Genomic DNA, 72,089 nt, shown 5'->3' on the forward strand with positions numbered 1-72,089 from the left:
GGTCTAATTGACTGTTTCAGTGTGCTACCACATTACTACGTGATCCAAACCAGAAAAAACCCAGGGTCTGTACAACAAATATGTGAAGAATGCGAAAGTATGAGCCTGATGAGGGCAAATCCCAGACCTATCCCAGACCCAACATGCGTTATCCTCTAAAACATTTATCAAGACCAGGTTTAATTGAATGTTTCAGTGTGTTACCACATTACTACGTGATCCAAACCACAAAAAACCCAGGATCCGTTCAACAAGTATGTGAAGAATGCGAAAGTATGTGGCTGATCAGGGAAAATCCCAGGCCTAACCTAGACCTAACATGCGTTACCCTCAAAAATACTGATCGAAACCAGGTTTAATCAACTGTTTCAGTGTGGTACCACATTACTACCTGATCCAAACCAGAAAAATACCCAGGATCTGTTCAACAAGTATGTGAAGAACGCGAAAATATGACCATGATGAGGGCAAATCCCAGACCTATCCCAGACCTAACTTGCGTTATCCACTAAAATATTGATCGAAACCGGGTTTAATGGACTGTTTCAGTGTGGTACCACATTACTACGTGATCCAAACCAGAAGAATACCTAGGATCTGTTCAACAAGTATGTGGAGAATGCGAAAGTATGTGTCTGATGAGGGCAAATCCCAGGCCTAACCATGACCTAACATGCGTTATTCTCTAAAATATTGATCGAAACCAGGTTTAATGGACTGTTTCAGTGTGGTACCACATTACTACGTGATCCAAAACAGAAAAAACCCAGGATCTGTTCAGCAAGTATGTGAAAAACGCGAAACTATGAGCCTGATGAGGGCAAATCCCAGACCTATCCCAGACCCAACATGCGTTATCCTCTAAAACATTTATCAAGACCAGGTTTAATTGAATGTTTCAGTGTGTTACCACATTACTACGTGATCCAAACCACAAAAAACCCAGGATCCGTTCAACAAGTATGTGAAGAATGCGAAAGTATGTGGCTGATCAGGGAAAATCCCAGGCCTAACCTAGACCTAACATGCGTTACCCTCAAAAATACTGATCGAAACCAGGTTTAATCAACTGTTTCAGTGTGGTACCACATTACTACCTGATCCAAACCAGAAAAATACCCAGGATCTGTTCAACAAGTATGTGAAGAACGCGAAAATATGACCATGATGAGGGCAAATCCCAGACCTATCCCAGACCTAACTTGCGTTATCCACTAAAATATTGATCGAAACCGGGTTTAATGGACTGTTTCAGTGTGGTACCACATTACTACGTGATCCAAACCAGAAGAATACCTAGGATCTGTTCAACAAGTATGTGGAGAATGCGAAAGTATGTGTCTGATGAGGGCAAATCCCAGGCCTAACCAAGATCTAACATGCGTTATCCTCAAAAATACTGATCGAAACCAGGTTTAATCAACTGTTTCAGTGTGGTACCACATTACTACCTGATCCAAACCAGAAAAATACCCAGGATCTGTTCAACAAGTATGTGAAGAACGCGAAAATATGACCATGATGAGGGCAAATCCCAGACCTATCCCAGACCTAACTTGCGTTATCCACTAAAATATTGATCGAAACCGGATTTAATGGACTGTTTCAGTGTGGTACCACATTACTACGTGATCCAAACCAGAAGAATACCTAGGATCTGTTCAACAAGTATGTGGAGAATGCGAAAGTATGTGTCTGATGAGGGCAAATCCCAGGCCTAACCATGACCTAACATGCGTTATTCTCTAAAATATTGATCGAAACCAGGTTTAATGGACTGTTTCAGTGTGGTACCACATTACTACGTGATCCAAAACAGAAAAAACCCAGGATCTGTTCAGCAAGTATGTGAAAAACGCGAAACTATGAGCCTGATGAGGGCAAATCCCAGACCTATCCCAGACCCAACATGCGTTATCCTCTAAAACATTTATCAAGACCAGGTTTAATTGAATGTTTCAGTGTGTTACCACATTACTACGTGATCCAAACCACAAAAAACCCAGGATCCGTTCAACAAGTATGTGAAGAATGCGAAAGTATGTGGCTGATCAGGGAAAATCCCAGGCCTAACCTAGACCTAACATGCGTTACCCTCAAAAATACTGATCGAAACCAGGTTTAATCAACTGTTTCAGTGTGGTACCACATTACTACCTGATCCAAACCAGAAAAATACCCAGGATCTGTTCAACAAGTATGTGAAGAACGCGAAAATATGACCATGATGAGGGCAAATCCCAGACCTATCCCAGACCTAACTTGCGTTATCCACTAAAATATTGATCGAAACCGGGTTTAATGGACTGTTTCAGTGTGGTACCACATTACTACGTGATCCAAACCAGAAGAATACCTAGGATCTGTTCAACAAGTATGTGGAGAATGCGAAAGTATGTGTCTGATGAGGGCAAATCCCAGGCCTAACCATGACCTAACTTGCGTTGTCCTCTAAAATATTAATGGAAACCAGGTCTAATTGACTGTTTCAGTGTGCTACCACATTACTACGTGATCCAAACCAGAAAAAACCCAGGGTCTGTACAACAAATATGTGAAGAATGCGAAAGTATGAGCCTGCTGAGGGCAAATCCCAGGCCTAACCTAGACCTAACATGCGTTAAGTTCTAAAATATTGATCGAAACCAGGTTTAATGGACTGATTCAGTGTGGTACCACATTACTACGTGATCCAGACCAGAAAAAAACCCAGGATCTGGCCAACAAGTATGAGAAATATGCGGAAGTACGAGCCTGATGAGTGCAAATCCCAGACCTAACCATGACCTAACATGGGTTATTCTCTAAAATATTGATCGAAACCAGGTTTAATGGACTGTTTCAGTGTGGTACCACATTTCTACGTGATCCAAAAGAGAAAAAGCCCAGAATCAGGCCATGAACTATGAGAAATATGCGAAAGTACGAGCCTGATGACAGCAAATCTCAGACCTAACCAAGACCTATCAAGCGTTATTCTCTAAAATATTGATCGAAACCAGGTTTAATCGACTGTTTCAGTGTGGTACCTCATTACTACCTGATCCAAACCAGAAAAATACCCGGGATCTGTTCAACAAGCATGTGAAGAACGCGAAAATATGACCCTGATGAGGGCAAATCCCAGACCTATACCAGACCTAACTTGCGTTGTCCTCTAAAATATTGATGGAAACCAGGTCTAATTGACTGTTTCAGTGTGGTACCACATTACTACGTGATCCAATCCAGAAAAAGCCCTGGATCTAGCCATCAAGTATGAGTAATATGCGAAAGTATGAGCCTGATGAGGGCAAATCCTAGACCTAACCCAGACCTAACATGCGTTATCCTCTAAAATATTTATCAAGACCAGGTTTAATTGAATGTTTCAGTGTGGCACCACATTACTACGTGATCCAAACCAGAAAAATACCCAGGATCTGTTCAACAAGTATGTGAAGAACGCGGAAATATGACCCTGATGAGGGCAAATCCCGGGCCTAACCTAGACCTAACATGAGTTATCCTCAAAAATATTCATCGAAACCAGGTTTAATCGACTGTTTCAGTGTGGTACCACATTACTACCTGATCCAAACCAGAAAAATACCCAGGATCTGTTCAACAAGTATGTGAAGAACGCGAAAATATGACCCTAATGAGGGCAAATCCCAGACCTATACCAGACCTAACTTACGTTGTCCTCTAAAATATTGATGGAAACCAGGTTTAATGGACTGTTTCAGTGTGGTACCACATTACTACGTGATGCAATCCAGAAAAAGCCCTGGATCTAGCCATCAAGTATGAGAAATATGCGAAGGTACGAGCCTGCTGAGAGCAAATCCCAGACCTAACCATGACCTAACATGCGTTATTCTCTAAAATATTGATCGAAACCAGGTTTAATGGACTGTTTCAGTGTGGTACCACATTACAACGTGATCCAAACCAGAAAAATCCCAGGATCTGTTCAACAAGTATGTGAAAAACGCGAAACTATGAGCCTGATGAGGGCAAATCCCAGACCTAACCATGACCTAACATGCGTCATTCTCTGAAATATTGATCGAAACCAGGTTTAATGGACTGTTTCAGTGTGGTACCACATTACTACGCGATCCAAAACAGAAAAAACCCAGGATCTGTTCAACCAGTATGTGAAAAACGCGAAACTATGAGCCTGATGGGGGAAATCCCAGACCTATACCAGACCTAACTTACGTTGCCCTCTAAAATATTGATGAAAACCAGGTTTAATGGACTGTTTCAGTGTGGTACCACATTACTACGCGATCCAATCCAGAAAAAGCCCTGGATCTAGCCATCAAGTATGAGAAATATGCGAAAGTATGAGCCTGATGAGGGCAAATCCTAGACCTAACCCAGACCTAACATGCGTTATTCTCTAAAATATTTATCAAGACCAGGTTTAATTGAATGTTTCAGTGTGGTACCACATCACTATATGATCCAAACCAGAAAAATACCCAGGATCCGTTCATCAAGTATGTGAAGAATGCGAAAATATGACCCTGATGAGGGCAAATCCCAGACCTATACCAGACCTAACTTACGTTGTCCTCTAAAATATTGATGGAAACCAGGTTTAATTGACTGTTTCAGTGTGGTACCACATTACTACGTGATCTAATCCAGAAAAAGCCCTGGATCTAGCCATCAAGTATGGGAAATATGCGAAAGTATGAGCCTGATGAGGGCAAATCCTAGACCTAACCCATAGCCTAACATGCGTTATCCTCTAATATATTTATCAAGACCAGGTTTAATTGAATGTTTCAGTGTGGTATCTCATTACTACGTGATCCAGACCAGAAAAAAACCCAGGATCTGGCCAACAAGTATGAGAAATATGCGAAAGTATGAGTCTGATGAGGGCAAATCCCAGGACTAACCTTGACCTAACATGAGTTATCCTCTAAACTATTCATCGAAACCAGGTTAAATGGGCTTTATCAGTGTGATACCACATTACCACATGATCCAAACCAGAAAAAGCAATAGATCTGGCCATCAAGTTTGAGAAATATGCGAAAATATGAGCCTGATTAGGGCAAATCCTAGACCTAACCCAGACCTAACATGCGTTATCCTCCAAAATATTTATCAAGACCAGGTTTAATTGAATGTTTCAGTGTGGTACCACATTACTACGGCATCCAAACCAGAAAAAGCCCAGAATCCGTTCAACAAGTCTGTGAAGAATGCGAAAGTATGTGTCTGATGAGGGAAAATCCCAGGCCTAACCTAGACCTAACATGCGTTACCCTCAAAAATACTGACCGAAACCAGGTTTAATCGACTGTTTCAGTGTGGTACCACATTACTATGTGATCCAAACCAGAAAAAGCCCAGAATCAGGCCATGAACTATGAGAAATATACGAAAGTACGAGCCTGATGAGAGCAAATCTCAGACCCAACCAAGACCTATCAAGCGTTATTCTCTAAAATATTGATCGACACCAGGTTTAATCGACTGCTTCAGTGTGGTACCACGTTACTACCTGATCCAAACCAGAAAAATACCCAGGATCTGTTCAACAAGTATGTGGAGAACTCGAAAATATGACCCTGATGATGGCAAATCCCAGACCTATACCAGACCTAACTTGCGTTGTCCTCCAAAATATTGATGGAAACCAGGTTTAATTGACTGTTTCAGTGTGGTACCACATTACTACGTGATCCAATCCAGAAAAAGCCCTGGATCTAGCCATCAAGTATGAGAAATATGCGAAGGTACGAGCCTGATGAGAGCAAATCCCAGACCTAACCATGACCTAACATGCGTTATTCTCTAAAATATTGATCGAAACCAGGTTTAATGGACTGTTTCAGTGTGGTGCCACATTACAACGTGATCCAAACCAGAAGAAACCCAGGATCTGTTCAACAAGTATGTGAAAAACGCGAAACTATGAGCCTGATGAGGGCAAATCCCAGACCTAACCATGACCTAACAAGCGTCATTCTCTAAAATATTGATCGAAACCAGGTTTAATGGACTGTTTCAGTGTGGTACCACATTACAACGTGATCCAAACCAGAAAAAACCCAGGATCTGTTCAACAAGTATGTGAAAAACGCGAAACTATGAGCCTGATGAGGGCAAATCCCAGACCTATCCCAGACATAACATGCGTTATTCTCTAAAATATTGATCGAAACTAGGTTTAATTTACTGTTTCAGAGTGGTACCACATTACTACATGATCCAATCCAGAAAAAGCCCAGGATCCAGCCATGAAGTATGAGAAATATGCGAAATTATGAGCCTGATTAGGGCAAATCCTAGACATAACCCAGATCTAACATGCGTTATCCTCTAAAATATTTATCAAGACCAGGTTTAATTGAATGTTTCAGTGTGGTACCACAATACTACGGGATCCAAACCAGAAAAAGTCCAGAATCTGGCAACCAAGTATGAGAAATATGCGAAAGTACGAGCCTGATGAGAGCAAATCCCAGACCTAACCATGACCTAACATGCGTTATTCTCTAAAATATTGATCGAAACCAGGTTTAATGGACTGTTTCAGTGTGGTACCACATTACAACGTGATCCAAACCAGAAAAAACCCAGGATCTGTTCAACAAGTATGTGAAAAACGCGAAACTATGAGCCTGATGAGGGCAAATCCCAGACCTAACCATGACCTAACATGCGTTATTCTCTAAAATATTGATCGAAACCAGGTTTAATGGACTGTTTCAGTGTGGTACCACATTACTACGCGATCCAAAACAGAAAAAACCCAGGATCTGTTCAACCAGTATGTGAAAAACGCGAAACTATGAGCCTGATGAGGGCAAATCCCAGACCTATCCCAGACCCAACATGCGTTATTCTCTAAAATATTGATCGAAACTAGGTTTAATTTACTGTTTCAGAGTGGTACCACATTACTACATGATCCAATCCAGAAAAAGCCCAGGATCTAGCCATGAAGTATGAGAAATATGCGAAATTATGAGCCTGATTTGGACAAATCCTAGACATAACCCAGATCTAACATGCGTTATCCTCTAAAATATTTGTCATGACCAGGTTTAATTGAATGTTTCAGTGTGGTACCACAATACTACGGGATCCAAACCAGAAAAAGCCCAGAATCTGGCCACCGAGTATGAGAAATATGCGAAAGTGCGAGCTTGATCAGGGCAAATCCCAGACCTATCCGAGACCTAACTTCCGTTGTCCTCTAAAATATTGATCGAAACCAGGTTTAATGGACTGTCTCAGTGTGGTACCACATTACTACCTGATCCAATCCAGAAAAAGCCCAGAATCTGGCCATGAATTATGAGAAATATGCGAAAGTACGAGCCTGATGAGAGTGAATCCCAGGCCTAACCTAGACATAACATGTGTTATCCTCTAAAATATTGATAGAAACCAGGTTAAATGGACTGTCTCAGTGTGGCACCACATTACTACAGAATCCAAACTAGAAAAAGCCCAGAATCTGGCCATCAAGTATGAGAAATATGCGAAACTACGAGCCTGATGAGAGCAAATCCCAGACCTACCCCAGACCTAACATGCGTTATCCTCTAAAATATTTATCAAGACCAGGTTTAATTGAATGTTTCAGTGTGGTACCACATCCCTCAGGGGCTGCCAGCCTTTCAGCTGCAGTTCGGGCTTAACGAACCCGGGGTACCCGAGTCATACACACACCGTAAGCCTCCTGTTGGTCGTCACAACGACCCATTCACAATTCCCTATTGGTTTTGTGAATGGTACGTGACGGCAGGAGGAACGGGGGTCTTGGCTTAACCACCTGGGCCACGAGTATGGCGACTCTATAAAATCGCCCTCCAATCCTAAGCTATGGTGCGCGGCGATGGGATGCATGGTTGGGGGAGAAGGCCCAATCCCAAGCGACCACCTCCGGGGAACCTGCCGAACCCCCGGAGTATATAGGCTTACCCGGGTAAGGCGGCTCTGCCCGGGCGGACCTTTTCTTCCGACCTGCTCGTGGGAATATTATGGAGTTCAATATTAAAACGGGGATGGGACGGGGTAAGTCAGAGGGGGAGGACGAAGGCGGTGTTGGGACTGGAGTGACGGCGCTCGCGCCGCCTCCAGCGCCTGGCCCGGCTTCGTGGAAGGTGGAGGAGGACGACGAGACTGCGTCAGTCTCGTCCTTCTCCTCCACCAGGAGCCTCATAGGCTCTAAGAGGAAGAGGGCGGGGCAGGCCGTCGTCGAGGTGGGCGGGGCGATGAGCCCGTCGGTGAGGCTGAGTTGCCTCAGGGACGAGGTGACCGAGGAGATATCGGAGAGGATCTCCTCGTCCCTGAGGCGGGTGGAGAAAGTCGCCGCTGCCTGCGCCTTTAAGGGGCAGAAAAGCGGTGGCGCGGAGGCCCTGAAGGCCGCGGCGGAGGAAATGAGGGAGGCGGCGCGGGAGCTCAGAGGGCGGAACGCCCGTCTGCAGCTCCTGTTGGAGGAGGAGCGACAGGGGAGGAGGAGGGCAGAGGCGCTGTGGAACAGCGCGGGCCTCCCTCCCATCCTCCCTCCTCCTCCACCGCCGCGTCCCTCGGCGGAGGTAAATAAGCGGAGTGCGGCGGCAGTGGTGCGGGGCACCGCGGGCCCCTCCACCCGCACTCCGCCCGTGAAGAAGTCCCCGTCCTCCTCAGAAGACGATCTTCTGAGGAGGATTGGGGACATGATTGATGGCAAGCTGGCCGCCTTCCGGGAGGAGCTCCTCGCCGGAAGAGCGGTCAGCAGGAAGGCGGTGCCTCCCCGACCTGTCCCGGTACAGTCGGGGAAGGCAAAGAAGGGCGGAGTGAAGGCTCCGCCCAGCGTTGCGGCACCAGGGCCCCGGGTCGCGAACCCCAAGGGGGGTGGTGTACCCGTGGTCGCGGTGGTCGCGTCCTCCACAGCACCCTCCCAAGGGGGGGTGGCGTGGAGTGAGGTGGTGGGGCGGAAGGCGAAGCGGGCGGCGAGGAAGGCCTCGCAACCGCAGCCTCCGCCTCCGCCGCCGGCGGCCAAGGTAAAGGCCGCGAAGGTCGGGAAGGCACGACCAGGTCGTCCCCCAAAAACGGCAGCGGTGACGCTGACCGTTGCGCAGGGGGGCGACCTGACCCTCGCGGAGGCGATGCGGCTCGCCAGGGAGAATATCTCCCTGGAAGAGCTGGGCATCGCCACCGTGAGGGCGAAGAGGGCCGTGACCGGGGGTCTCTTGCTGGAGATCCCCGGTGCAGAAGGCGGCGCGAAGGCGGATCGTCTCGCCCAGAGGCTCCGGGAGCAGCTGGGCGAGCGAGGTGTCCGGGTCGCCCGGCCCATTAAGCGCACGGAGATGCGCGTTTGTGGGCTGGACGACTCGGTCAGCGCACAGGATGTGTCCCGTGCCCTTGCGAGGGCGGGGGACTGTCCTGTGGAGGACCTGCGGATCGGAGAGATCCGCAGGTCGCCCTCCGGCCTCGGGTCGGTGTGGGCCCGGTGCCCCCTCTCCGCCGCCCGTAAGGTGGCGGAATCCGGGAGGGTGTTGGTGGGGTGGGTTTCGGCGCGAGTGGAAATCCTCGCGCCGCGCCCGCTCCAGTGTCACCGCTGCCTCGAATTGGGGCACGTGAGGCAGTGGTGCACCTCGCCGGTGGACCGCAGCGGTCAGTGTTACCGCTGCGGTGCCAAAGAGCACCGTGCGAGCCAGTGCTCGGCGGCCCCCCACTGCCCGCTGTGTGCGGACATGGGGAGGCCAGCCGATCACAGGGTGGGGAGCAAGAAGTGCTCCCCCCCCTCCCGGAAGGAGAGGAAGAGGCGGGCTGCACCGGCTCCGGTGCCGAGGGCGGTGGCATCGTCCTCCATGGAGGTGGACGGTGCTACGGGGACGGATGGCCGGGAGGAGGCTGGCGCGGCCATTAATTAATGCCGCCCCGCCTCCTCCTCCAGGCCAACCTCAACCACTGCCGCGCGGCACAGGACTTGATGTCCCAAGTCCTCGCGGAGTGGGGGGTTGGCCTGGCGGTCGCCGCCGAGCCGTACCGCGTCCCTGATCACCCTCATTGGGTGGGCGACGCGGACGGCTTGGTGGCGACGGTATGGGGAGGGGGCGACGGGTCCCCACCGTTCTCCTTGTTGGAGCGCGGTCGGGGATTCGTCGCCGTGGACTGGGGGGGAGTCGCTGTGGTGGGGTGCTACATTTCGCCCCGTAGCGGTCACGCTGCGTTCGAGCTGTACTTGGCCGAGGTCGCGGCATGCGTGCAGCGCTACGCGGCCCAGCCGGTGCTGGTCCTGGGGGATTTTAATGCCAAGTCGGTGGCTTGGGGATCCCCCAGGACCTCCGTTCGCGGCGGGATCCTGGGCGATTGGGCAGCGGGGCTCGACCTCCGGGTATTGAACCGGGGGTCGGAGCACACATGCGTGCGGCGATATGGGGGGTCCATCGTGGATGTTGGATTCGCGACCCCCAACGCCGTGCGCATGGTGTCGGGTTGGCACGTGGTCGCGGGGGCAGAAACACTCTCCGATCACCGGTACATCCGGATGGAGGTCTCTGCCGCCGCGAGTGCATCCCGACACGGCCGCCTGCGTGGCACCCCACCACGCCGCTGGGCGCTTCGGCGCCTGGACAAGGACGCCCTGATGGCAGCTGCCCTCGCTGCAACTTGGCCGCAGGGAGCGGCCGAGTTGCCGAGCATAGAGGAGGAGGTCGCCCGGCTCGGAGCATTGGTCGCGGGTATTTGCGACGCGGCGATGCCTCGGGTCGGGCGGGCTTCTCCTCGCCGGGCGGTGTACTGGTGGTCGGACGCGATCGCGGAGTTGCGAGTCGCGACTGTCCGCGCCCGACGCCAGTACACCCGCGTGCGCCGTCGTCAACGTACAGGCGACGGCGTGGCGCGGGCGAGGGCAGCTGATGACCTCTATGGAACATACCGCGTGGCGCGGGTTGCTCTGCAGGTCGCCATCAAACGGGCCAAGACCCGGGCATGGAAGGAGCTCCTCCAGACCCTTGATGACGATCCATGGGGGCGCCCATATAAGGTGGTGCTGAATAAGCTCCGCCCGTGGGCGCCCCCCGTCACCGAGGGTCTTGACCCCCGGCTGCTGGAGGACGTGGTCAATACACTCTTCCCAATTGGGGAGAGGGGACCGCGTCCTCCGGCGGCGGCGGCTGTCCCAGTGGAGTGGACGGCCGAGCTGGGGGTCACGCAGGAGGAGCTGGCAGCGGCCATCAGACGGCTCGGGGTTCGTAACACGGCCCCGGGTCCGGATGGTGTGCCCGGCCGGGTTTGGGTCTTGACCCAGGGCGTCCTTGGGGCCGACCTCAGGCGGTTGTTCGACCGCTGCCTGAGGGACGGGCGATTCCCCCCCAGTTGGAAGGTGGCGAGGATGGTCCTCCTCCGGAAGGAGGGTCGGCCCGCGGAGTCTCCCTCCGCATACCGGCCCATTTGTCTCCTCGACGAGGTGGGCAAGCTCTTCGAGCGGGTGATTGCTGCCCGCCTCGTCGAGCACCTGTCGCGGGGTGATCCCGGTCTGGCCGACTGCCAGTTCGGTTTCCGGGGGGGCCGATCGACTATCGACGCGATAGGTCGTGTGAGGGCCCTCTCGGGTGCGGCCGTCTCCCGGGGAGGGGTGGCATTGGCAATATCCTTGGATATTGCCAATGCCTTTAACACCCTCCCCTGGGAAGAGATAAGGAGGGGACTCGAATATCATCGGGTCCCCCCTTGTCTCAGGGCGGTCGTGGGGGATTATCTCCGCGGCAGGTGGATCGAGTATCCGGGCCGGGATGGTGATATGCGGAGGGAGGTGTACTGCGGTGTTCCGCAGGGGTCGGTCCTCGGGCCACTCCTGTGGAACATCGCGTACGACTCGGTGTTGCGGGCCGGCCTCCCCGACGGCGTCAGCACGGTGTGTTATGCGGATGACACACTGGTGCTGGCCGTCGGGGCGCACTGGGGGAGGGCCATGCGTCGCGCGGAGGAGGGGTCGCAACGCGTCGTCGACCGGATCAGGGGGATGGGGATGACGGTGGCGGTCCATAAGACCGAGGTGATTGCGTTTCATTCACCTCGGCAGGATCCGCCACCCCCTCTGATCCGGGTGGGTGGGGCTGACATCGAGGTGAAGCCCCAGATCAGGTATCTAGGGCTGATCCTCGATAGCCACTGGCGTTTCGAGGAGCATTTCCGCTGCCTGGTCCCCCGGTTGGAAAGGATGGTTGCGGCTCTGGGCCGGATCCTGCCCAACCTGGGGGGCCCGGCGGGCCGAGTTCGTCGCCTCTATGTGGCAATGGTCCAGTCGGTGGCCCTATACGGGGCCCCCGTCTGGGCGGACGACCTGGCTGCCTCCCGGCGCAGCATGACTATGCTGCGTCGGGTGCAGAGGCGCATGGCGCTCAGGGTCGTCCGCGGGTATCGGACCATGTCACATGAGGCGGCGACGGTTCTAGCGGGGATGCCGCCCATGGACCTGCTCGCGCGGTCGCACGCGATGATGTACCGGCACCGCGTCGACCGTCGCGCGGGGGTGGGGGCGGTCCCGGGCGGGCAGGAACCTGCTTGGGGCGATTTGAAGCGCCAGGCCCGGCAGTCCGTGTTGCTCGCCTGGCAGGAGCGGCTGGCTCTGCCAACCGCGGGGCACCGGACTGTCGGGGCGGTTCGGCCACTCCTGAAGGAGTGGCTGGACAGAGGCCATGGCAGCCTCACCTACCGGATGGCACAGGTATTTTCCGGGCATGGCAGCTTCGGAAGATACCTGTGCCGGATAGGGAAGGAGCCGACGGCGCGTTGCTGCCACTGCGACGCTGAGCAGGACACGGCGGATCATACCCTGGAGGTATGCCCCGCGTGGGAGGGGGAGCGCCGTGTCCTGGTCGGCGTCGTCGGGCGGGATGTCTCGCTGCCGGGCGTGGTGCGCGCCATGCTCGGCAGCGAGGAGAAGTGGAGGGCCGTGGCCTCCTTCTGCGAGAACGTAATGTTGCAGAAGGAGGCCGCGGGGAGGGAACGCGAGCTTCAGCGGCGCGCTGAAGCTCGCGCACGTGCGGTGGCCCGAGGTCGTCGCCCGGTCGCGAGGCGTCGCGGGCGGCCGCCTCGGCGTGGCGGATGACCTAGGCTGGGAGGGGGGTCCTGAGGGGACCCTCCTCCCGCCAGGCGGCGCCGGGTCGGACCGGTTGGGGGTAGAAGTGCCTCCCCCTACCGGTCCGACGCAAGGGGAGGCACCCTCGGCGGTCTGGTGCGGCCATGAACGCCCGGCCGCCGAGGGGTGGAAACGGGGTCGCGGGCGGTTGCGAGTTGGGACTCGCTGCCGCCACTAAACGCGGCCCCGGGACGGATAGCGGCGGGATGGAGTGGCCCCGTCACGCCGCTATGAGGCAGTGTGTCTACTGGGGGGACCGATTGTCCCCCCGGGGGATGGGCGCGAAAGCGCGGGCACGGGGAGGATACCGGAAGAATGCTTCGAGCGATTCCCGGTATCCTCCCAAAGCGTGCCGAAGGGTCACCGTGGGGTTTTTAGTGGGTAGGTCCCGCGCCTGTCGTTGTACGGGCGCGGGGAATCCCACACACCCCTCCCACCTCTCCCCAAGGAGGTGGGAGGGAGTCTTTCGAAGATTTTCCCCACGACAAAAAAAAAAAAAAAAAAAAAAAAAAAGTGTGGTACCACATTACTACGTGATCCTAACCAGAAGAAACCCAGGATCTGTTCAACATGTATGTGGAAAATGCGAAATTATATGCCTGATTAGGGCAAATCCTAGACATTACCCAGATCTAACATGCGTTATCCTCTAAAATATTTATCAAGACCAGGTTTAATTGAATGTTTCAATGTGGTACCACAATACTACGTGATCCAAACCAGAAAAAACCCAGGATCTGTTCAACATGTATGTGGAAAATGCGAAATTATGTGCCTGATTAGGGCAAATCCTAGACCTATCCCAGACCTAACTTGCGTTGTCCTCTAAAATATTGATCGAAACCAGGTTAGATGTACTGTTTCAGTGTGGTACCACATTACTACGTGATCCAATCCTGAAAAAGCCCAGTAACTAGCCATGAAGTATGAGAAATATGCGAATTTATGAGCCTGATTTGGGCAAATCCTAGACATAACCCAGATCTAACATGCGTTATCCTCTAAAATATTTATCAAGACCAGGTTTAATTGAATGTTTCAGTCTGGTACCACAATACTACAGGATCCAATCTAGAAAAAGCCCAGAATCTGGCCATGAACCATGAGGAATATGCGAAAGTACGAGCCTGATGAGAGCAAATCCCAGACCTAACCATGACCTAACATGCGTTATTCTCTAAAATATTGATCGAAACCAGGTTTAATGGACTGTTTCGGTGTGGTACCACATTACTACGTGATCCAAAACAGAAAAAACCCAGGATCTGTTCAGCAAGTATGTGAAAAACGCGAAACTATGAGCCTGATGAGGGCAAATCCCAGACCTATCCCTGACCCAACATGCGTTATCCTCAAAAACATTTATCAAGACCAGGTTTAATTGAATGTTTCAGTGTGTTACCACATTACTACGTGATCCAAACCACAAAAAACCCAGGATCCGTTCAACAAGTATGTGAAGAATGCGAAAGTATGTGGCTGATCAGGGAAAATCCCAGGCCTAACCTAGACCTAACATGCGCTACCCTCAAAAATACTGATCGAAACCAGGTTTAATCAACTGTTTCAGTGTGGTACCACATTACTACGTAATCCAAACCAGAAAAATACCCAGGATCTGTTCAACAAGTATGTGAAGAACGCGGAAATATGACCCTGATGAGGGCAAATCCCGGGCCTAACCTAGACCTATCATGCGTTATCCTCAAAAATATTGATCGAAACCAGGTTTAATCGACTGTTTCAGTGTGGTGCCACATTACTACCTGATCCAAACCAGAAAAATACCCAGGATCTGTTCAACAAGTATGTGAAGAACGCGAAAATATGACCCTGATGAGGGCAAATCCCAGACCTATCCCAGGCCTAACTTGCGTTATCCACTAAAATATTGATCGAAACCGGGTTTAATGGACTGTTTCAGTGTGGTACCACATTACTACGTGATCCAAACCAGAAGAATACCTAGGATCTGTTCAACAAGTATGTGGAGAATGCGAAAGTATGTGTCTGATGAGGGCAAATCCCAGGCCTAACCTAGACAGAACATGCGTTATCCTCTAAAATATTGATCGAAAACAGGTTTAATGGACTGTTCCAGTGTGCTACCACATTACTACGTGATCCAAACCAGAAAAAACCCAGGATCCGTTCAACAAGTATGTGAAGAATGCGAAAGTATGTGTCTGATGAGCGAAAAACCCAGGCCTAACCTAGACCTAACATGCGTTACCCTCAAAATTATTTATCAGTACCAGGTTTAATTGAATGTTTCAGTGTGGTACCACATGTCTACGTGATTCAAACCAGAAAAAGCCAGGGATCTGTTCAACAAGTATGTGAAAAATGCGAAAATATGACCCTGATGAGGGCAAATGCCAGACCTATCCCAGACCTAACTTGCGTTATCCTCTAAAACATTGATCGAAACTAGGGTTAATCAACTGTTTCAGTGTGGTACCACATTACTACGTAATCCAAACCAGAAAAATACCCAGGATCTGTTCAACAAGTATGTGAAGAACGCGGAAATATGACCCTGATGAGGGCAAATCCCGGGCCTAACCTAGACCTAACATGCGTTATCCTCAAAAATATTGATCGAAACTAGATTTAATTTACTGTTTCAGTGTGGTACCACATTACTTCCTGATCCAATCCAGAAAAAGCCCAGGATCTGTTCAACAAGTATGTGGAGAATGCGAAAGTATGTGGCTGATCAGGGAAAATCCCAGGCCTAACCAAGATCTAACATGCGTTATCCTCAAAAATATTGATCGAAACCAGGTTTAATGGACTGTTTCAGTGTGCTACCACATTACTACGTGATCCAAACCAAAAAGAACCCAGGATCTGTTCAACAAGTATGTGGAGAATGCGAAAGTATGTGTCTGGTGAGTGCAAATCCCAGGCCTAACCTAGACAGAACATGCGATACCCTCAAAAATATTTATCAGTACCAGGTTTAATTGAATGTTTAAGTGTGGTACCACATTTCTACGTGATCCAAACTAGAAAAAGCCCAGAATCTGGCCACCGAGTATGAGAAATATGCGAAAGTGCGAGCCTGATCAGGGCAAATCCCAGGCCTAACCTAGACAGAACATGCGTTATCCTCTAAAATATTGATCGAAAACAGGTTTAATGGACTGTTTCAGTGTGCTACCACATTACTACGTGATCCAAACCAAAAAGAACCCAGGATCTGTTCAACAAGTATGTGGAGAATGCGAAAGTATGTGTCTGGTGAGTGCAAATCCCAGGCCTAACCTAGACAGAACATGCGATACCCTCAAAAATATTTATCAGTACCAGGTTTAATTGAATGTTTCAGTGTGGTACCACATGTCTACGTGATTCAAACCAGAAAAAGCCAGGGATCTGTTCAACAAGTATGTGAAAAATGCGATAATATGACCCTGATGAGGGCAAATGCCAGACCTATCCCAGACCTAACTTGCGTTATCCTCTGAAACATTGATCGAAACTAGGGTTAATTTACTGTTTAAGTGTGGTACCACGTTACTACGTGATCCAATCCTGAAAAAGCCCAGTATCTAGCCATGAAGTATGAGAAATATGCGAATTTATGAGCCTGATTTGGACAAATCCTAGACATAACCCAGATCTAACATGCGTTATCCTCTAAAATATTTATCAAGACCAGGTTTAATTGAATGTTTCAGTGTGGTACCACAATACTACGGGATCCAAACCAGAAAAAGCCCAGAATCTGGCCACCGAGTATGAGAAATATGCGAAAGTGCGAGCCTGATCAGGGCAAATCCCAGACCTATCCGAGACGTAACTTCCGTTGTCCTCTAAAATATTGAACGAAACCAGGTTTAATGGACTGTCTCAGTGTGGTACCACATTACTACCTGATCCAATCCAGAAAAAGCCCAGAATCTGGCCATGAATTATGAGAAATATGCGAAAGTACGAGCCTGATGAGAGCAAATCCCAGGCCTATCCGAGACGTAACTACCGTTGTCGTCTAAAATATTGATCGAAACCAGGTTTAATGGACTGTCTCAGTGTGGTACCACATTACTACCTGATCCAATCCAGAAAAAGCCCAGAATCTGGCCATGAATTATGAGAAATATGCGAAAGTACGAGCCTGATGAGAGCAAATCCCAGGCCTAACCTAGACATAACATGCGTTATCCTCTAAAATATTGATAGAAACCAGGTTAAATGGACTGTCTCAGTGTGGCACCACATTGCGACAGAATCCAAACTAGAAAAAGCCCAGAATCTGGCCATCAAGTATGAGAAATATGCGAAAGTACGAGCCTGATGAGAGCAAATCCAAGACCTACCCCAGACCTAACATGCGTTATCCTCTAAAATATTGATCGAAACCAGGTTTAATGGACTGTTTCAGTGTGGTACCACATTACTACCTGATCCAATCCAGAAAAAGCCCAGGATCTGTTCAACAAGTATGTGAAGAACGCGGAAATATGACCCTGATGAGTGCAAATCCCGGGCCTAACCTAGACCTAACATGAGTTATCCTCAAATATATTGATCGAAACCAGGTTTAATGGACTGTTTCAGTGTGCTACCACATTACTACGTGATCCAAACCAGAAAAAACCCAGAATCTGTTCAACATGTATGTGGAAAATGCGAAAGTATGTGTCTGATGAGGGCAAATCCCAGGCCTAACCTAGACAGAACATGCGTTATCCTCTAAAATATTGATCGAAACCAGGTTTAATGGACTGTTTCAGTGTGCTACCACATTACTACGTGATCCAATCCTGAAAAAGCCCAGTATCTAGCCATGAAGTATGAGAAATATGCGAATTTATGAGCCTGATGAGAGCAAATCCCAGACCTACCCCAGACCTAACATGCGTTATCCTCTAAAATATTTATCAAGACCAGGTTTAATTGAATGCTTCAGTGTGGTACCACATTACTACGTGATCCTAACCAGAAGAAACCCAGGATCTGTTCAACATGTATGTGGAAAATGCGAAATTATGTGCCTGATTAGGGCAAATCCTAGACATTACCCAGATCTAACATGCGTTATCCTCTAAAATATTTAGCAAGACCAGGTTTAATTGAATGTTTCAATGTGGTACCACAATACTACGTGATCCAAACCAGAAAAAACCCAGGATCTGTTCAACATGTATGTGGAAAATGCGAAATTATGTGCCTGATTAGGGCAAATCCTAGACCTATCCCAGACCTAACTTGCGTTGTCCTCTAAAATATTGATCGAAACCAGGTTAAATGTACTGTTTCAGTGTGGTACCACATTACTACGTGATCCAATCCTGAAAAAGCCCAGTATCTAGCCATGAAGTATGAGAAATATGCGAATTTATGAGCCTGATTTGGGCAAATCCTAGACATAACCCAGATCTAACATGCGTTATCCTCTAAAATATTTATGAAGACCAGGTTTAATTGAATGTTTCAGTGTGGTACCACAATACTACAGGATCCAATCTAGAAAAAGCCCAGAATCTGGCCATGAACCATGAGGAATATGCGAAAGTACGAGCCTGATGAGAGTGAATCCCAGGCCTAACCTAGACATAACATGTGTTATCCTCTAAAATATTGATAGAGACCAGGTTAAATGGACTGTCTCAGTGTGGCACCACATTACTACAGAATCCAAACTAGAAAAAGCCCAGAATCTGGCCATCAAGTATGAGAAATATGCGAAACTACGAGCCTGATGAGAGCAAATCCCAGACCTACCCCAGACCTAACATGCGTTATCCTCTAAAATATTTATCAAGACCAGGTTTAATTGAATGTTTCAGTGTGGTACCACATTACTACGTGATCCTAACCAGAAGAAACCCAGGATCTGTTCAACATGTATGTGGAAAATGCGAAATTATGTGCCTGATTAGGGCAAATCCTAGACATTACCCAGATCTAACATGCGTTATCCTCTAAAATATTTATCAAGACCAGGTTTAATTGAATGTTTCAATGTGGTACCACAATACTACGTGATCCAGACCAGAAAAAACCCAGGATCTGTTCCACATGTATGTGGAAAATGCGAAATTATGTGCCTGATTAGGGCAAATCCTAGACCTATCCCAGACCTAACTTGCGTTGTCCTCTAAAATATTGATCGAAACCAGGTTAAATGTACTGTTTCAGTGTGGTACCACATTACTACCTGATCCAATCCTGAAAAAGCCCAGTATCTAGCCATGAAGTATGAGAAATATGCGAATTTATGAGCCTGATTTGGGCAAATCCTAGACATAACCCAGATCTAACATGCGTTATCCTCTAAAATATTTATCAAGACCAGGTTTAATTGAATGTTTCAGTCTGGTACCACAATACTACAGGATCCAATCTAGAAAAAGCCCAGAATCTGGCCATGAACCATGAGGAATATGCGAAAGTACGAGTCTGATGAGAGCAAATCCCAGACCTAACCATGACCTAACATGCGTTATTCTCTAAAATATTGATCGAAACCAGGTTTAATGGACTGTTTCAGTGTGGTACCACATTACTACGTGATCCAAAACAGAAAAAACCCAGGATCTGTTCAGCAAGTATGTGAAAAACGCGAAACTATGAGCCTGATGAGGGCAAATCCCAGACCTATCCCAGACCCAACATGCGTTATCCTCTAAAACATTTATCAAGACCAGGTTTAATTGAATGTTTCAGTGTGTTACCACATTACTACGTGATCCAAACCACAAAAAACCCAGGATCCGTTCAACAAGTATGTGAAGAATGCGAAAGTATGTGGCTGATCAGGGAAAATCCCAGGCCTAACCTAGACCTAACATGCGTTACCCTCAAAAATACTGATCGAAACCAGGTTTAATCAACTGTTTCAGTGTGGTACCACATTACTACCTGATCCAAACCAGAAAAATACCCAGGATCTGTTCAACAAGTATGTGAAGAACGCGAAAATATGACCATGATGAGGGCAAATCCCAGACCTATCCCAGACCTAACTTGCGTTATCCACTAAAATATTGATCGAAACCGGGTTTAATGGACTGTTTCAGTGTGGTACCACATTACTACGTGATCCAAACCAGAAGAATACCTAGGATCTGTTCAACAAGTATGTGGAGAATGCGAAAGTATGTGTCTGATGAGGGCAAATCCCAGGCCTAACCATGACCTAACATGCGTTATTCTCTAAAATATTGATCGAAACCAGGTTTAATGGACTGTTTCAGTGTGGTACCACATTACTACGTGATCCAAAACAGAAAAAACCCAGGATCTGTTCAGCAAGTATGTGAAAAACGCGAAACTATGAGCCTGATGAGGGCAAATCCCAGACCTATCCCAGACCCAACATGCGTTATCCTCTAAAACATTTATCAAGACCAGGTTTAATTGAATGTTTCAGTGTGTTACCACATTACTACGTGATCCAAACCACAAAAAACCCAGGATCCGTTCAACAAGTATGTGAAGAATGCGAAAGTATGTGGCTGATCAGGGAAAATCCCAGGCCTAACCTAGACCTAACATGCGTTACCCTCAAAAATACTGATCGAAACCAGGTTTAATCAACTGTTTCAGTGTGGTACCACATTACTACCTGATCCAAACCAGAAAAATACCCAGGATCTGTTCAACAAGTATGTGAAGAACGCGAAAATATGACCATGATGAGGGCAAATCCCAGACCTATCCCAGACCTAACTTGCGTTATCCACTAAAATATTGATCGAAACCGGGTTTAATGGACTGTTTCAGTGTGGTACCACATTACTACGTGATCCAAACCAGAAGAATACCTAGGATCTGTTCAACAAGTATGTGGAGAATGCGAAAGTATGTGTCTGATGAGGGCAAATCCCAGGCCTAACCAAGATCTAACATGCGTTATCCTCAAAAATACTGATCGAAACCAGGTTTAATCAACTGTTTCAGTGTGGTACCACATTACTACCTGATCCAAACCAGAAAAATACCCAGGATCTGTTCAACAAGTATGTGAAGAACGCGAAAATATGACCATGATGAGGGCAAATCCCAGACCTATCCCAGACCTAACTTGCGTTATCCACTAAAATATTGATCGAAACCGGGTTTAATGGACTGTTTCAGTGTGGTACCACATTACTACGTGATCCAAACCAGAAGAATACCTAGGATCTGTTCAACAAGTATGTGGAGAATGCGAAAGTAAGTGTCTGATGAGGGCAAATCCCAGGCCTAACCATGACCTAACATGCGTTATTCTCTAAAATATTGATCGAAACCAGGTTTAATGGACTGTTTCAGTGTGGTACCACATTACTACGTGATCCAAAACAGAAAAAACCCAGGATCTGTTCAGCAAGTATGTGAAAAACGCGAAACTATGAGCCTGATGAGGGCAAATCCCAGACCTATCCCAGACCCAACATGCGTTATCCTCTAAAACATTTATCAAGACCAGGTTTAATTGAATGTTTCAGTGTGTTACCACATTACTACGTGATCCAAACCACAAAAAACCCAGGATCCGTTCAACAAGTATGTGAAGAATGCGAAAGTATGTGGCTGATCAGGGAAAATCCCAGGCCTAACCTAGACCTAACATGCGTTACCCTCAAAAATACTGATCGAAACCAGGTTTAATCAACTGTTTCAGTGTGGTACCACATTACTACCTGATCCAAACCAGAAAAATACCCAGGATCTGTTCAACAAGTATGTGAAGAACGCGAAAATATGACCATGATGAGGGCAAATCCCAGACCTATCCCAGACCTAACTTGCGTTATCCACTAAAATATTGATCGAAACCGGGTTTAATGGACTGTTTCAGTGTGGTACCACATTACTACGTGATCCAAACCAGAAGAATACCTAGGATCTGTTCAACAAGTATGTGGAGAATGCGAAAGTATGTGTCTGATGAGGGCAAATCCCAGGCCTAACCAAGATCTAACATGCGTTATCCTCAAAAATATTGATCGAAACCAGGTTTAATGGACTGTTTCAGTGTGCTACCACATTACTACGTGATCCAAACCAGAAAGAACCCAGGATCTGTTCAACAAGTATGTGGAGAATGCGAAAGTATGTGTCTGATGAGGGCAAATCCCAGGCCTAACCTAGACAGAACATGCGTTATCCTCTAAAATATTGATCGAAACCAGGTTTAATGGACTGTTTCAGTGTGCTACCACATTACTACGTGATCCAAACCAGAAAAAACCAAGGATCTGTACAACATGTATGTGGAAAATGCGAAAGTATGTGTCTGATGAGGGCAAATCCCAGGCTTAGCCTAGACAGAACATGCGTTATCCTCTAAACTATTGATCGAAAACAGGTTTAATGGACTGTTCCAGTGTGCTACCACATTACTACCAGATCCAAACCAGAAAAAACCCAGGATCCGTTCAACAAGTATGTGAAGAATGCGAAAGTATGTGTCTGATGAGGGAAAATCCCAGGCCTAACCTAGACCTAACATGCGTTACCCTCAAAATTATTTATCAGTACCAGGTTTAATTGAATGTTTCAGTGTGGTACCACATTTCTACGTGATTCAAACCAGAAAAAGCCAGGGATCTGTTCAACAAGTATGTGAAAAATGCGAAAATATGACCCTGATGAGGGCAAATCCCAGACCCATCCCAGACCTAACTTGCGTTATCCTCTAAAATATTGATCGAAACTAGATTTAATTTACTGTTTCAGTGTGGTACCACATTACTTCCTGATCCAATCCAGAAAAAGCCCAGGATCTGTTCAACAAGTATCTGAAGAATGCGAAAGTATGTGTCTGATGGGGGCAAATCCCAGGCCTAACCAAGATCTAACATGCGTTATCCTCAAAAATATTGATCGAAACCAGGTTTAATGGACTGTTTCAGTGTGCTACCACATTACTACCAGATCCAAACCAGAAAAAACCCAGGATCTGTTCAACATGTATGTGGAAAATGCGAAATTATGTGTCTGATGAGGGCAAATCCCAGGCCTAACCTAGACAGAACATGCGTTATCCTCTAAAATATTGATCGAAACCAGGTTTAATGGACTGTTTCAGTGTGCTACCACATTACTACGTGATCCAAACCAGAAAAAACCCAGGATCTGTTCAACATGTATGTGGAAAATGCGAAAGTATGTGTCTGATGAGGGCAAATCCCAGGCCTAACCTAGACGGAACATGCGTTATCCTCTAAAATATTGAGCGAAACCAGGTTTAATGGACTGTTTCAGTGTGCTACCACATTACTACGTGATCCAAACCAGCAAAAACCCAGGATCTGTTCAACATGTATGTGGAAAATGCGAAAGTATGTGTCTGATGAGGGCAAATCCCAGGCCTAACCTAGACAGAACATGCGTTATCCTCTAAACTATTGATCGAAAACAGGTTTAATGGACTGTTCCAGTGTGCTACCACATTACTACCAGATCCAAGCCAGAAAAAACCCAGGATCCGTTCAACAAGTTTGTGAAGAATGCGAAAGTATGTGTCTGATGAGGGCAAATCCCAGGCCTAACCTAGACAGAACATGCGTTATCCTCTAAACTATTGATCGAAAACAGGTTTAATGGACTGTTCCAGTGTGCTACCACATTACTACCAGATCCAAACCAGAAAAAACCCAGGATCTGCTCAACAAGTATGTGGAGAATGCGAAAGTATGTGTCTGGTGAGTGCAAATCCCAGGCCTAACCTAGACAGAACATGCGTTACCCTCAAAAATATTTATCAGTACCAGGTTTAATTGAATGTTTAAGTGTGGTACCACATTTCTACGTGATCCAAACCAGAAAAAGCAAGGGATCTGTTCAACAAGTATGTGAAAAATGCGATAATATGACCCTGATGAGGGCAAATGCCACACCTATCCCAGACCTAACTTGCGTTATCCTCTAAATCATTGATCGAAACTAGGTTTAATTTACTGTTTAAGTGTGGTACCACGTTACTACGTGATCCAATCCTGAAAAAGCCCAGTATCTAGCCATGAAGTATGAGAAATATGAGAATTTATGAGCCTGATTTGGACAAATCCTAGACATAACCCAGATCTAACATGCGTTATCCTCTAAAATATTTATCAAGACCAGGTTTAATTGAATGTTTCAGTGTGGTACCACAATACCACGGGATCCAAACCAGAAAAAGCCCAGAATCTGGCCACCGAGTATGAGAAATATGCGAAAGTTGCGAGCCTGATCAGGGCAAATCCCAGACCTATCCGAGACGTAACTTCCGTTGTCCTCTAAAATATTGATCGAAACCAGGTTTAATGGACTGTCTCAGTGTGGTACCACATTACTACCTGATCCAATCCAGAAAAAGCCCAGAATCTGGCCATGAATTATGAGAAATATGCGAAAGTACGAGCCTGATGAGAGCAAATCCCAGGCCTATCCGAGACGTAACTTCCGTTGTCCTCTAAAATATTGATCGAAACCAGGTTTAATGGACTGTCTCAGTGTGGTACCACATTACTACCTGATCCAATCCAGAAAAAGCCCAGAATCTGGAAATGAATTATGAGAAATATGCGAAAGTACGAGCCTGATGAGAGCAAATCCCAGGCCTAACCTAGACATAACATGCGTTATCCTCTAAAATATTGATAGAAACCAGGTTAAATGGACTGTCTCAGTGTGGCACCACATTACTACAGAATCCAAACTAGAAAAAGCCCAGAATCTGGCCATCAAGTATGAGAAATATGCGAAAGTACGAGCCTGATGAGAGCAAATCCCAGACCTACCCCAGACCTAAAATGCGTTATCCTCTAAAATATTGATAGAAACCAGGTTAAATGGACTGTCTCAGGGTGGCACTACATTACTACAGAATCCAAACTAGAAAAAGCCCAGTATCTAGCCATGAAGTATGAGAAATATGCGAATTTATGAGCCTGATTTGGGCAAATCCTAGACATAACCCAGATCTAACATGCGTTATCCTCTAAAATATTTATCAAGACCAGGTTTAATTGAATGTTTCTGTGTGGTACCACAATACTACAGGATCCAATCTAGAAAAAGCCCAGAATCCGGCCATGAACCATGAGGAATATGCGAAAGTACGAGCCTGATGAGGGCAAATCCCGGGCCTAACCTAGACCTAACATGCGTTATCCTCAAAAATATTGATCGAAACCAGGTTTAATCGACTGTTTCAGCGTGGTGCCACATTACTACCTGATCCAAACCAGAAAAATACCCAGGATCTGTTCAACAAGTACGTGAAGAACGCGAAAATATGACCCTGATGAGGGCAAATCCCAGACCTATCCCAGACCTAACTTGCGTTATCCACTAAAATATTGATCGTAACCGGGTTTAATGGACTGTTTCAGTGTGGTAACACATTACTACGTGATCCAAACCAGAAGAATACCTAGGATCTGTTCAACAAGTATGTGGAGCATGCAAAAGTATGTGTCTGATGAGGGCAAATCCCAGGCCTAACCAAGATCTAACATGCGTTATCCTCAAAAATATTGATCGAAACCAGGTTTAATGGACTGTTTCAGTGTGCTACCACATTACTACGTGATCCAAACCAGAAAGAACCCAGGATCTGTTCAACAAGTATGTGGAGAATGCGAAAGTATGTGTCTGATGAGGGCAAATCCCAGGCCTAACCTAGACAGAACATGCGTTATCCTCTAAAATATTGATCGAAACCAGGTTTAATGGACTGTTTCAGTGTGCTACCACATTACTACGTGATCCAAACCTGAAAAACCCCAGGATCCGTTCAACAAGTATGTGAAGAATGCGAAAGTATGTGTCTGATGAGGGAAAATCCCAGGCCTAACCTAGACCTAACTTGCGTTATCCTCTAAAATATTGATCGAAACTAGGTTTAATTTCCTGTTTCAGTGTGGTACCACATTACTACGTGATCCTATCCTGAAAAAGCCCAGTATCTAGCCATGAAGTATGAGAAATATGCGAATTTATGAGCCTGATTTGGGCAAATCCTAGACATAACCCAGATCTAACATGCGTTATCCTCTAAAATATTTATCAAGACCAGGTTTAATTGAATGTTTCAGTGTGGTACCACAATACTACGGGATCCAAACCAGAAAAAGCCCGGAATTGGCCACCGAGTGTGAGAAATATGCGAAAGTGCGAGCCTTATCAGGGCAAATCCCAGACCTATCCCAGACCTAACTTGCGTTCTCCTCTAAAATAGTGATCGAAACCAGGTTTAATGGACTGTTTCAGTGTGGTACCACATTACAACCTGATCCAATCCAGAAAAAGCCCAGGATCTGTTCAACAAGTATGTGAAGAACGCGGAAATATGACCCTGATGAGGGCAAATCCCGGGCCTAACCTAGACCTAACATGCGTTATCCTCTAAAATATTGATCGAAACCAGGTTTAATGGACTGTTTCAGTGTGCTACCACATTACTACGTGATCCAAAACAGAAAAAACCCAGGATCTGTTCAGCAAGTATGTGAAAAACGCGAAACTATGAGCCTGATGAGGGCAAATCCCAGACCTATCCCAGACCCAACATGCGTTATCCTCTAAAACATTTATCAAGACCAGGTTTAATTGAATGTTTCAGTGTGGTACCACATTAGTACGTGATCCAAACCACAAAAAACCCAGGATCCGTTCAACAAGTATGTGAAGAATGCGAAAGTATGTGTCTGATGAGTGCAAATCCCAGGCCTAACCTAGACAGAACATGCGTTACCCTCAAAAATATTTATCAGTACCAGGTTTAATTGAATGTTTCAGTGTGGTACCACATTTCTACGTGATCCATACCAGAAAAAGCAAGGGATCTGTTCAACAAGTATGTGAAAAATGCGATAATATGACCCTGATGAGGGCAAATGCCAGACCTATCCCAGACCTAACTTGCGTTATCCTCTAAAACATTGATCGAAACTAGGTTTAATTTACTGTTTAAGTGTGGTACCACATTACTACGTGATCCAATCCTGAAAAAGCCCAGTATCTAGCCATGAAGTATGAGAAATATGCGAATTTATGAGCCTGATTTGGACAAATCCTAGACATAACCCAGATCTAACATGCGTTATCCTCTAAAATATTTATCAAGACCAGGTTTAATTGAATGTTTCAGTGTGGTACCACAATACTACGGGATCCAGACCAGACAAAGCCCAGAATCTGGCCACCGAGTATGAGAAATATGCGAAAGTGCGAGCCTGATCAGGGCAAATCCCAGACCTATCCCAGACCTAACTTGCGTTGTCCTCTAAAATATTGATCGAACCCTGGTTTAATGCACTGTTTCAGTGTGGTCCCACATTACTACCTGATCCAATCCAGAAAAAGCCCAGAATCTGGCCATGAACCATGAGGAATATGCGAAAGTACGAGCCTGATGAGAGCAAATCCCAGACCTAACCATGACTTAACATGCGTTATTCTCTAAAATATTGTTCGAAACCAGGTTTAATGGACTGTTTCAGTGTGGTACCACATTACTACGTGATCCAAAACAGAAAAAACCCAGGATCTGTTCAGCAAGTATGTGAAAAACGCGAAACTATGAGCCTGATGAGGGCAAATCCCAGACCTATCCCAGACCTAACTTGCGTTGTCCTCAAAAATATTGATCGAAACCAGGTTTAATCGACTGTTTAAGTGTGGTGCCACATTACTGCCTGATCCAAACCAGAAAAATACCCAGGATCTGTTCAACAAGTATGTGAAGAACGCGAAAATATGACCCTGATGAGGGCAAATCCCAGACCTATCCCAGACCTAACCTGCGTTATCCACTAAAATATTGATCGAAACCGGGTTTAATGGACTGTTTCAGTATGGTACCACATTACTACGTGATCCAAACCAGAAGAATACCCAGGATCTGTTCAACAAGTATGTGGAGAATGCGAAAGTATGTGTCTGATGAGGGCAAATCCCAGGCCTTACCAAGATCTAACATGCGTTATCCTCAAAAATATTGATCGAAACCAGGTTTAATGGACTGTTTCAGTGTGCTACCACATTACTACGTGATCCAAACCAGAAAGAACCCAGGATCTGTTCAACAAGTATGTGGAAAATGCGAAAGTATGACCCTGATGAGGGCAAATCCCAGACCTATCCCAGACCTAACTTGCGTTATCCTCTAAAATATTGATCGAAACTAGATTTAATTTACTGTTTCAGTGTGGTACCACATTACTTCCTGATCCAATCCAGAAAAAGCCCAGGATCTGTTCAACAAGTATGTGAAAAATGCGATAATATGACCCTGATGAGGGCAAATGCCAGACCTATCCCAGACCTAACTTGCGTTATCCTCTAAAACATTGATCGAAACTAGGTTTAATTTACTGTTTCAGTGTGGTACCACATTACTACGTGATCCAATCCTGAAAAAGCCCAGTATCTAGCCATGAAGTATGAGAAATATGCGAATTTATGAGCCTGATTTGGGCAAATCCTAGACATAACCCAGATCTAACATGCGTTATCCTCTAAAATATTGATCGAAACCAGGTTTAATTTACTGTTTCATTGTGGTACCACATTACTACGTGATCCAATCCTGAAAAAGCCCAGTATCTGTTCAACAAGTATGTGAAGAACGCGGAAATATGACCCTGATGAGGGCAAATCCCGGGCCTAACCTAGACCTAACATTAGTTATCCTCAAATATATTGATCGAAACCAGGTTTAATCGACTGCTTCAGTGTGGTACCACATTACTACGGGATCCAAACCAGAAAAAGCCCAGAATCTGGCCACCGAGTATGAGAAATATGCGAAAGTGCGAGCCTGATCAGGGCAAATCCCAGACCTATCCCAGACCTAACTTGCGTTGTCCTCTAAAATATTGATCGAAACCAGGTTTAATTGACTGTTTCAGTGTGGTACCACATTACTACGTGATCCAATTCAGAAAAAAAACCAGGATCTGTACAATAAGTATGTGAAGAACGCGAAAATATGACCCTGATGAGGGCAAATGCCAGACCTATCCCAGACCTAACTTGCGTTATCCTCTAAAACATTGATCGAAACTAGGTTTAATTTACTGTTTCAGTGTGGTACCACATTACTACGTGATCCAATCCTGAAAAAGCCCAGTATCTAGCCATGAAGTATGAGAAATATGCGAATTTATGAGCCTGATTTGGGCAAATCCTAGACATAACCCAGATCTAACATGCGTTATCCTCTAAAATATTGATCGAAACCAGGTTTAATTTACTGTTTCAGTGTGGTACCACATTACTACGTGATCCAATCCTGAAAAAGCCCAGTATCTGTTCAACAAGTATGTGAAGAACGCGGAAATATGACCCTGATGAGGGCAAATCCCGGGCCTAACCTAGACCTAACATTAGCTATCCTCAAATATATTGATCGAAACCAGGTTTAATCGACTGCTTCAGTGTGGTACCACATTACTACGGGATCCAAACCAGAAAAAGCCCAGAATCTGGCCACCGAGTATGAGAAATATGCGAAAGTGCGAGCCTGATCAGGGCAAATCCCAGACCTATCCCAGACCTAACTTGCGTTGTCCTCTAAAATATTGATCGAAACCAGGTTTAATTGACTGTTTCAGTATGGTACCACATTACTACGTGATCCAATTCAGAAAAAAACCCAGGATCTGTACAATAAGTATGTGAAGAACGCGAAAATATGACCCTGATGAGGGCAAATCCCAGACCTATACCAGACCTAACTTGCGTTGTCCTCTAAAATATTGATGGAAACCAGGTTTAATTGACTGTTTCAGTGTGGTACCACATTACTACGTGATCCAATTCAGAAAAAAACCCAGGATCTGTACAACAAGTATGTGAAGAATGCGAAAGTATGTGCCTTACGAGGGCAAATCCCGGACCTATCCCAGACATAACTTGCGTTATCCTCTAAAATATTGATCGAAACCAGGTTTAATCGACTATTTCAGTGCGGTACCACATTACTACGTGATCCAAACCAGAAAAATACCCAGGATCTGTTCAACAAGTATGTGAAGAACGCGGAAATATGACCCTGATGAGGGCAAATCCCGGGCCTAACCTAGACATAACATGCGTTATCCTCTAAAAGACTGATCGAAACCAGGTTTAATGGACTGTTTCAGTGTGCTACCACATTACTGCCTGATCCAAACCAGAAAAATACCCAGGAACTGTCCAAGAAGTATGTGAAGAACGCGAAAATATGACCCTGATGAGGGCAAATCCCAGACCTATACCAGACCTAACTTGCGTTGTCCTCTAAAATATTGATGGAAACCAGGTTTAATTGACTGTTTCAGTGTGGTACCACATTACTACGTGATCCAATCCAGAGAAAGCCCTGGATCTAGCCATCAAGTATGAGAAATATGCGAAAGTATGAGCCTGATGAGGGCAAATCCTAGACCTAACCCAGACCTAACATGCGTTATCCTCTAAAATATTTATCAAGACCAGGTTTAATTGAATGTTTCAGTGTGGTATCACATTACTACGTGATCGAAACCTGAAAAAACCCAGGATCTGTTCAACAAGTATGTGAAAAACGCGAAACTATGAGCCTGATGAGGGCAAATCCCTGACCTATCCCAGACCCAACATGCGTTATCCTCTAAAACATTTATCAAGACCTGGTTTAATTGAATGTTTCAGTGTGGTACCACATCACTACGTGATCCAAACCAGAAAAATGCCCAGGATACGTTCAACAAGTATGTGAAGAACGCGAAAATATGACCCTGATGAGGGCAAATCCCAGACCTATCCCAGACCTAACTTGCGTTATCCACTAAAATATTGATCGAAACCGGGTTTAATGGACCGTTTCAGTGTGGTACCACATTACTACGTGATCGAAACCAGAAGAATACCCAGGATCTGTTCAACAAGTATGTGGAGAATGCGGAAGTATGTGTCTGATGAGGGCAAATCCCAGGCCTAACCAAGATCTAACATGCGTTATCCTCGAAAATATTGATCGAAACCAGGTTTAATGGACTGTTTCAGTGTGCTACCACATTACTACGTGATCCAAACCAGAAAGAATCCAGGATCTGTTCAACAAGTATGTGGAGAATGCGAAAGTATGTGTCTGATGAGGGCAAATCCCAGGCCTAACCTAGACAGAACATGCGTTATCCTCTAAAATATTGATCGAAACCAGGTTTAATAGACTGTTTCAGTGTGCTACCACATTACTACGTGATCCAAACCTGAAAAAACCCAGGATCCGTTCAACAAGTATGTGAAGAATGCGAAAGTATGTGTCTGATGAGGGAAAATCCCAGGCCTAACCTAGACCTAACTTGCGTTATCCTCTAAAATATTGTTCGAAACTAGGTTTAATTTACTGTTTCAGTGTGGTACCACATTACTACGTGATCCAATCCTGAAAAAGCCCAGTATCTAGCCATGAAGTATGAGAAATATGCGAATTTATGAGCCTGATTTGGGCAAATCCTAGACATAACCCAGATCTAACATGCGTTAACCTCTAAAATATTTATCAAGACCAGGTTTAATTGAATGTTTCAGTGTGGTATCACAATACTACGGGATCCAAACCAGAAAAAGCCCAGAATCTGGCCACCGAGTATGAGAAATATGCGAAAGTGCGAGCCTGATCAGGGCAAATCCCAGACCTATCCCAGACCTAACTTGCGTTGTCCTCTGAAATATTGATCGAAACCAGGTTTAATGGACTGTTTCAGTGTGGTACCACATTACTACCTGATCCAATCCAGAAAAAGCCCAGGATCTGTTCAACAAGTATGTGAAGAACGCGGAAATATGACCCTGATGAGGGCAAATCCCGGGCCAAACCTAGACCTAACATGAGTTATCCTCAAATATATTGATCGAAACCAGGTTTAATGGACTGTTTCAGTGTGCTACCACATTACTACGTGATCCAAACCAGAAAAAACCCAGGATCTGTTCAACAAGTATGTGAAGAACGCGGAAATATGACCCTGATGAGGGCAAATCCCGGGCCTAACCTAGACCTAACATGAGTTATCCTCAAATATATTGATCGAAACCAGGTTCAATGGACTGTTCCAGTGTGCTACCACGTTACTACGTGATCCAAACCAGAAAAAACCCAGGATCTGTTCAACATGTATGTGGAAAATGCGAAAGTATGTGTCTGATGAGGGCAAATCCCAGGCCTAACCTAGACAGAACATGCGTTATCCTCTAAAATATTGATCGAAACCAGGTTTAATGGACTGTTCCAGTGTGCTACCACATTACTACGTGAGCCAAACCAGAAAAAACCCATGATCCGTTCAACAAGTATGTGAAGAATGCGAAAGTATGTGTCTGATGAGGGAAAATCCCAGGCCTAACCTAGACCTAACATGCGTTACCCTCAAAATTATTTATCAGTACCAGGTTTAATTGAATGTTTCAGTGTGGTACCACATTTCTACGTGATTCAAACCAGAAAAAGCCAGGGATCTGTTCAACAAGTATGTGAAAAATGCGAAAATATGACCCTGATGAGGGCAAATCCCAGACCTATCCCAGACCTAACTTGCGTTATCCTCTAAAATATTGATCGAAACTAGATTTAATTTACTGTTTCAGTGTGGTACCACATTACTTCCTGATCCAATCCAGAAAAAGCCCAGGATCTGTTCAACAAGTATGTGAAAAATGCGATAATATGACCCTGATGAGGGCAAATCCCGGGACAAACCTAGACCTAACATGAGTTATCCTCAAATATATTGATCGAAACCAGGTTTAATGGACTGTTTCAGTGTGCTACCACATTACTACGTGATCCAAACCAGAAAAAACCCAGGATCTGTTCAACAAGTATGTGAAGAACGCGGAAATATGACCCTGATGAGGGCAAATCCCGGGCCTAACCTAGACCTAACATGAGTTATCCTCAAATATATTGATCGAAACCAGGTTCAATGGACTGTTCCAGTGTGCTACCACGTTACTACGTGATCCAAACCAGAAAAAACCCAGGATCTGTTCAACATGTATGTGGAAAATGCGAAAGTATGTGTCTGATGAGGGCAAATCCCAGGCCTAACCTAGACAGAACATGCGTTATCCTCTAAAATATTGATCGAAACCAGGTTTAATGGACTGTTCCAGTGTGCTACCACATTACTACGTGATCCAAACCAGAAAAAACCCAGGATCCGTTCAACAAGTATGTGAAGAATGCGAAAGTATGTGTCTGATGAGGGAAAATCCCAGGCCTAACCTAGACCTAACATGCGTTACCCTCAAAATTATTTATCAGTACCAGGTTTAATTGAATGTTTCAGTGTGGTACCACAATACTACGGGATCCAAACCAGAAAAAGCCCAGAATCTGGCCACCGAGTATGAGAAATATGCGAAAGTGCGAGCCTGATCAGAGCAAATCCCAGACCTATCCCAGACCTAACTTGCGTTGTCCTCTAAAATATTGATCGAAACCTGGTTTAATTTACTGTTTCAGTGTGGTACCACATTACTACGTGATCCAATCCTGCAAAAGCCCAGTATCTGTTCAACAAGTATGTGAAGAACGCGGAAATATGACCCTGATGAGGGCAAATCCCGGGCCTAACCTAGACCTAACATGAGTTATCCTCAAATATATTGATCGAAACCAGGTTTAATGGACTGTTTCAGTGTGCTACCACATTACTACGTGATCCAAACCAGAAAAAACCCAGGATCTGTTCAACATGTATGTGGAAAATGCGAAAGTATGTGTCTGATGAGGGAAAATCCCAGGCCTAACCTAGACCTAACTTGCGTTATCCTCTAAAATATTGTTCGAAACTAGGTTTAATTTACTGTTTCAGTGTGGTACCACATTACTACGTGATCCAATCCTGAAAAAGCCCAGTATCTAGCCATGAAGTATGAGAAATATGCGAATTTATGAGCCTGATTTGGGCAAATCCTAGACATAACCCAGATCTAACATGCGTTAACCTCTAAAATATTTATCAAGACCAGGTTTAATTGAATGTTTCAGTGTGGTATCACATTACTACGTGATCCAAACCAGAAGAAACCCAGGATCTGTTCAACATGTATGTGGAAAATGCGAAATTATGTGCCTGATTAGGGCAAATCCTAGACCTATCCCAGACCTAACTTGCGTTGTCCTCTAAAATATTGATCGAAACCAGGTTAAATGTACTGTTTCAGTGTGGTACCACATTACTACGTGATCCAATCCTGAAAAAGCCCAGTATCTAGCCATGAAGTATGAGAAATATGCGAATTTATGAGCCTGATTTGGGCAAATCCTAGACATAACCCAGATCTAACATGCGTTATCCTCTAAAATATTTATCAAGACCAGGTTTAATTGAATGTTTCAGTGTGGTACCACAATACTACAGGATCCAATCTAGAAAAAGCCCAGAATCTGGCCATGAACCATGAGGAATATGCGAAAGTACGAGCCTGATGAGAGTGAATCCCAGGCCTAACCTAGACATATCATGTGTTATCCTCTAAAATATTGATAGAGACCAGGTTAAATGGACTGTCTCAGTGTGGCACCACATTACTACAGAATCCAAACTAGAAAAAGCCCAGAATCTGGCCATCAAGTATGAGAAATATGCGAAACTACGAGCCTGATGAGAGCAAATCCCAGAGCTACCCCAGACCTAACATGCGTTATCCTCTAAAATATTTATCAAGACCAGGTTTAATTGAATGTTTCAGTGTGGTACCACATTACTACGTGATCCTCACCAGAAGAAACCCAGGATCTGTTCAACATGTATGTGGAAAATGCGAAATTATGTGCCTGATTAGGGCAAATCCTAGACATTACACAGATCTAACATGCGTTATCCTCTAAAATATTTATCAAGACCAGGTTTAATTGAATGTTTCAATGTGGTACCACAATACTACGTGATCCAGACCAGAAAAAACCCAGGATCTGTTCCACATGTATGTGGAAAATGCGAAATTATGTGCCTGATTAGGGCAAATCCTAGACCTATCCCAGACCTAACTTGCGTTGTCCTCTAAAATATTGATCGAAACCAGGTTAAATGTACTGTTTCAGTGTGGTACCACATTACTACGTGATCCAATCCTGAAAAAGCCCAGTATCTAGCAATGAAGTATGAGAAATATGCGAATTTATGAGCCTGATTTGGGCAAATCCTAGACATAACCCAGATCTAACATGCGTTATCCTCTAAAATATTTATCAAGACCAGGTTTAATTGAATGTTTCAGTCTGGTACCACAATACTACAGGATCCAATCTAGAAAAAGCCCAGAATCTGGCCATGAACCATGAGGAATATGCGAAAGTTCGAGTCTGATGAGAGCAAATCCCAGACCTAACCATGACCTAACATGCGTTATTCTCTAAAATATTGATCGAAACCAGGTTTAATGGACTGTTTCAGTGTGGTACCACATTACTACGTGATCCAAAACAGAAAAAACCCAGGATCTGTTCAGCAAGTATGTGAAAAACGCGAAACTATGAGCCTGATGAGGGCAAATCCCAGACCTATCCCAGACCCAACATGCGTTATCCTCTAAAACATTTATCAAGACCAGGTTTAATTGAATGTTTCAGTGTGTTACCACATTACTACGTGATCCAAACCACAAAAAACCCAGGATCCCTTCAACAAGTATGTGAAGAATGCGAAAGTATGTGGCTGATCAGGGAAAATCCCAGGCCTAACCTAGACCTAACATGCGTTACCCTCAAAAATACTGATCGAAACCAGGTTTAATCAACTGTTTCAGTGTGGTACCACATTACTACCTGATCCAAACCAGAAAAATACCCAGGATCTGTTCAACAAGTATGTGAAGAACGCGAAAATATGACCATGATGAGGGCAAATCCCAGACCTATCCCAGACCTAACTTGCGTTATCCACTAAAATATTGATCGAAACCGGGTTTAATGGACTGTTTCAGTGTGGTACCACATTACTACGTGATCCAAACCAGAAGAATACCTAGGATCTGTTCAACAAGTATGTGGAGAATGCGAAAGTATGTGTCTGATGAGGGCAAATCCCAGGCCTAACCAAGATCTAACATGCGTTATCCTCAAAAATATTGATCGAAACCAGGTTTAATGGACTGTTTCAGTGTGCTACCACATTACTACGTGATCCAAACCAGAAAGAACCCAGGATCTGTTCAACAAGTATGTGGAGAATGCGAAAGTATGTGTCTGATGAGGGCAAATCCCAGGCCTAACCTAGACAGAACATGCGTTATCCTCTAAAATATTGATCGAAACCAGGTTTAATGGACTGTTTCAGTGTGCTACCACATTACTACGTGATCCAAACCAGAAAAAACCCAGGATCTGTTCAACATGTATGTGGAAAATGCGAAAGTATGTGTCTGATGATGGCAAATCCCAGGCTTAACCTAGACAGAACATGCGTTATCCTCTAAACTATTGATCGAAAACAGGTTTAATGGACTGTTCCAGTGTGCTACCACATTACTACCAGATCCAAACCAGAAAAAACCCAGGATCCGTTCAACAAGTATGTGAAGAATGCGAAAGTATGTGTCTGATGAGGGAAAATCCCAGGCCTAACCTAGACCTAACATGCGTTACCCTCAAAATTATTTATCAGTACCAGGTTTAATTGAATGTTTCAGTGTGGTACCACATTTCTACGTGATTCAAACCAGAAAAAGCCAGGGATCTGTTCAACAAGTATGTGAAAAATGCGAAAATATGACCCTGATGAGGGCAAATCCCAGACCCATCCCAGACCTAACTTGCGTTATCCTCTAAAATATTGATCGAAACTAGATTTAATTTACTGTTTCAGTGTGGTACCACATTACTTCCTGATCCAATCCAGAAAAAGCCCAGGATCTGTTCAACAAGTATCTGAAGAATGCGAAAGTATGTGTCTGATGGGGGCAAATCCCAGGCCTAACCAAGATCTAACATGCGTTATCCTCAAAAATATTGATCGAAACCAGGTTTAATGGACTGTTTCAGTGTGCTACCACATTACTACCAGATCCAAACCAGAAAAAACCCAGGATCTGTTCAACATGTATGTGGAAAATGCGAAATTATGTGTCTGATGAGGGCAAATCCCAGGCCTAACCTAGACAGAACATGCGTTATCCTCTAAAATATTGATCGAAACCAGGTTTAATGGACTGTTTCAGTGTGCTACCACATTACTACGTGATCCAAACCAGAAAAAACCCAGGATCTGTTCAACATGTATGTGGAAAATGCGAAAGTATGTGTCTGATGAGGGCAAATCCCAGGCCTAACATAGACGGAACATGCGTTATCCTCTAAAATATTGATCGAAACCAGGTTTAATGGACTGTTTCAGTGTGCTACCACATTACTACGTGATCCAAACCAGCAAAAACCCAGGATCTGTTCAACATGTATGTGGAAAATGCGAAAGTATGTGTCTGATGAGGGCAAATCCCAGGCCTAACCTAGACAGAACATGCGTTATCCTCTAAACTATTGATCGAAAACAGGTTTAATGGACTGTTCCAGTGTGCTACCACATTACTACCAGATCCAAGCCAGAAAAAACCCAGGATCCGTTCAACAAGTTTGTGAAGAATGCGAAAGTATGTGTCTGATGAGGGCAAATCCCAGGCCTAACCTAGACAGAACATGCGTTATCCTCTAAACTATTGATCGAAAACAGGTTTAATGGACTGTTCCAGTGTGCTACCACATTACTACCAGATCCAAACCAGAAAAAACCCAGGATCTGTTCAACAAGTATGTGGAGAATGCGAAAGTATGTGTCTGGTGAGTGCAAATCCTAGACATAACCCAGATCTAACATGCGTTATCCTCTAAAATATTTATCAAGACCAGGTTTAATTGAATGTTTCAGTGTGGTACCACAATACTACGGGATCCAAACCAGAAAAAGCCCAGAATCTGGCCACCGAGTATGAGAAATATGCGAAAGTGCGAGCCTGATCAGGGCAAATCCCAAACCTATCCCAGACCTAACTTGCGTTGTCCCCTAAAATATTGATCGAAACCAGGTTTAATGGACTGTTTCAGTGTGGTACCACATTACTACCTGGTCCAATCCAGAAAAAGCCCAGAATCTGGCCATGAACCATGAGGAATATGCGAAAGTACGAGCCTGATGAGAGCAAATCCCAGACCTAACCATGACCTAACATGCGTTATTCTCTAAAATATTGATCGAAACCAGGTTTAATGGACTGTTTCAGTGTGGTACCACATTACTACGTGATCCAAAACAGAAAAAACCCAGGATCTGTTCAGCAAGTATGAGAGAAACGCGAAACTATGAGCCTGATGAGGGCAAATCCCAGACCTATCCCAGACCCAACATGCGTTATCCTCTAAAACATTTATCAAGACCAGGTTTAATTGAATGTTTCAGTGTGGTACCACATTACTACGTGATCCAAACTACAAAAAACCCAGGATCCGTTCAACAAGTATGTGAAGAATGCGAAAGTATGTGGCTGATCAGGGAAAATCCCAGGCCTAACCTAGACCTAACATGCGTTACCCTCAAAAATACTGATCGAAACCAGGTTTAATCGACTGTTTCAGTGTGGTACCACATTACTACGTGATCCAAACCAGAAAAATACCCAGGATCTGTTCAACAAGTATGTGAAGAACGCGGAAATATGACCCTGATGAGGGCAAATCCCGGGCCTAACCTAGACCTAACATGCGTTATCCTCAAAAATATTGATCGAAACCAGGTTTAATCGACTGTTTAAGTGTGGTGCCACATTACTGCCTGATCCAAACCAGAAAAATACCCAGGATCTGTTCAACAAGTATGTGAAGAACGCGAGAATATGACCCTGATGAGGGCAAATCCCAGACCTATCCCAGACCTAACCTGCGTTATCCACTAAAATATTGATCGAAACCGGGTTTAATGGACTGTTTCAGTATGGTACCACATTACTACGTGATCCAAACCAGAAGAATACCCAGGATCTGTTCAACAAGTATGTGGAGAATGCGAAAGTATGTGTCTGATGAGGGCAAATCCCAGGCCTAACCAAGATCTAACATGCGTTATCCTCAAAAATATTGATCGAAACCAGGTATAATGGACTGTTTCAGTGTGCTACCACATTACTACGTGATCCAAACCAGAAAGAACCCAGGATCTGTTCAACAAGTATGTGGAAAATGCGAAAGTATGTGTCTGATGAGTGCAAATCCCAGGCCTAACCTAGACCTAACATGCGTTACCCTCAAAAATATTTATCAGTACCAGGTTTAATTGAATGTTTCAGTGTGGTACCACATTTCTACATGATCCAAACCAGAAAAAGCAAGGGATCTGTTCAACAAGTATGTGAAAAATGCGATAATATGACCCTGATGAGGGCAAATGCCAGACCTATCCCAGACCTAACTTGCGTTATCCTCTAAAACATTGATCGAAACTAGGTTTAATTTACTGTTTCAGTGTGGTACCACATTACTACCTGATCCAATCCTGAAAAAGCCCAGTATCTAGCCATGAAGTATGAGAAATATGCGAATTTATGAGCCTGATTTGGGCAAATCCTAGACATAACCCAGATCTAACATGCGTTATCCTCTAAAATATTTATCAAGACCAGGTTTAATTGAATGTTTCAGTGTGGTACCACAATACTACGGGATCCAAACCAGAAAAAGCCCAGAATCTGGCCACCGAGTATGAGAAATATGCGAAAGTGCGAGCCTGATCAGGGCAAATCCCAGACCTATCCCAGACCTAACTTGCGTTGTCCTCTAAAATATTGATCGAACCCTGGTTTAATGCACTGTTTCAGTGTGGTACCACATTACTACCTGATCCAATCCAGAAAAAGCCCAGAATCTGGCCATGAACCATGAGGAATATGCGAAAGTACGAGCCTGATGAGAGCAAATCCCAGACCTAACCATGACCTAACATGCGTTATTCTCTAAAATATTGATCGAAACCAGGTTTAATGGACTGTTTCAGTGTGGTAACACATTACTACGTGATCCAAAACAGAAAAAACCCAGGATCTGTTCAGCAAGTATGTGAAAAACGCGAAACTATGAGCCTGATGAGGGCAAATCCCAGACCTATCCCAGACCTAACTTGCGTTGTCCTCAAAAATATTGATCGAAACCAGGTTTAATCGACTGTTTAAGTGTGGTGCCACATTACTGCCTGATCCAAACCAGAAAAATACCCAGGATCTGTTCAACAAGTATGTGAAGAACGCGAAAATATGACCCTGATGAGGGCAAATCCCAGACCTATCCCAGACCTAACCTGCGTTATCCACTAAAATATTGATCGAAACCGGGTTTAATGGACTGTTTCAGTATGGTACCACATTACTACGTGATCCAAACCAGAAGAATACCCAGGATCTGTTCAACAAGTATGTGGAGAATGCGAAAGTATGTGTCTGATGAGGGCAAATCCCAGGCCTTACCAAGATCTAACATGCGTTATCCTCAAAAATATTGATCGAAACCAGGTTTAATGGACTGTTTCAGTGTGCTACCACATTACTACGTGATCCAAACCAGAAAGAACCCAGGATCTGTTCAACAAGTATGTGGAAAATGCGAAAGTATGACCCTGATGAGGGCAAATCGCAGACCTATCCCAGACCTAACTTGCGTTATCCTCTAAAATATTGATCGAAACTAGATTTAATTTACTGTTTCAGTGTGGTACCACATTACTTCCTGATCCAATCCAGAAAAAGCCCAGGATCTGTTCAACAAGTATGTGAAAAATGCGATAATATGACCCTGATGAGGGCAAATGCCAGACCTATCCCAGACCTAACTTGCGTTATCCTCTAAAACATTGAACGAAACTAGGTTTAATTTACTGTTTCAGTGTGGTACCACATTACTACGTGATCCAATCCTGAAAAAGCCCAGTATCTAGCCATGAAGTATGAGAAATATGCGAATTTATGAGCCTGGTTTGGGCAAATCCTAGACATAACCCAGATCTAACATGCGTTATCCTCTAAAATATTGATCGAAACCAGGTTTAATTTACTGTTTCAGTGTGGTACCACATTACTACGTGATCCAATCCTGAAAAAGCCCAGTATCTGTTCAACAAGTATGTGAAGAACGCGGAAATATGACCCTGATGAGGGCAAATCCCGGGCCTAACCTAGACCTAACATTAGTTATCCTCAAATATATTGATCGAAACCAGGTTTAATCGACTGCTTCAGTGTGGTACCACATTACTACGGGATCCAAACCAGAAAAAGCCCAGAATCTGGCCACCGAGTATGAGAAATATGCGAAAGTGCGAGCCTGATCAGGGCAAATCCCAGACCTATCCCAGACCTAACTTGCGTTGTCCTCTAAAATATTGATCGAAACCAGGTTTAATTGACTGTTTCAGTGTGGTACCACATTACTACGTGATCCAATTCAGAAAAAAAACCAGGATCTGTACAATAAGTATGTGAAGAACGCGAAAATATGACCCTGATGAGGGCAAATGCCAGACCTATCCCAGACCTAACTTGCGTTATCCTCTAAAACATTGATCGAAACTAGGTTTAATTTACTGTTTCAGTGTGGTACCACATTACTACGTGATCCAATCCTGAAAAAGCCCAGTATCTAGCCATGAAGTATGAGAAATATGCGAATTTATGAGCCTGATTTGGGCAAATCCTAGACATAACCCAGATCTAACATGCGTTATCCTCTAAAATATTGATCGAAACCAGGTTTAATTTACTGTTTCAGTGTGGTACCACATTACTACGTGATCCAATCCTGAAAAAGCCCAGTATCTGTTCAACAAGTATGTGAAGAACGCGGAAATATGACCCTGATGAGGGCAAATCCCGGGCCTAACCTAGACCTAACATTAGCTATCCTCAAATATATTGATCGAAACCAGGTTTAATCGACTGCTTCAGTGTGGTACCACATTACTACGGGATCCAAACCAGAAAAAGCCCAGAATCTGGCCACCGAGTATGAGAAATATGCGAAAGTGCGAGCCTGATCAGGGCAAATCCCAGACCTATCCCAGACCTAACTTGCGTTGTCCTCTAAAATATTGATCGAAACCAGGTTTAATTGACTGTTTCAGTGTGGTACCACATTACTACGTGATCCAATTCAGAAAAAAACCCAGGATCTGTACAATAAGTATGTGAAGAACGCGAAAATATGACCCTGATGAGGGCAAATCCCAGACCTATACCAGACCTAACTTGCGTTGTCCTCTAAAATATTGATGGAAACCAGGTTTAATTGACTGTTTCAGTGTGGTACCACATTACTACGTGATCCAATCCAGAGAAAGCCCTGGATCTAGCCATCAAGTATGAGAAATATGCGAAAGTATGAGCCTGATGAGGGCAAATCCTAGACCTAACCCAGACCTAACTTGCGTTGTCCTCTAAAATATTGATGGAAACCAGGTTTAATTGACTGTTTCAGTGTGGTACCACATTACTACGTGATCCAATCCAGAGAAAGCCCTGGATCTAGCCATCAAGTATGAGAAATATGCGAAAGTATGAGCCTGATGAGGGCAAATCCTAGACCTAACCCAGACCTAACATGCGTTATCCTCTAAAATATTTATCAAGACCAGGTTTAATTGAATGTTTCAGTGTGGTATCACATTACTACGTGATCCAAACCTGAAAAAACCCAGGATCTGTTCAACAAGTATGTGAAAAACGCGAAACTATGAGCCTGATGAGGGCAAATCCCTGACCTATCCCAGACATAACTTGCGTTATCCTCTAAAATATTGATCGAAACCAGGTTTAATCGACTATTTCAGTGTGGTACCACATTACTACGTGATCCAAACCAGAAAAATACCCAGGATCTGTTCAACAAGTATGTGAAGAACGCGGAAATATGACCCTGATGAGGGCAAATCCCGGGCCTAACCTAGACATAACATGCGTTATCCTCTAAAAGACTGATCGAAACCAGGTTTAATGGACTGTTTCAGTGTGCTACCACATTACTGCCTGATCCAAACCAGAAAAATACCCAGGAACTGTCCAAGAAGTATGTGAAGAACGCGAAAATATGACCCTGATGAGGGCAAATCCCAGACCTATACCAGACCTAACTTGCGTTGTCCTCTAAAATATTGATGGAAACCAGGTTTAATTGACTGTTTCAGTGTGGTACCACATTACTACGTGATCCAATCCAGAGAAAGCCCTGGATCTAGCCATCAAGTATGAGAAATATGCGAAAGTATGAGCCTGATGAGGGCAAATCCTAGACCTAACCCAGACCTAACATGCGTTATCCTCTAAAATATTTATCAAGACCAGGTTTAATTGAATGTTTCAGTGTGGTATCACATTACTACATGATCCAAACCTGAAAAAACCCAGGATCTGTTCAACAAGTATGTGAAAAACGCGAAACTATGAGCCTGATGAGGGCAAATCCCTGACCTATCCCAGACCCAACATGCGTTATCCTCTAAAACATTTATCAAGACCTGGTTTAATTGAATGTTTCAGTGTGGTACCACATCACTACGTGATCCAAACCAGAAAAATGCCCAGGATACGTTCAACAAGTATGTGAAGAACGCGAAAATATGACCCTGATGAGGGCAAATCCCAGACCTATCCCAGACCTAACTTGCGTTATCCACTAAAATATTGATCGAAACCGGGTTTAATGGACTGTTTCAGTGTGGTACCACATTACTACGTGATCGAAACCAGAAGAATACCCAGGATCTGTTCAACAAGTATGTGGAGAATGCGGAACTATGTGTCTGATGAGGGCAAATCCCAGGCCTAACCAAGATCTAACATGCGTTATCCTCGAAAATATTGATCGAAACCAGGTTTAATGGACTGTTTCAGTGTGCTACCACATTACTACGTGATCCAAACCAGAAAGAATCCAGGATCTGTTCAACAAGTATGTGGAGAATGCGAAGGTATGTGTCTGATGAGGGCAAATCCCAGGCCTAACCTAGACAGAACATGCGTTATCCTCTAAAATATTGATCGAAACCAGGTTTAATGGACTGTTTCAGTGAGCTACCACATTACTACGTGATCCAAACCTGAAAAAACCCAGGATCCGTTCAACAAGTATGTGAAGAATGCGAAAGTATGTGTCTGATGAGGGAAAATCCCAGGCCTAACCTAGACCTAACTTGCGTTATCCTCTAAAATATTGTTCGAAACTAGGTTTAATTTACTGTTTCAGTGTGGTACCACATTACTACGTGATCCAATCCTGAAAAAGCCCAGTATCTAGCCATGAAGTATGAGAAATATGCGAATTTATGAGCCTGATTTGGGCAAATCCTAGACATAACCCAGATCTAACATGCGTTAACCTCTAAAATATTTATCAAGACCAGGTTTAATTGAATGTTTCAGTGTGGTATCACAATACTACGGGATCCAAACCAGAAAAAGCCCAGAATCTGGCCACCGAGTATGAGAAATATGCGAAAGTGCGAGCCTGATCAGGGCAAATCCCAGACCTATCCCAGACCTAACTTGCGTTGTCCTCTGAAATATTGATCGAAACCAGGTTTAATGGACTGTTTCAGTGTGGTACCACATTACTACCTGATCCAATCCAGAAAAAGCCCAGGATCTGTTCAACAAGTATGTGAAGAACGCGGAAATATGACCCTGATGAGGGCAAATCCCGGGCCAAACCTAGACCTAACATGAGTTATCCTCAATTATATTGATCGAAACCAGGTTTAATGGACTGTTTCAGTGTGCTACCACATTACTACGTGATCCAAACCAGAAAAAACCCAGGATCTGTTCAACAAGTATGTGAAGAACGCGGAAATATGACCCTGGTGAGGGCAAATCCCGGGCCTAACCTAGACCTAACATGAGTTATCCTCAAATATATTGATCGAAACCAGGTTCAATGGACTGTTCCAGTGTGCTACCACGTTACTACGTGATCCAAACCAGAAAAAACCCAGGATCTGTTCAACATGTATGTGGAAAATGCGAAAGTATGTGTCTGATGAGGGCAAATCCCAGGCCTAACCTAGACAGAACATGCGTTATCCTCTAAAATATTGATCGAAACCAGGTTTAATGGACTGTTCCAGTGTGCTACCACATTACTACGTGAGCCAAACCAGAAAAAACCCATGATCCGTTCAACAAGTATGTGAAGAATGCGAAAGTATGTGTCTGATGAGGGAAAATCCCAGGCCTAACCTAGACCTAACATGCGTTACCCTCAAAATTATTTATCAGTACCAGGTTTAATTGAATGTTTCAGTGTGGTACCACATTTCTACGTGATTCAAACCAGAAAAAGCCAGGGATCTGTTCAACAAGTATGTGAAAAATGCGAAAATATGACCCTGATGAGGGCAAATCCCAGACCTATCCCAGACCTAACTTGCGTTATCCTCTAAAACATTGATCGAATCTAGGTTTAATTTACTGTTTCAGTGTGGTACCACATTACTACGTGATCCAATCCTGAAAAAGCCCAGTATCTAGCCATGAAGTATGAGAAATATGCGAATTTATGAGCCTGATTTGGGCAAATCCTAGACATAACCCAGATCTAACATGCGTTATCCTCTAAAATATTGATCGAAACCAGGTTTAATTTACTGTTTCAGTGTGGTACCACATTACTACGTGATCCAATCCTGAAAAAGCCCAGTATCTGTTCAACAAGTATGTGAAGAACGCGGAAATATGACCCTGATGAGGGCAAATCCCGGGCCTAACCTAGACCTAACATTAGTTATCCTCAAATATATTGATCGAAACCAGGTTTAATCGACTGCTTCAGTGTGGTACCACATTACTACGGGATCCAAACCAGAAAAAGCCCAGAATCTGGCCACCGAGTATGAGAAATATGCGAAAGTGCGAGCCTGATCAGGGCAAATCCCAGACCTATCCCAGACCTAACTTGCGTTGTCCTCTAAAATATTGATCGAAACCAGGTTTAATTGACTGTTTCAGTGTGGTACCACATTACTACGTGATCCAATTCAGAAAAAAACCCAGGATCTGTACAACAAGTATGTGAAGAACGCGAAAATATGACCCTGATGAGGGCAAATCCCAGACCTATACCAGACCTAACTTGCGTTGTCCTCTAAAATATTGATGGAAACCAGGTTTAATTGACTGTTTCAGTGTGGTACCACATTACTACGTGATCCAATTCAGAAAAAAACCCAGGATCTGTACAACAAGTATGTGAAGAATGCGAAAGTATGTGCCTTACGAGGGCAAATCCCGGACCTATCCCAGACATAACTTGCGTTATCCTCTAAAATATTGATCGAAACCAGGTTTAATCGACTATTTCAGTGTGGTACCACATTACTACGTGATCCAAACCAGAAAAATACCCAGGATCTGTTCTACAAGTATGTGAAGAACGCGGAAATATGACCCTGATGAGGGCAAATCCCAGACCTATACCAGACCTAACTTGCGTTGTCCTCTAAAATATTGATGGAAACCAGGTTTAATTGACTGTTTCAGTGTGGTACCACATTACTACGTGATCCAATCCAGAGAAAGCCCTGGATCTAGCCATCAAGTATGAGAAATATGCGAAAGTATGAGCCTGATGAGGGCAAATCCTAGACCTAACCCAGACCTAACATGCGTTATCCTCTAAAATATTTATCAAGACCAGGTTTAATTGAATGTTTCAGTGTGGTATCACATTACTACGTGATCCAAACCTGAAAAAACCCAGGATCTGTTCAACAAGTATGTGAAAAACGCGAAACTATGAGCCTGATGAGGGCAAATCCCAGACCTATCCCAGACCCAACATGCGTTATCCTCTAAAACATTTATCAAGACCTGGTTTAATTGAATGTTTCAGTGTGGTACCACATCACTACGTGATCCAAACCAGAAAAATGCCCAGGATCCGTTCAACAAGTATGTGAAGAATGCGAAAGTATGTGTCTGATGAGGGGAAATCCCAGGCCTAACCTAGACAGAACATGCGTTATCCTCTAAAATATTGATCGAAACCAGGTTTAATGGACTGTTCCAGTGTGCTACCACATTAGTACGTGATCCAAACCAGAAAAAACCCAGGATCCGTTCAACAAGTATGTGAAGAATGCGAAAGTATGTGTCTGATGAGGGAAAATCCCAGGCCTAACCTAGACCTAACTTGCGTTATCCTCTAAAATATTGTTCGAAACTAGGTTTAATTTACTGTTTCAGTGTGGTACCACATTACTACGTGATCCAATCCTGAAAAAGCCCAGTATCTAGCCATGAAGTATGAGAAATATGCGAATTTATGAGCCTGATTTGGGCAAATCCTAGACATAACCCAGATCTAACATGCGTTAACCTCTAAAATATTTATCAAGACCAGGTTTAATTGAATGTTTCAGTGTGGTATCACAATACTACGGGATCCAAACCAGAAGAAGCCCAGAATCTGGCCACCGAGTATGAGAAATATGCGAAAGTGCGAGCCTGATCAGGGCAAATCCCAGACCTATCCCAGATCTAACTTGCGTTGTCCTCTAAAATATTGATCGAAACCAGGTTTAATGGACTGTTTCAGTGTGGTACCACATTACTACCTGATCCAATCCAGAAAAAGCCCAGGATCTGTTCAACAAGTATGTGAAGAACGCGGAAATATGACCCTGATGAGGGCAAATCCCGGGCCAAACCTAGACCTAACATGAGTTATCCTCAAATATATTGTTCGAAACCAGGTTTAATGGACTGTTTCAGTGTGCTACCACATTACTACGTGATCCAAACCAGAAAAAACCCAGGATCTGTTCAACAAGTATGTGAAGAACGCGGAAATATGACCCTGATGAGGGCAAATCCCGGGCCTAACCTAGACCTAACATGAGTTATCCTCAAATATATTGATCGAAACCAGGTTCAATGGACTGTTCCAGTGTGCTACCACGTTACTACGTGATCCAAACCAGAAAAAACCCAGGATCTGTTCAACATGTATGTGGAAAATGCGAAAGTATGTGTCTGATGGGGGCAAATCCCAGGCCTAACCTAGACAGAACATGCGTTATCCTCTAAAATATTGATCGAAACCAGGTTTAATGGACTGTTCCAGTGTGCTACCACATTACTACGTGATCCAAACCAGAAAAAACCCAGGATCCGTTCAACAAGTATGTGAAGAATGCGAAAGTATGTGTCTGATGAGGGAAAATCCCAGGCCTAACCTAGACCTAACATGCGTTACCCTCAAAATTATTTATCAGTACCAGGTTTAATTGAATGTTTCAGTGTGGTACCACATTTCTACGTGATTCAAACCAGAAAAAGCCAGGGATCTGTTCAACAAGTATGTGAAAAATGCGAAAATATGACCCTGATGAGGGCAAATCCCAGACCTATCCCAGACCTAACTTGCGTTATCCTCTAAAATATTGATCGAAACTAGATTTAATTTACTGTTTCAGTGTGGTACCACATTACTTCCTGATCCAATCCAGAAAAAGCCCAGGATCTGTTCAACAAGTATGTGAAAAATGCGATAATATGACCCTGATGAGGGCAAATGCCAGACCTATCCCAGACCTAACTTGCGTTATCCTCTAAAACATTGATCGAAACCAGGTTTAATTTACTGTTTCAGTGTGGTACCACATTACTACGTGATCCAATCCTGAAAAAGCCCAGTATCTAGCCATGAAGTATGAGAAATATGCGAATTTATGAGCCTGATTTGGGCAAATCCTAGACATAACCCAGATCTAACATGCGTTATCCTCTAAAATATTTATCAAGACCAGGTTTAATTGAATGTTTCAGTGTGGTACCACAATACTACGGGATCCAAACCAGAAAAAGCCCAGAATCTGGCCACCGAGTATGAGAAATATGCGAAAGTGCGAGCCTGATCAGGGCAAATCCCAGACCTATCCCAGACCTAACTTGCGTTGTCCTCTAAAATATTGATCGAAACCAGGTTTAATTTACTGTTTCAGTGTGGTACCACATTACTACGTGATCCAATCCTGAAAAAGCCCAGTATCTGTTCAACAAGTATGTGAAGAACGCGGAAATATGACCCTGATGAGGGCAAATCCCGGGCCTAACCTAGACCTAACATGAGTTATCCTCAAATATATTGATCGAAACCAGGTTTAATGGACTGTTTCAGTGAGCTACCACATTACTACGTGATCCAAACCAGAAAAAACCCTGGATCTGTTCAACATGTATGTGGAAAATGCGAAAGTATGTGTCTGATGAGGGCAAATCCCAGGCCTAACCTAGACAGAACGTGCGTTATCCTCTAAAATATTGATCGAAACCAGGTTTAATGGACTGTTTCAGTGTGCTACCACATTACTACGTGATCCAATCCTGAAAAAGCCCAGTATCTAGCCATGAAGTATGAGAAATATGCGAATTTATGAGCCTGATTTGGGCAAATCCTAGACATAACCCAGATCTAACATGCGTTATCGTCTAAAATTTTTATCAAGACCAGGTTTAATTGAATGTTTCAGTGTGGTACCACAATACTACGGGATCCAAACCAGAAAAAGCCCAGAATCTGGCCACCGAGTATGAGAAATATGCGAAAGTGCGAGCCTGATCAGGGCAAATCCCAGACCTATCCCAGACCTAACTTGCGTTGTCCTCTAACATATTGGTCGAAACCAGGTTTAATGGACTGTTTCAGTGTGGTACCACATTACTACCTGATCCAATCCAGAAAAAGCCCAGGATCTGTTCAACAAGTATGTGAAGAACGCGGAAATATGACCCCGATGAGGGCAAATCCCGGGCCTAACATAGACCTAACATTAGTTATCCTCAAATATATTGATCGAAACCAGGTTTAATCGACTGCTTCAGTGTGGTACCACATTACTACCTGATCCAAACCAGAAAAATACCCAGGATCTGTACAACAAGTATGTGAAGAACGCGAAAATATGACCCTGATGAGGGCAAATCCCAGACCTATACCAGACCTAACTTGCGTTGTCCTCTAAAATATTGATGGAAACCAGGTTTAATTGACTGTTTCAGTGTGGTACCACATTACTACGTGATCCAATTCAGAAAAAAACCCAGGATCTGTACAACAAGTATGTGAAGAATGCGAAAGTATGTGCCTTACGAGGGCAAATCCCGGACCTATCCCAGACATAACTTACGTTATCCTCTAAAATATTGATCGAAACCAGGTTTAATCGACTATTTCAGTGTGGTACCACATTACTACGTGATCCAAACCAGAAAAATACCCAGGATCTGTTCAACAAGTATGTGAAGAACGCGGAAATATGAACCTGATGAGGGCAAATCCCAGACCTATCCCAGACCTAACTTGCGTTGTCCTCTAAAATATTATCGAAACCAGGTTTAATGGACTGTTTCAGTGTGCTACCACATTGCTACGTCATCCAAACGAGAAAAAACCCAGGATCCGTTCAACAAGTATGTGAAGAATGCGAAAGTACGAGCCTGATCAGGGCAAATCCCAGACCTATCCCAGACCTAACTTGCGATGTCCTCTAAAATATTGATCGAAACCAGGTTTAATGGACTGTTTCAGTGTGGTACCACATTACTACCTGATCCAATCCTGAAAAAGCCCAGAATCTGTCCATGAACTATGAGAAATATGCGAAAGTACGAGCCTGATGAGAGCAAATCTCAGACCTAACCAAGACCGAACAAGCGTTATTCTCTAAAATATTGATCGAAACCAGGTTTAATGGACTGTTTCAGTGAGGTACCACATTACTACCTGAACCAAACCAGAAAAAACCCAGGATCTGTTCAACAAGTATGTGAAGAATGAGAAAGTATGTGTCTGATGAGGGAAAATCCCAGGCCTAACCTAGACCTAACATGCGTTACCCTCAAAAGTACTGATCGAAACCAGGTTTAATCGACTGTTTCAATGTGGTACCACATTACTATGTGATCCAAACCAGGAAAAAACCCAGGATCTGTACAACAAGTATGTGAAGAATGCGAAAGTATGATCCAGACGAGGGCAAATCCCGGACCTATCCCAGACATAACTTGCGTTATCCTCTAAAATATTGATCGAAACCAGGTTTAATCGACTATTTGAGTGTGGTACCACATTACTACGTGATCCAAACCAGAAAAATACCCAGGATCTGTTCAACAAGTATGTGAAGAACGCGGAAATATGACCCTGATGAGGGCAAATCCCGGGCCTAACCTAGACCTAACATGAGTTATCCTCAAAAATATTGACCGAAACCAGGTTAAATCGACTGTTTCAGTGTGGTACCACATTACTACCTGATCCAAACCAGAAAAATACCCAGGATCTGTTCAACAAGTATGTGAAGAACGCGAAAATATGACCCTGATGAGGGCAAATCCCAGACCTATACCAGACCTAACTTGCGTTGTCCTCTAAAATATTGATGGAAACCAGGTTTAATTGACTGTTTCCGTGTGGTACCACATTACTACGAGATCCAATCCAGAAAAAAACCCAGGATCTGTACAACAAGTATGTGAAGAATGCGAAAGTATGAGCCTGACGAGGGCAAATCCCGGACCTATCCCAGACATAACTTGCGTTATCCACTAAAATATAGATCGAAACCAGGTTTAATCGACTATTTCAGTGTGGTACCACATTACTACGTGATCCAAACCAGAAAAATACCCAGGATCTGTTCAACAAGTATGTGAAGAACGCGGAAATATGACCCTGATGAGGGCAAATCCCGGGCCTAACCTAGACCTAACATGAGTTATCCTCAAAAATATTGATCGAAACCAGGTTTAATCGACTGTTTTAGTGTGGTACCACATTACTACCTGATCCAAACCAGAAAAATACCCAGGATATGTTCAACAGGTATGTGAAGAACGCGAAAATATGACCCTGATGAGGGCAAATCCCAGACCTATACCAGACCTCACTTGCGTTGTCCTCTAAAGTATTGAGCGAAACCAGGTTTAATGGAATGTTTCAGTGTGGTACCACATTACTACGTGATCCAATCCAGAAAAAGCCCAGGATCTAGCCATGAAGTATGAGAGATATGCGAAATTATGAGCCTGATTAGGGCAAATCCTAGACATAAACCAGATCTAGCATGCGTTATCCTCTAAAATATTGATCGAAGCCAGTTTTAATGGACTGTTTCAGTGTGGTACTACATTACTACGGGATCCAAACCAGAAGAAGCACAGAATCTGGCCATCAAGTATGAGAAATTTGCGAAAGTACGAGCCTGATGAGAGCAAATCCCAGACCTAACCTAGACCTAACATGAGTTATTCTCTAAAATATTGAACGAAACCAGGTTTAATGGACTGTTTCGGTGTGCTACCACATTGCTACGTCATCCAAACGAGAAAAAACCCAGGATCCGTTCAACAAGTATGTGAAGAATGCGAAAGTACGAGCCTGATCAGGGCAAATCCCAGACCTATCACAGACCTAACTTGCGTTGTCCTCTACAATATTGATCGAAACCAGGTTTAATGGACTGTTTTAGTGTGGTACCACATTACTACCTGATCCAATCCAGAAAAAGCCCAGAATCTGGCCATGAACTATGAGAAATATGCGAAAGTACGAGCCTGATGAGAGCAAATCTCAGACCGAACCAAGACCGAACTAGCGTTATTCTCTAAAATATTGATCGAGCCCAGGTTTAATGGACTCTTTCAGTGAGGTACCACATTACTACCCGATCCAAACCAGAAAAAACCCCGGATCTGTTCAACTAGTATGTGAAGAATGCGAAAGTATGTGTCTGATGAGGGAAAATCCCAGGCCTAACCTAGACCTAACATGCGTTACCCTCAAAAATACTGATCGAAACCAGGTTTAATCGACTGTTTCAGTGTGGTACCACATTACTATGTGATCCAAACCAGAAAAAAACCCAGGATCTGTACAACAAGTATGTGAAGAATGCGAAAGTATGAGCCTGACGAGGACAAATCCCGGACCTATCCCAGACATAACTTGCGTTATCCTCTAAAATATTGATCGAAGCCAGGTTTAATCGACTATTTCAGTGTGGTACCACATTACTACGTGATCCAATCCAGAAAAAGCCCTGGATCTAGCCATCAAGTATGAGTAAGATGCGAAAGTATGAGCCTGATGAGGGCAAATCCTAGACCTAACCCAGACCTAACATGCGTTATCCTCTAAAATATTTATCAAGACCAGGTTTAATTGAATGTTTCAGTGTGGTACCACATTACTACCTGATCCAAACCAGAAAAATACCCGGCATCTGTTCAACAAGTATGTGAAGAACGCGAAAATATGACCCTGATGAGGGCAAATCCCAGACCTATACCAGACCTAACTTGCGTTGTCCTCTAAAATATTGATGGAAACCAGGTTTTATTGACTGTTTCCGTGTGGTACCACATTACTACGAGATCCAATCCAGAAAAAAACCCAGGATCTGTACAAGAAGTATGTGAAGAATGCGAAAGTATGAGCCTGACGAGGGCAAATCCCGGACCTATCCCAGACATAACTTGCGTTATCCTCTAAAATATTGATCGAAGCCAGGTTTAATCGACTATTTCAGTGTGATACCACATTACTACGTGATCCAAACCAGAAAAATACCCAGGATCTGTTCAACAAGTATGTGAAGAACGCGGAAATATGACCCTGATGTGGGCAAATCCCGGGCCTAACCTAGACCTATCATGCGTTATCCTCTAAAATATTGATGGAAACCAGGTTTAATTATCTGTTTCAGTGTGGTACCACATTACTGCGTGATCCAATCCAGAAAAAGCCCTGGATCTAGCCATCAAGTATGAGTAATATGCGAAAGTATGAGCCTGAAGAGGGCAAATCCTGGACCTATCACAGACCTAACTTGCGTTGTCCTCTACAATATTGATCGAAACCAGGTTTAATGGACTGTTTTAGTGTGGTACCACATTACTACCTGATCCAATCCAGAAAAAGCCCAGAATCTGGCCATGAACTATGAGAAATATGCGAAAGTACGAGCCTGATGAGAGCAAATCTCAGACCGAACCAAGACCGAACAAGCGTTATTCTCTAAAATATTGATCGAACCCAGGTTTAATGGACTCTTTCAGTGAGGTACCACATTACTACCTGATCCAAACCAGAAAAAACCCCGGATCTGTTCAACAAGTATGTGAAGAATGCGAAAGTATGTGTCTGATGAGGGAAAATCCCAGGCCTAACCTAGACCTAACATGCGTTACCCTCAAAAATATTGATGGAAACCAGGTTTAATTATCTGTTTCAGTGTGGTACCACATTACTGCGTGATCCAATCCAGAAAAAGCCCTGGATCTAGCCATCAAGTATGAGTAATATGCGAAAGTATGAGCCTGAAGAGGGCAAATCCTGGACCTATCACAGACCTAACTTGCGTTGTCCTCTACAATATTGATCGAAACCAGGTTTAATCGACTGTTTCAGTGTGGTACCACATTACTATGTGATCCAAACCAGAAAAAAACCCAGGATCTGTACAACAAGTATGTGAAGAATGCGAAAGTATGAGCCTGACGAGGACAAATCCCGGACCTATCCCAGACATAACTTGCGTTATCCTCTAAAATATTGATCGAAGCCAGGTTTAATCGACTATTTCAGTGTGATACCACATTACTACGTGATCCAATCCAGAGAAAGCCCTGGATCTAGCCATCAAGTATGAGAAATATGCGAAAATATGAGCCTGATGAGGGCAAATCCTAGACCTAACCCAGACCTAACATGCGTTATCCTCTAAAATATTTATCAAGACCAGGTTTAATTGAATGTTTCAGTGTGGTATCACATTACTACGTGATCCAAACCTGAAAAAACCCAGGATCTGTTCAACAAGTATGTGAAAAACGCGAAACTATGAGCCTGATGAGGGCATATCCCAGACCTATCCCAGACCCAACATGCGTTATCCTCTAAAACATTTATCAAGACCTGGTTTAATTGAATGTTCCAGTGTGGTACCACATCACTACGTGATCCAAACCAGAAAAATATCCAGGATCCGTTCAACAAGTATGTGAAGAATGCGAAGGTATGTGTCTGATGAGGGGAAATCCCAGGCCTAACCTAGACCTAACATGAGTTATCCTCAAAAATATTGACCGAAACCAGGTTAAATCGACTGTTTCAGTGTGGTACCACATTACTACCTGATCCAAACCAGAAAAATACCCAGGATCTGTTCAACAAGTATGTGAAGAACGCGAAAATATGACCCTGATGAGGGCAAATCCCAGACCTATACCAGACCTAACTTGCGTTGTCCTCTAAAATATTGATGGAAACCAGGTTTAATTGACTGTTTCCGTGTGGTACCACATTACTACGAGATCCAATCCAGAAAAAAACCCAGGATCTGTACAACAAGTATGTGAAGAATGCGAAAGTATGAGCCTGACGAGGGCAAATCCCGGACCTATCCCAGACATAACTTGCGTTATCCACTAAAATATACATCGAAACCAGGTTTAATCGACTGTTTTAGTGTGGTACCACATTACTACCTGATCCAAACCAGAAAAATACCCAGGATCTGTTCAACAAGTATGTGAAGAACGCGAAAATATGACCCTGATGAGAGCAAATCCCAGACCTATACCAGACCTAACTTGCGTTGTCCTCTAAAATATTGATGGAAACCAGGTTTAATTGAATGTTTCAGTGTGGTACCACATTACTACGTGATCCAATCCAGAAAAAGCCCAGGATCTAGCCATCAAGTATGAGTAATATGCGAAAGTATGAGCCTGATGAGGGCAAATCCTAGACCTAACCCAGACCTAACATGCGTTATCCTCTAAAATATTTATCAAGACCAGGTTTAATTGAATGTTTCAGTGTGGTACCACATTACTACCTGATCCAAACCAGAAAAATACCCAGGATCTGTTCAACAAGTATGTGAAGAACGCGAAAATATGACCCTGATGAGGGCAAATCCCAGACCTATACCAGACATAACTTGCGTTATCCTCTAAAATATTGATCGAAACCAGGTTTAATCGACTATTTGAGTGTGGTACCACATTACTACGTGATCCAAACCAGAAAAATACCCAGGATCTGTTCAACAAGTATGTGAAGAACGCGGAAATATGACCCTGATGAGGGCAAATCCCGGGCCTAACCTAGACCTAACATGAGTTATCCTCAAAAATATTGATCGAAACCAGGTTTAATCGACTGTTTTAGTGTGGTACCACATTACTACCTGATCCAAACCAGAAAAATACCCAGGATATGTTCAACAGGTATGTGAAGAACGCGAAAATATGACCCTGATGAGGGCAAATCCCAGACCTATACCAGACCTCACTTGCGTTGTCCTCTAAAGTATTGAGCGAAACCAGGTTTAATGGAATGTTTCAGTGTGGTACCACATTACTACGTGATCCAATCCAGAAAAAGCCCAGGATCTAGCCATGAAGTATGAGAGATATGCGAAATTATGAGCCTGATTAGGGCAAATCCTAGACATAAACCAGATCTAGCATGCGTTATCCTCTAAAATATTGATCGAAGCCAGTTTTAATGGACTGTTTCAGTGTGGTACTACATTACTACGGGATCCAAACCAGAAGAAGCACAGAATCTGGCCATCAAGTATGAGAAATATGCGAAAGTATGAGCCTGATGAGGGCAAATCCTAGACCTAACCCAGACCTAACATGCGTTATCCTCTACAATATTTATCAAGACCAGGTTTAATTGAATGTTTCAGTGTGGTATCGCATTACTACGTGATCCAAACCTGAAAAAACCCAGGATCTGTTCAACAAGTATGTGAAAAACGCGAAACTATGAGCCTGTTGAGGGCAAATCCCAGGCCTAACCTAGATCTAACATGCGTTATCCTCAAAAATATGTATCGAAACCAGGTTTAATGGACTGTTTCAGTGTGGTACCACATCACTACGTGATCCAAACCAGAAAAATACCCAGGATCCGTTCAACAAGTATGTGAAGAATGCGAAAGTATGTGTCTGATGAGGGGAAATCCCAGGCCTAACCTAGACCTAACATGCGTTATCCTCAAAAATATTGATCGAAACCAGGTTTAATCGACCGTTTCAGTGTGGTACCACATTACTACGTGATCCAATCCAGAAAAAGCCCCTGATCTAGCCATCAAGTATGAGTAATATGCGAAAGTATGAGCCTGATGAGGGCAAATCCTAGACCTAACCCAGACGTAACATGCGTTATCCTCTAAAATATTTATCAAGACCAGGTTTAATTGAATGTTTCAGTGTGGTACCACATTACTACCTGATCCAAACCAGAAGAATACCCAGGATCTGTTCAACAAGTATGTGAAGAACGCGGAAATAGGACCCTGATGAGGGCAAATCCCGTGCCTAACCTAGACCTAACATGAGTTATCCTCAAAAATATTGATCGAAACCAGGTTTAATCGACTGTTTCAGTGTGGTACCACATTACTACCTGATCCAAACCAGAAAAATACCCAGGATCTGTTCAACAAGTATGTGAAGAACGCGAAAATATGACCCTGATGAAGGCAAATCCCAGACCTATACCAAACCTAACTTGCGTTGTCCTCTAAAATATTGATGGAATCCAGGTTTAATTGACTGTTTCAGTGTGGGACCACATTACTACGTGATCCAAACCAGAAAAATACCCAGGATCTGTTCAACAAGTATGTGAAGAACGCGGAAATATGACCCTGATGAGGGCAAATCCCGGGCCTAACCTAGACCTAACATGAGTTATCCTCAAAAATATTGACCGAAACCAGGTTTAATCGACTGTTTCAGTGTGGTACCACATTACTACCTGATCCAAACCAGAAAAATACCCAGGATCTGTTCAACAAGTATGTGGAGAATGCGAAAGTATGTGTCTGATGAGGGCAAATCCCAGGCCTAACCTAGACATAACATGCGTTATCCTCTAAAATATTGATAGAAACCAGGTTAAATGGACTGATTCAGTGTGCTACCAGATTGCTACGTGATCCAAACCAGAAAAAGCCCTGGATCTAGCCATCAAGTATGAGTAATATGCGAAAGTATGAGCCTGATGAGGGCAAATCCTAGACCTAACCCAGACCTAACATGCGTTATCCTCTAAAATATTTATCAAGACCTGGTTTAATTGAATGTTTCAGTGTGCTACCACACTACTACGTGATCCAAACCAGAAAAAACCCAGGATCTGTTCAACAAGTATGTGAAAAACGCGAAACTATGAGCCTGATGAGGGCAAATCCCAGACCTATCCCAGACCCAACATGCGTTATCCTCTAAAACATTTATCAAGACCTGGTTTAATTGAATGTTTCAGTGTGGTACCACACTACTACGTGATCCAAACCACAAAAAACCCAGGATCCGTTCAACAAGTATGTGACGAATGCGAAAGTATGAGTCTGATGAGTGATAATCCCAGGCCTAACCTAGATCTAACATGCGTTATCCTCTAAAATATTGATCGAAACCAGGTTTAATGGTGAGAGCAAATCCCAGACCTAACCTAGACCTAACATGCGTTATCCTCAAAAATATTGATCGAAACCAGGTTTAATGGACTGTTTCAGTGTGGTACCACATTACTACGTGATCCAATCCAGAAATAGCCCAGGATCTAGCTATGAAGTATTAGAAATATGCCAAAGTATGAGCCTGATAAGGGCAAATCCCAGACCGATCCCAGACCTAACATGCGCTATCCTATAAAATATTGATCGAAACCAGGTTTAATGGACTGTTTCAGTGTGGTACCACATTACTACGTGATCCAATCCAGAAATAGCCCAGGATCTAGCCATGAAGTATTAGAAATATGCCAAAGTATGAGCCTGATAAGGGCAAATCCCAGACCTATCCCAGACCTAACATGCGCTATCCTATAAAATATTGATCGAAACCAGGTTTAATGGACTGTTTCAGTGTGGTACCACATTACTACGTGATCCAATCCAGACAAAGCCCAGGATATAGCCATGAAGTATGAGAAATATGCGAAATTATGAGCCTGATTAGGACAAATCCCAGGCCTAACCTAGACATAACATGCGTTATCCTCTAAAATATTTATCTAGACCAGGTTTAATTGACTGTTTCAGTGTGGCATCACATTACTGCGTGATCCAAACCTGTGGAAGCCCAGGATCTGGCCAACAAGAATGAGAAATATGCGAAAGTATGAGCCTGATGAGAGCAAATCCCAGACCTAACCTAGACGTAACATGCGTTGTCCTCCAAAATGTTTATCGAAACCAGGTTTAATTGACTGTTTTAGTTTGGTACCACTTCACTACGTGATCCAAAGCAGAAAAAACCCTCGATCAGGTAAACATGTATGTTAAAACTGTGAAAGTATGACCCTGATGAGGGCAAATCCCAGGCCTAACCTAGACCTAACATGCGTTGTCCTCTAAAATATTGATGGAAACCAGGTTTAATTGACTCTTTCAGTGTTGTACTACATTACAACGTGGAGCACACCAGAAAAAGCCCTGGATCTAGCCATCAAGTATGAGAAATATGCGAAAGAATGAGCCTGATAAGGGCAAATCCCAGACCTATCCCAGACCTAACATGCGCTCTCCTATAAAATATTGATCGAAACCAGGTTTAATGGACTGTTTCAGTGTGGGACCACACTACTACGTGATCCAAACCACAAAAAACCCAGGATCCGTTCAACAAGTATGTGACGAATGCGAAAGTATGAGTCTGATGAGTGATAATCCCAGGCCTAACCTAGATCTAACATGCGTTTTCCTCTAAAATATTGATCGAAACCAGGTTTAATGGTGAGAGCAAATCCCAGACCTAACCTAGACCTAACATGCGTTATCCTCAAAAATATTGATCGAAACCAGGTTTAATCGACTGTTTTAGTGTGGTACCACATTACTACCTGATCCAAACCAGAAAAATACCCAGGATCTGTTCAACAAGTATGTGAAGAACGCGAAAATATGACCCTGATGAGAGCAAATCCCAGACCTATACCAGACCTAACTTGCGTTGTCCTCTAAAATATTGATGGAAACCAGGTTTAATTGAATGTTTCAGTGTGGTACCACATTACTACGTGATCCAATCCAGAAAAAGCCCAGGATCTAGCCATGAAGTATGAGAGATATGCGAAATTATGAGCCTGATTAGGGCAAATCCTAGACATAAACCAGATCTAGCATGCGTTATCCTCTAAAATATTGATCGAAGCCAGTTTTAATGGACTGTTTCAGTGTGGTACTACATTACTACGGGATCCAAACCAGAAGAAGCACAGAATCTGGCCATCAAGTATGAGAAATTTGCGAAAGTACGAGCCTGATGAGAGCAAATCCCAGACCTAACCTAGACCTAACATGAGTTATTCTCTAAAATATTGATCGAAACCAGGTTTAATGGACTGTTTCGGTGTGCTACCACATTGCTACGTCATCCAAACGAGAAAAAACCCAGGATCCGTTCAACAAGTATGTGAAGAATGCGAAAGTACGAGCCTGACCAGGGCAAATCCCAGACCTATCACAGACCTAACTTGCGTTGTCCTCTACAATATTGATCGAAACCAGGTTTAATGGACTGTTTTAGTGTGGTATCACATTACTACGTGATCCAAACCTGAAAAAACCCAGGATCTGTTCAACAAGTATGTGAAAAACGCGAAACTATGAGCCTGATGAGGGCATATCCCAGACCTATCCCAGACCCAACATGCGTTATCCTCTAAAACATTTATCAAGACCTGGTTTAATTGAATGTTTCAGTGTGGTACCACATCACTACGTGATCCAAACCAGAAAAATATCCAGGATCCGTTCAACAAGTATGTGAAGAATGCGAAGGTATGTGTCTGATGAGGGGAAATCCCAGGCCTAACCTAGACCTAACATGCGTTATCCTCAAAAATATTGATCGAAACCAGGTTTAATCGACCGTTTCAGTGTGGTACCATATTACTACGTGATCCAATCCAGAAAAAGCCCTGGATCTAGCCATCAAGTATGAGTAATATGCGAAAGTATGAGCCTGATGAGGGCAAATCCTAGACCTAACCCAGACCTAACATGCGTTATCCTCTAAAATATTTATCAAGACCAGGTTTAATTGAATGTTTCAGTGTGGTACCACATTACTACGTGATCCAAACCAGAAAAATACCCAGGATCTGTTCAACAAGTATGTGAAGAACGCGGAAATATGACCCTGATGAGGGCAAATCCCGGGCCTAACCTAGACCTAACATGAGTTATCCTCAAAAATATTGATCGAAACCAGGTTTAATCGACTGTTTTAGTGTGGTACCACATTACTACCTGATCCAAACCAGAAAAATACCCAGGATATGTTCAACAGGTATGTGAAGAACGCGAAAATATGACCCTGATGAGGGCAAATCCCAGACCTATACCAGACCTCACTTGCGTTGTCCTCTAAAGTATTGAGCGAAACCAGGTTTAATGGAATGTTTCAGTGTGGTACCACATTACTACGTGATCCAATCCAGAAAAAGCCCAGGATCTAGCCATGAAGTATGAGAGATATGCGAAATTATGAGCCTGATTAGGGCAAATCCTAGACATAAACCAGATCTAGCATGCGTTATCCTCTAAAATATTGATCGAAGCCAGTTTTAATGGACTGTTTCAGTGTGGTACTACATTACTACGGGATCCAAACCAGAAGAAGCACAGAATCTGGCCATCAAGTATGAGAAATATGCGAAAGTATGAGCCTGATGAGGGCAAATCCTAGACCTAACCCAGACCTAACATGCGTTATCCTCTACAATATTTATCAAGACCAGGTTTAATTGAATGTTTCAGTGTGGTATCGCATTACTACGTGATCCAAACCTGAAAAAACCCAGGATCTGTTCAACAAGTATGTGAAAAACGCGAAACTATGAGCCTGATGAGGGCAAATCCCAGGCCTAACCTAGATCTAACATGCGTTATCCTCAAAAATATGTATCGAAACCAGGTTTAATGGACTGTTTCAGTGTGGTACCACATCACTACGTGATCCAAACCAGAAAAATACCCAGGATCCGTTCAACAAGTATGTGAAGAATGCGAAAGTATGTGTCTGATGAGGGGAAATCCCAGGCCTAACCTAGACCTAACATGCGTTATCCTCAAAAATATTGATCGAAACCAGGTTTAATCGACCGTTTCAGTGTGGTACCACATTACTACGTGATCCAATCCAGAAAAAGCCCCTGATCTAGCCATCAAGTATGAGTAATATGCGAAAGTATGAGCCTGATGAGGGCAAATCCTAGACCTAACCCAGACCTAACATGCGTTATCCTCTAAAATATTTATCAAGACCAGGTTTAATTGAATGTTTCAGTGTGGTACCACATTACTACCTGATCCAAACCAGAAGAATACCCAGGATCTGTTCAACAAGTATGTGAAGAACGCGGAAATAGGACCCTGATGAGGGCAAATCCCGTGCCTAACCTAGACCTAACATGAGTTATCCTCAAAAATATTGATCGAAACCAGGTTTAATCGACTGTTTCAGTGTGGTACCACATTACTACCTGATCCAAACCAGAAAAATACCCAGGATCTGTTCAACAAGTATGTGAAGAACGCGAAAATATGACCCTGATGAAGGCAAATCCCAGACCTATACCAAACCTAACTTGCGTTGTCCTCTAAAATATTGATGGAATCCAGGTTTAATTGACTGTTTCAGTGTGGGACCACATTACTACGTGATCCAAACCAGAAAAATACCCAGGATCTGTTCAACAAGTATGTGAAGAACGCGGAAATATGACCCTGATGAGGGCAAATCCCGGGCCTAACCTAGACCTAACATGAGTTATCCTCAAAAATATTGACCGAAACCAGGTTTAATCGACTGTTTCAGTGTGGTACCACATTACTACCTGATCCAAACCAGAAAAATACCCAGGATCTGTTCAACAAGTATGTGGAGAATGCGAAAGTATGTGTCTGATGAGGGCAAATCCCAGGCCTAACCTAGACATAACATGCGTTATCCTCTAAAATATTGATAGAAACCAGGTTAAATGGACTGATTCAGTGTGCTACCACATTGCTACGTGATCCAAACCAGAAAAAGCCCTGGATCTAGCCATCAAGTATGAGTAATATGCGAAAGTATGAGCCTGATGAGGGCAAATCCTAGACCTAACCCAGACCTAACATGCGTTATCCTCTAAAATATTTATCAAGACCTGGTTTAATTGAATGTTTCAGTGTGCTACCACACTACTACGTGATCCAAACCAGAAAAAACCCAGGATCTGTTCAACAAGTATGTGAAAAACGCGAAACTATGAGCCTGATGAGGGCAAATCCCAGACCTATCCCAGACCCAACATGCGTTATCCTCTAAAACATTTATCAAGACCTGGTTTAATTGAATGTTTCAGTGTGGTACCACACTACTACGTGATCCAAACCACAAAAAACCCAGGATCCGTTCAACAAGTATGTGACGAATGCGAAAGTATGAGTCTGATGAGTGATAATCCCAGGCCTAACCTAGATCTAACATGCGTTATCCTCTAAAATATTGATCGAAACCAGGTTTAATGGTGAGAGCAAATCCCAGACCTAACCTAGACCTAACATGCGTTATCCTCAAAAATATTGATCGAAACCAGGTTTAATGGACTGTTTCAGTGTGGTACCACATTACTACGTGATCCAATCCAGAAATAGCCCAGGATCTAGCTATGAGGTATTAGAAATATGCCAAAGTATGAGCCTGATAAGGGCAAATCCCAGACCGATCCCAGACCTAACATGCGCTATCCTATAAAATATTGATCGAAACCAGGTTTAATGGACTGTTTCAGTGTGGTACCACATTACTACGTGATCCAATCCAGAAATAGCCCAGGATCTAGCCATGAAGTATTAGAAATATGCCAAAGTATGAGCCTGATAAGGGCAAATCCCAGACCTATCCCAGACCTAACATGCGCTATCCTATAAAATATTGATCGAAACCAGGTTTAATGGACTGTTTCAGTGTGGTACCACATTACTACGTGATCCAATCCAGACAAAGCCCAGGATATAGCCATGAAGTATGAGAAATATGCGAAATTATGAGCCTGATTAGGACAAATCCCAGGCCTAACCTAGACATAACATGCGTTATCCTCTAAAATATTTATCAAGACCAGGTTTAATTGACTGTTTCAGTGTGGCATCACATTACTGCGTGATCCAAACCTGTGGAAGCCCAGGATCTGGCCAACAAGAATGAGAAATATGCGAAAGTATGAGCCTGATGAGAGCAAATCCCAGACCTAACCTAGACGTAACATGCGTTGTCCTCTAAAATGTTTATCGAAACCAGGTTTAATTGACTGTTTTAGTTTGGTACCACTTCACTACGTGATCCAAAGCAGAAAAAACCCTCGATCAGGTAAACATGTATGTTAAAACTGTGAAAGTATGACCCTGATGAGGGCAAATCCCAGGCCTAACCTAGACCTAACATGCGTTGTCCTCTAAAATATTGATGGAAACCAGGTTTAATTGACTCTTTCAGTGTTGTACTACATTACAACGTGGAGCACACCAGAAAAAGCCCTGGATCTAGCCATCAAGTATGAGAAATATGCGAAAGAATGAGCCTGATAAGGGCAAATCCCAGACCTATCCCAAACCTAACATGCGCTCTCCTATAAAATATTGATCGAAACCAGGTTTAATGGACTGTTTCAGTGTGGGACCACATTACTACGCGATCCAAACCAGAAAAAACCCAGGATCTGTTCAACAAGTATGTGAAAAACGCGAAAGTATGAGCATGATGAGGGCAAATCCCAGACCTATCCCAGACATAACTTGCGTTATCCTCTAAAATATTGATCGAAACCAGGTTTAATCGACTGTTTCAGTGTGGTACCACATTACTACGTGATCCAAACCAGAAAAGGCCCAGAATCTGGCCATCAAGTATGAGAAATATGCGAAAGTACGGGTCTGATGAGAGCAAATCCCAGACCTATCCCAGACCAAACATGCGTTATCCTATAAAATATTGTTCGAAACCAGGTTTAATGGATTGCTTCAGTGTGGTACCACATTACTACGTGATACAAACCTGAAAAAGCCAGGGATCTGTTCTACAAGTATGTGAAAAATGCGAAAATATGACCCTGATGAGGGCAAATCCCACACCTATCCCAGACCAAACTTGCGTTATCCTCTAAAATATTGATCGAAACCAGGTTTAATTTAGTGCTTCAGTGTGGTACCACAATACTACGTGATCCAATCCAGACAAAGCCCAGGATCTAGCCATGAAGTATGAGAAATATGCGAAATTATGAGCCTGATGATGGCAAATCCTAGACCTTACCCAGATCTAACATGCGTTATCCTCTAAAATATATATCAAGACCAGGTTTAATTGAATGTTTCAGTCTGGTACCACCTTACTTCGTGATCCAAACCAGAAAAAACCCAGGATCCGTTCAACAAGTATGTGAAGAATGCGAAAGTATGAGTCTGATGAGTGATAATCCCAGGCCTAACCTAGACCTAACATGCGTTATCCTCAAAAATATTGAGCGAAACCAGGTTTAATGGACTGTTTCAGTGTGGTACCACATTACTACGTGATCCAAACCAGAAAAATACCCAGGATCTGTTCAACAAGTATGTGAAGAACGCGGAAATATGACCCTGATGAGGGCAAATCCCGGGCCTAACCTAGACCTAACATGAGTTATCCTCAAAAATATTGACCGAAACCAGGTTTAATCGACTGTTTCAGTGTGGTACCACATTACTACCTGATCCAAACCAGAAAAATACCCAGGATCTGTTCAACAAGTATGTGGAGAATGCGAAAGTATGTGTCTGATGAGGGCAAATCCCAGGCCTAACCTAGACATAACATGCGTTATCCTCTAAAATATTGATAGAAACCAGGTTAAATGGACTGATTCAGTGTGCTACCACATTACTACGTGATCCAATCCAGACAAAGCCCAGGATATAGCCATGAAGTATGAGAAATATGCGAAATTATGAGCCTGATTAGGACAAATCCCAGGCCTAACCTAGACATAACATGCGTTATCCTCTAAAATATTTATCAAGACCAGGTTTAATTGACTGTTTCAGTGTGGCATCACATTACTGCGTGATCCAAACCTGTGGAAGCCCAGGATCTGGCCAACAAGAATGAGAAATATGCGAAAGTATGAGCCTGATGAGAGCAAATCCCAGACCTAACCTAGACGTAACATGCGTTGTCCTCTAAAATGTTTATCGAAACCAGGTTTAATTGACTGTTTTAGTTTGGTACCACTTCACTACGTGATCCAAAGCAGAAAAAACCCTCGATCAGGTAAACATGTATGTTAAAACTGTGAAAGTATGACCCTGATGAGGGCAAATCCCAGGCCTAACCTAGACCTAACATGCGTTGTCCTCTAAAATATTGATGGAAACCAGGTTTAATTGACTCTTTCAGTGTTGTACTACATTACAACGTGGAGCACACCAGAAAAAGCCCTGGATCTAGCCATCAAGTATGAGAAATATGCGAAAGAATGAGCCTGATAAGGGCAAATCCCAGACCTATCCCAAACCTAACATGCGCTCTCCTATAAAATATTGATCGAAACCAGGTTTAATGGACTGTTTCAGTGTGGGACCACATTACTACGCGATCCAAACCAGAAAAAACCCAGGATCTGTTCAACAAGTATGTGAAAAACGCGAAAGTATGAGCATGATGAGGGCAAATCCCAGACCTATCCCAGACATAACTTGCGTTATCCTCTAAAATATTGATCGAAACCAGGTTTAATCGACTGTTTCAGTGTGGTACCACATTACTACGTGATCCAAACCAGAAAAGGCCCAGAATCTGGCCATCAAGTATGAGAAATATGCGAAAGTACGGGTCTGATGAGAGCAAATCCCAGACCTATCCCAGACCAAACATGCGTTATCCTATAAAATATTGTTCGAAACCAGGTTTAATGGATTGCTTCAGTGTGGTACCACATTACTACGTGATACAAACCTGAAAAAGCCAGGGATCTGTTCTACAAGTATGTGAAAAATGCGAAAATATGACCCTGATGAGGGCAAATCCCACACCTATCCCAGACCAAACTTGCGTTATCCTCTAAAATATTGATCGAAACCAGGTTTAATTTAGTGCTTCAGTGTGGTACCACAATACTACGTGATCCAATCCAGACAAAGCCCAGGATCTAGCCATGAAGTATGAGAAATATGCGAAATTATGAGCCTGATGATGGCAAATCCTAGACCTTACCCAGATCTAACATGCGTTATCCTCTAAAATATATATCAAGACCAGGTTTAACTGAATGTTTCAGTCTGGTACCACCTTACTTCGTGATCCAAACCAGAAAAAACCCAGGATCCGTTCAACAAGTATGTGAAGAATGCGAAAGTATGAGTCTGATGAGTGATAATCCCAGGCCTAACCTAGACCTAACATGCGTTATCCTCAAAAATATTGAGCGAAACCAGGTTTAATGGACTGTTTCAGTGTGGTACCACATTACTACGTGATCCAAACCAGAAAAATACCCAGGATCTGTTCAACAAGTATGTGAAGAACGCGGAAATATGACCCTGATGAGGGCAAATCCCGGGCCTAACCTAGACCTAACATGAGTTATCCTCAAAAATATTGACCGAAACCAGGTTTAATCGACTGTTTCAGTGTGGTACCACATTACTACCTGATCCAAACCAGAAAAATACCCAGGATCTGTTCAACAAGTATGTGGAGAATGCGAAAGTATGTGTCTGATGAGGGCAAATCCCAGGCCTAACCTAGACATAACATGCGTTATCCTCTAAAATATTGATAGAAACCAGGTTAAATGGACTGATTCAGTGTGCTACCACATTGCTACGTGATCCAAACCAGAAAAAGCCCTGGATCTAGCCATCAAGTATGAGTAATATGCGAAAGTATGAGCCTGATGAGGGCAAATCCTAGACCTAACCCAGACCTAACATGCGTTATCCTCTAAAATATTTATCAAGACCTGGTTTAATTGAATGTTTCAGTGTGCTACCACACTACTACGTGATCCAAACCAGAAAAAACCCAGGATCTGTTCAACAAGTATGTGAAAAACGCGAAACTATGAGCCTGATGAGGGCAAATCCCAGACCTATCCCAGACCAAACATGCGTTATCCTCTAAAACATTTATCAAGACCTGGTTTAATTGAATGTTTCAGTGTGGTACCACACTACTACGTGATCCAAACCACAAAAAACCCAGGATCCGTTCAACAAGTATGTGACGAATGCGAAAGTATGTGTCTGATGAGGGCAAATCCCAGGCCTAACCTAGATCTAACATGCGTTATCCTCTAAAATATTGATCGAAACCAGGTTTAATGGTGAGAGCAAATCCCAGACCTAACCTAGACCTAACATGCGTTATCCTGAAAAATATTGATCGAAACCAGGTTTAATGGACTGTTTCAGTGTGGTACCACATTACTACGTGATCCAATCCAGAAATAGCCCAGGATCTAGCTATGAAGTATTAGAAATATGCCAAAGTATGAGCCTGATAAGGGCAAATCCCAGACCGATCCCAGACCTAACATGCGCTATCCTATAAAATATTGATCGAAACCAGGTTTAATGGACTGTTTCAGTGTGGTACCACATTACTACGTGATCCAATCCAGAAATAGCCCAGGATCTAGCCATGAAGTATTAGAAATATGCCAAAGTATGAGCCTGATAAGGGCAAATCCCAGACCTATCCCAGACCTAACATGCGCTATCCTATAAAATATTGATCGAAACCAGGTTTAATGGACTGTTTCAGTGTGGTACCACATTACTACATGATCCAATCCAGAAAAAGCCCAGGATCTAGCCATGAAGTATTAGAAATATGCCAAAGTATGAGCCTGATGAGGGCAAAACCCAGACCTATCCCAGACATAACTTGCGTTATCCTCTAAAATATTGATCGAAACCAGGTTTAATGGACTGTTTCAGTGTGGTACCACATTACTACGTGATCCAATCCAGACAAAGCTCAGGATCTAGCCATGAAGTTAGAGAAATATGCGAAACAATGAGCCTGATTAGGGCAAATCCTAGACCTAACCCAGACCTAACATGCGTTATCCTCTAAAATATTTATCAAGAGCAGGTTTAATTGACTGTTTCAGTGTGGCATCACATTAATACGTGATCCAAACCAGTGGAAGCCCAGGATCTAGCCAACAAGAATGAGAAATATGCGAAAGTATGAGCCTGATGACAGCAAATCCCAGACCTATACCAGACATAACTTGCGTTATCCTCTAAAATATTGATCGAAACCAGGTTTAATGCACTGTTTCAGTGTGGTACCACATTACTACGTGATCCAATCCAGAAATAGCCCAGGATCTAGCCATGAAGTATTAGAAATATGCGAAAGTATGAGCCTGATGATGGCAAATCCTAGACCTATACCAGACATAACTTGCGTTATCCTCTAAAACATTGATCGAAACCTGGTTTTTATCGACTGTTTCAGTGTGGTACCACATTACTACGTGATCCAAACCAGAAAAAGCCCACAATCTGACCATCAAGTATGAGAAATATGCGAAAGTACGAGCCTGATGAGGGCAAATCCTAGACCTAGCCCAGACCTAACATGCGTTATCCTCAAAAATGTTTATCAAGACCAGGTTTAATTGAATGTTTCAGTGTGGTACCACATTACTACGGGATCCAAACCAGAAAAAACCCAGGATCCGTTCAACAAGTATGTGAAGAATGCGAAAGTATGAGTCTGATGGGGGCAAATCCCAGGCCTAACCTAGACCTAACATGCGTTATCCTCAAGAATATTGTTCGAAACCAGGTTTAATGGACTGTTTCAGTGTGGTACCACATTACTACATGATCCAATCCAGAAAAAGCCCAGGATCTAGCCATGAAGTGTTAGAAATATGCGAAAGTATGAGCCTGATGATGGCAAATCCTAGACCTTACCCAGGCCTAACATGCGTTATCCTCTAAAATATTTATCAAGACCAGGTTTAATTGAATGCTTCAGTGTGGTACCACATTACTACGGGATCCAAACCAGAAAAAACCCAGGATCCGTTCAACAAGTATGTGAAGAATGCGAAAGTATGAGTCTGATGAATGAAAATCCCAGGCCTAACCTAGACCTAACATGCGTTATCCTCAAAAATATTGATCGAAACCAGGTTTAAACGACTGTTTCAGTGTGGTACCACATTACTACGTGATCCAAACCAGAAAAAAACCCAGGATCTGTTTAACAAGTATGTGAAGTATGCGTAAGTATGAGTCTCATGAGGGCAAATACCAGGCCTAACCTAGACATAACATGCGTTATCCTCTAAAATATTGATCGAAACCAGGTTTAGTGGAATGTTGCAGTGTGGTACCACATTACTGCGTGATCCAAAGCAGAAAAAACCCTCGATTAGGGCAACATATATGTTAAAACTGCAAAAGTATGACACTGATGAAGGCATATCCCAGGCCTATCCCAGGCATAACTTGCGTTGTCCTCTAAAATATTTATCGAAACCAGGTTTAATTGACTGTTTTAGTGTGGTACCACTTTGCTACGTGATCCAAAGCAGAAAAAACCCTCGATTAGGGCAACATATATGTTAAAACTGCAAAAGTATGAGCCTGATGAGGGCAAATCCCAGACCTATCCCAGACCTAACATGCGCTATCCTATAAAATATTGATCGAAACCAGGTTTAATGGACTGTTTCAGTGTGGTACCACATTACTACGTGATCCAATCCAGACAAAGCCCAGGATATAGCCATGAAGTATGAGAAATATGCGAAATTATGAGCCTGATTAGGACAAATCCCAGGCCTAACCTAGACATAACATGCGTTATCCTCTAAAATATTTATCAAGACCAGGTTTAATTGACTGTTTCAGTGTGGCATCACATTACTGCGTGATCCAAACCTGTGGAAGCCCAGGATCTGGCCAACAAGAATGAGAAATATGCGAAAGTATGAGCCTGATGAGAGCAAATCCCAGACCTAACCTAGACGTAACATGCGTTGTCCTCTAAAATGTTTATCGAAACCAGGTTTAATTGACTGTTTTAGTTTGGTACCACTTCACTACGTGATCCAAAGCAGAAAAAACCCTCGATCAGGTAAACATGTATGTTAAAACTGTGAAAGTATGACCCTGATGAGGGCAAATCCCAGGCCTAACCTAGACCTAACATGCGTTGTCCTCTAAAATATTGATGGAAACCAGGTTTAATTGACTCTTTCAGTGTTGTACTACATTACAACGTGGAGCACTCCAGAAAAAGCCCTGGATCTAGCCATCAAGTATGAGAAATATGCGAAAGAATGAGCCTGATAAGGGCAAATCCCAGACCTATCCCAGACCTAACATGCGCTCTCCTATAAAATATTGATCGAAACCAGGTTTAATGGACTGTTTCAGTGTGGGACCACATTACTATGCGATCCAAACCAGAAAAAACCCAGGATCTGTTCAACAAGTATGTGAAAAACGCGAAAGTATGAGCATGATGAGGGCAAATCCCAGACCTATCCCAGACATAACTTGCGTTATCCTCTAAAATATTGATCGAAACCAGGTTTAATCGACTGTTTCAGTGTGGTACCACATTACTACGTGATCCAAACCAGAAAAGGCCCAGAATCTGGCCATCAAGTATGAGAAATATGCGAAAGTACGGGTCTGATGAGAGCAAATCCCAGACCTATCCCAGACCAAACATGCGTTATCCTATAAAATATTGTTCGAAACCAGGTTTAATGGATTGCTTCAGTGTGGTACCACATTACTACGTGATACAAACCTGAAAAAGCCAGGGATCTGTTCTACAAGTATGTGAAAAATGCGAAAATATGACCCTGATGAGGGCAAATCCCACACCTATCCCAGACCAAACTTGCGTTATCCTCTAAAATATTGATCGAAACCAGGTTTAATTTAGTGCTTCAGTGTGGTACCACAATACT

Source organism: Colletes latitarsis, unplaced genomic scaffold, assembly GCF_051014445.1.
Source record: "Colletes latitarsis isolate SP2378_abdomen unplaced genomic scaffold, iyColLati1 scaffold0018, whole genome shotgun sequence".
NCBI classification, from domain to species: Eukaryota; Metazoa; Arthropoda; class Insecta; order Hymenoptera; family Colletidae; genus Colletes; species Colletes latitarsis.